Source organism: Pyrgilauda ruficollis, unplaced genomic scaffold (assembly GCF_017590135.1).
Source record: "Pyrgilauda ruficollis isolate IOZ18807 unplaced genomic scaffold, ASM1759013v1 scaffold68, whole genome shotgun sequence".
Taxonomy (NCBI): Eukaryota; Metazoa; Chordata; class Aves; order Passeriformes; family Passeridae; genus Pyrgilauda; species Pyrgilauda ruficollis.
In genome coordinates, this window is record NW_024528599.1 from 1,153,797 (window position 1) to 1,225,885 (window position 72,089).

Here is a 72,089-nt window from a genome sequence, read left to right on the forward strand (position 1 = left end):
GCTTCAAAAACAATTCTTAATTGCTGGGCTGACCTGATGCTTACTTCTCCTGTCACATGCTTGCACATTGGTGGCTCTCTTACCGCTACCTGTGGTGTGCCCTGTTATTGCTCTGTGATGGGGAAACCAGGAGCTCTCATATCCTCATTGCCAGCCGAGCTGTGCCTTTGGAGCAACCCCTCAGAAGGACAAAGGCTGTGCCAGTCAGCAGCATGATGACACCAATAGAGGTGAAGCCTTTTTACTCCATTTAAAAAGACCCAGTGACAATCCTTTAAATGAAAAGTTTTCAGAGGATACAAAAAGTTCTCGAATCAATGTTCTTCAAAATTTAGCTTTCATTTCAAAACATTGGGGTATTTTTTGTATTTTTGTCTGTAGGTGTCCAGTTTGTATAATTTCTCTCTTTTAAGCTGCTTTGCCTGTATTGATTGTTTTCATGTCCTTAGAAGGAATTAATAAAATGCTTGAAACGCTGGTTCCATCTTTGCACCACCTTTCCTCTCCCTGTATTGTCTGCTGTTTTGGAGGGCACCATAGCACTGGGAAAGCTCCCTGGGGAGTGTGGTCATGCACGTGTGAACATTTCACAAAGTGTGAAATTTGTATGTGAAATTGAATAAGTCAGTGTGCTGCCCCAATATCCCAGAATGGGTGGTGTCAAAGCTCTGAGATCAGCCTGGATGGTGATTTCTGGTCTTGTGTGAAACAAAGATCTCTTCAGATAGCACCACAGCATGTAAGGCTTATAGATGGGCAGAAAGAAAGGAATAGGTAATAACCATAAAACAGTATTATGAAAATATAAACCATAATTAGTGATAATGGCTTACTCAATTAAGTACATTAAAGTATGGATGCAGAGTTTTGATGCATGGATGCTTTTGTCCAAGAGCATATGTGTGTTTATATACTGATCTAACAGTGATATATAACTGACATTAAATATGCATCAAAGGGTGAGTACTCTGCCCTAATGTTAAATAGGTCTCTTTAGTGCTGTCTAGTTGTACAAATATATGGAAGAAGATAGTCCCTGTCCCCAGGTTTCCTATCTAAAAAGAAAAACACAGATAACTTAACTGTACATGTGTTTCAGGTAGCTCAATGTTTTAGGTGAAGTGGGCCAGGATAAGTCATACCCATGGATGCTCTGCTTTTGCTGCTGAAGGACCTGATTGCCAGTGGAATGTCTCTGTTCCTTATTAATCTAGGAAGCCTAGTCTTGCAATTAAAATTCAGGTTCCCTGTTCTGATTTCAGTGTCAGCAGCTTGGGGGGCTGTGTGGGAGTAATGTTCCTCTTCCTCTTTCTGCTGTCTTCTACAGAATTTCTGCTGCTCTCCTTTCTAGTGATGAAAGTAACCTCATTTTCTGACCTCCGAGCTTTGAGTGTGTTACTAAATAATCTGAGTCCTTTTAGCCTTTAGATGATTAAAAGAGGATTAGATTATGGTTAGTGCCAGGGAGGGGGAAATATTGAAACACCTTTAAGTGATGTGTTTGCCCTAGTAAATGCCAATGCCATCACGATCCCTACGGATACTGGGGACTTATTATGGCAAATGTGCACCTGCAGCATATTAGTGTGTAGGCCCAGCCTTGGTGGCCTTGTACTGATGACCTTCCTATCACACACTGAGTAAGGGGTCTTGTCAATATGAAAAAAACAACTTGGGTTTATTTGCTTTCTCTCCTGTGCTGTGTTATCCCTATTGCTTTGGAGAAAATTAATGCCTGACAATAAGAATTTGCCTTTTTCAATTTAAAGATTTGTTGAGTTCAGGAGCAAAACAAGCTTTGCCTAACCCTTGGATCCACCAGAACTTTTGGGGTTTTTTAATTTTTTTTTTTTTTTTTTTTATTCTGAGATAAATTTTACCCCAAGGGCAGAATTACTGATCCATTTATTCACCAAATTTCGGCCTTCCAAATTCAGATTGGGGAAGTCATGTTCCAGGCTGTTGCTCTTTCTTAAAAATGGACCATCCACAATGGTTTCTTTTCATTATATTCTTCCCTCTGTGTACTCCCCCCACAGCCAGCATCTCCTGCCTTAAACATTCCAGTTGATATTTTCTCTGCCTGGTCTCAGGGCTACAGTGATATTAAAAAAGAAAAGTCCAGGTAAAATGAATTGTTCCTTATTAAGGTAGACTATATGGGGAGAGAAAAAAAAGAATTACACCTTTTCCTTGGAATTTTAGCATAAGCACACAGTAAGTCAAAATGGCAGGGTCCATAAATGTCAGTGAGAATTTTATTGGCAGAAAGAGTTAAACATGAAGATATTCAGGTGCTATTGTCCTGCAGTGTATGAGCCCCGGATCATTTCAAACACATGGGTAGTCAGCCATATCTGTAGGATCACGAACTGGTTTCTCCATGACTTAATTCATACTTTGAATAGATGGAGTATGCTCCATGTACAGAGAGCTTCTAGATGCCTTCCTTCTTGAATACTTGTTATTTAAATTTGATGCTTTTGAAATCAAAAGAAAGATTTCCATCAAGATAAATGGGTTCAAAAGTGGATCTTAACATGAGATTACTTTTTTCATTAAAGACATTACGTTGCATCATTCAACTCAATGTTGTTTTTTTTAACATCAACTTCATTAGATGCAAAATTGGCCCCTTAAAGCATATGTCTTGATAAGGCATTTCATCTTATGTGAATGCAGTAAAAAAGGGGAAAAACACCCAGAATCATAACATCCTTATTCTTGCTGTTTCTCATTTCTGTGACACGTTCCCTCTGATATTTCTGCATTTTGAATCATAAGGGCTTTATTCTCACTGGGCTCTTGTCCCATGTTAATCTGATATTCATATAATTTTGCTAGAAAAGAGCCTGTGAATGATCTCTCCCTTCTAATTTATTCAAGACTGAAATTCTGCTACTGGCAAACTTGCCTCCATGGTTCCCCTGTCTGTACAGTATAACCAGATGTTTTGTAGTTTGGGTCCCTCTGCACATCATTGAACAGACACTACAAGTACCTCTTTCCTGTAGATTTCTCCAAGAAGCCTCACAATGGAATACATGTGGAATGTGTGAAAACAGGTCATAAACTGAGCTAAAATGAAACTTTAAAATACAGAAAGTACTTCTTAAAAAGCAGAAGAAAAATTACAGATTTTTGTAGAGCAGATTGGACTGTCATTTGGGCACTATGTGCACAATGGTGTGGTTGAAAAGCCTTGGAAATAGGGGTATATTCATTTAAACCAACTTCTAAATGAAGACATAAAATTATGGGAATAATGTGGAATTGGCTTTGAATCAGTAGTACTTCTATAGCACCTATTAGCAACACACTTGTGCCCCTTGTGCCCCTCAGAGTTGAAGGCGTATTCCCAGCACCACTGTCAGGGAGGGAAATGACTTCTATAAAAGAAAACTGGGATATAAAATCTATGAGGATTTAAAATACAAAACTTTATATTTGACTTCTCTGCTTTGGTAGTCCATGTTTAAATATTTTAAATATTTTGAAGTTTTGGTTTTCTTGTTTTGTTTTGTGTCACAGATGCATATGTACTAGAGGCATAGTCCATTTTGGTGCTGCCCTGGCTGGGCTAGCCTTTCCTTCATGAAGTTTTTCAAAGCGTATTTCCATTCAAATTGAAGTCAAAGGTAGGAGGAGACCATGATTCTTTCACCTAATAAATACACAAAACAAAACAAAAAAACCCAAACAAAACAAAACAAAGCTAAGCCTTTGATACTTGTGAGTACAGCCTGAATTTTCCACAAAGTTTGAGAGAGTTTCAGTGGGAGGCTCTGAATTGGATCCACCTCTGCTTAAAACGAAGAACAGGAACTGACTGTCAATTTCTATACATCCTCTGAGCATAGAATTAATGATTCTATTAAAATGAGACATCCCCAAGAAATTCTATAGTAATTGAACTACTTCATAAATTAAGACAAGCAAGCACAGTTGTATAAACACTGGAATCACTGACCCAATTATTTGGAATAAAGTTTTGTCCATTATAGTTTTCAATCCCAAATGGGTGAAATCAGAAATTTCTGAATATCCCAGAAAATACTTTTAGAAGCAGTGGATGAATATTTTCAGATGATGGTGTGACATAGAGGGATACTCTGTTCTCTAGTGCTCTAACCTGGTTTGAATGGTCTGCATCAATCCTTACATTTAATGACAGAAAACTCAGCTTAACCTTGCTGTAAAGTAAGTATTTATACACATCAATGAGAGAAATAAAACACCTTATTGATTTTACATCTGCTTTCACTGTGGTAATTAAAATGTACTTTTGCAGCTTGCAGAATAGTAGTCTGTTTATATTAGATCAAAGAAAAACTCTGCCACAGACCTTATTTTGTATTCCTATTGTCCCTTGAAAATTCTTTAAAAAATGCAGGAGGATGAGCCCAGTCTTCATATCCTACCACAATTTTACAAAAAGACACCTTTCGGACAAAGAAGCTAATTGTTTGCAATGCTGTATTCTAGTAACTTCTAGGTCAAATTCAGTCTTGAATACCTCCCAAACTCAGTGTTCAGTATAGTTAATGGCTTTGTCTGGATATATGCTTTGTCAGGAGTTTTCTGAGGAAAACTTCTTGCTGTAACTGTTTACAGGAGAGTCATCACCACAGAAAATTTCTTCAGAAAAGCCAAGTCCTTGAGAAGGGTACTGTAGACCTTCCCGTCCTACTGGATTTGGTGTTGGATCATCCCTTTTAGCTGTATGGAACTACTTGATTGCTTTGGGCAGAATCTAATGGCTTTCTGGATGTGTGAGACACATCTCATCTGGAGCCTGGTGCATTTGGAATTGTTTCTGTTGGTGGATCTGGACTGTGGCCATGGACCTGGTGTTAATGTGGGGACATCAGTAAGTACAGCCACTCAAACACCCGAGTGTGGTGAGCTTTACGCTGTCAGTCCATCCTTGACAATTAATACTGAAGAATCCTCTGGAGCTGTCTGACAAGATTTCTAACCCCCAAATTCTCCACCTTTGGTCCTGATGAACAAGATGGTTCCCTAGGAGTACTTTGACTGAGTAATTTCAGTAATATTGGAATAGTCTTCACCAGCATTATGGTTTTGCATGCTTGTGTATAAAGTCAAACTTGTAGCACCACAAAAAATTTTTGCAAAACACATCTGTTTCCTATGGTTTCATTTTTTTCCCATACATTTTTTTTAAACTTTTCTCAGGTTGCCTAGACATGAATGGCCACATGTTGTGCATAATTTTCATACATGGAATTGTTATCTCATCTGTATTTCCAATGGTATGTCATGCCCAGACAAGTCTCCTCAGGTAGTTCATGTCCAGATCAGGCCTGTGGTTTATCCTTATGTTAATTATGTGCTTCAGCAACCTCACAGTTTTAACACAGATTTAACTGAGCCCAAAGAAATACCCGACATTAAATCAATCCTAACAGAATATTTTCAGTTTTATTCTCAAGACCCAAAAGTTTGGGAAAACTTGAGGTTTGCAAGGTTTCTATAGGCACCTTTTCACTTCTCACTCCCAGTACAGGTTGATAGAGAGCTGTTAACCAGTTTAACCAGTGATTAATTTAGCTCCCCCTGGACATTTTTTCCTTCTTCTGTCTGATTAGTTCAAGGTTTGAGATTTGAAATAAAGCCAAGATTTTATATATGGAGCCCTCCTAATTACTTCCTCTCACTTTTTTTTTTTTTTTTTTTAATCATGTGGTAGAAACCTGATTATATATATGTCTACTTAGTAACTCACTGTAGAGATATTTAAGCTAGGTCCAAAAGAGCTAGTTTGGTAGTGGATGCAGTCTAGCCATAGCAACATAAGACAATTTATATAAACATACTCTTACTACACAAAAGTGTGAGCAATTCATAGCATGCCATATATACATATGTATATATTATATGTGTGTGTGTGTGTGTGTGTGTGTGTGTAAATATATATATATATATATATATATATGGTAAGGACTGCATGATATGTGTATATATACACACACATCTAAAAACCTTGCTAGTACAATTTAGCAAGTAACACATTTCAAAAGGAGAGAGAGGAGAAACAGAAACACAATTGTGATTAATCATGCTCATTATCAACTCAGACTTATGACCTGTGTAAATTTTAGGGCATTTTTTTGAAGTCTGTGTGTGGTGGTGGATGGGAGGAGGGGTGCATATGTGTGGAATGAGAGATGAAAAATACACTCCTTTCTCTGCCAATAAAATGACCCTTCCACCCTCTCACTTTTCAGCCTTCCCTCCAAAAGTTAGGTGGATGTCTAAGGCTGGCTAAAGCCTTATTATTAAGTTAACTCTAGGTGGTTTCCATTAGCCTTACAGTACATGCCACTGAGCAGACATACAGTAACTGAATTGTTTCAACTTATCCAAATAACATTGAAATAGACTTAATTGTTGAACTGCAGGAAAGACCATGTGTCTCCAGAGACTATTAGTGTCATTTAAAAGGCTAAATGTATCATAAAACCTGTCTTTAACAGAATAAAATTGTACAGACCAACACAATTTTAGCTAATGTTTTCCACATTTCATGTAAAAAAAGTCATTGCCTGTAAAGGAAAGTTCATAACATTTCTAGGAGTAGTTTCAGTGCAGCACTTCTCAACTAGTTTTAGCCTAGTATCCTTTTTACTATTGTGCAGCAGTTTACTTTGAAAATAGTCACAGCAAAACCTACAGGATTTACTTACAGAGCATATTTCTATTTATCGCGAGTAAAAAGAGGCTTTGGCACGCAGAAGATTCAAGAAGCCTCTGATTTCAATAGATAAGCATCTTTCTCTCTGTCTTCCTCAATAACTGAGATTTGATTAGAGAAGAATATGGTAATATTTCAGAGGAAAAGTAAAAGTGAAGGAATTCTTGCTGATACAGGTTGTCAGTGAGATTTCCTCAGCCATCAGTGTTTTGGTATTTTTTGATTTTTATTCTGGGATTTATCTCCTTGTTTTTATTGCAGTGTTACATATTTTCTTTTGTTGAGTCTGTTAAGAAAATCGTTTGGATAGGGAAAATTATAAAGGTAGCTGAAAACAAACAAAATAGGAAAGCAGAAGAGCAGGGGGGAAATAGATAGGTGAAGGAAAAATGAATAAAAAATATAAAATTGCTCTTATGCTACAAAAGAGCCAAAGGAGTATTTCTTTGTTCCAAAGAAATTCAAAATATTAAGGGGAAAAGATCTAGAAGGAGGAAAAGTAGCAGATCAGCTCTCAACAGAAGGAGCAAATCTTTCTGTTTATCTATCTCAGATTTTCACTGGAGTTTTATATCAACTCACAAGGAAGCTGTTTCAAATACCTTCTGCTAACATTATTGTTCTTTTACAAGTTTTGTTTCTATGGAAATGAATGATGTAATTGACTCTTTCCATCACAATCACTTGCTTTTTAACCTGAAGAGATTTTTTTCTTTCCCAGTTAGTACTCTCCAATCTAGGGAACAAAAGTCATTGTCTCTTTTTTTTTTTTTTTTTTTTTTTTTATTTCTGGTAAACCTCAGAATCATGGTGTAATTACCTACGTAGGAACACTAGTGCCTTTCCTGAAAAAGTTAAGAATTTCTTGAAACAGCAGTTACTGTCAAGCTTTTCCCATTAGAGCTATGTGTGAATGGAAACAACTGTAATTTCTTCATTGCTTGCTATTAAAATGAACTTGAATCATGTAACTCTTTTGAAAAGGAGACATTATGATGACAAAAAATATTGGTTAAGTCTAGCCAGGGTTTGATTTATTTGGTTTTAGTCCTGCGATAAGGAGAGGGTATGTGCTAATGAAGCAGTTCCCGTTTACAGGGAAATTCATCCAGTAACAAGTCATAGAGCCACTAATTCTTTTTCATTCCCATTTTGGGAATTTACGTAGTGTCTGGTCTCCTGGCACTGCCCCTCACCGTGGCCCTGAATTCACCTGTAATGAAGGAAATCCCCAGTTGCACAAACCTACAGCATCTTTACCTTGAACTAAAATGTCTCTTACTATTTCCAGGCTATCGAAGGGACACTATTGCTCAAGTCAGCCAACAGATGTTGCATTCAGAACTGTGCAAATAAATGCAAGGGGAGAACTCCCCACACCTCTGATGCAGAATGACATTGCTAATTTGAAATTGTAGAGAAGGGTAATTTCACCACTATGGTGCTAGACACAAATTAAGATATCTGATATGTGTCCGTGCAGAATTTCTACTTCTGACCTGTAAACTTGTTCAATCTCTGCTCTGTCACTTTGCCTTTCAGGCCTGAATGAATTTTATTACAATACCCACAAACTTTTAATAAAATAGATATTGTAGGAATTTGATTTTTTATAATGTGAATTGATTTTAAGGTAGTCACATGTGAAACAGAGATGTGCATCTTGTGGGCAAAAATTATTAAAGTCCTGAAGTTGGGCGACTTTGAAATATACTGAAATGATGATATAACAGATGAAAAAATACTGCTTATAAATGAATTTTTTTGTTGTTTATAAATATGGATTTATTTGAGACTCTGAATGCATTTTAATTCTGTGAGTAAAGTAAAACTCACAGAAGACATTGAACATTTTTTTCATTTAGCAGCTGAAAAAGAAGAAGTTTATTTGATTTGCCCAAGCTCATATGGGAAGAAACAGTAAAGCAATCTACTTAGACTCTCATCCGTACATTCTTCATAGATGACCTGAATTAGGACTTAGTATAGTCATGACAAATGGAATGTGCAAAACTAATGAAATTTAAATTAAAAAAGGAGTGACTTAACTGTCCCCTGACCTTTCATGTCTCAATGAAGTCTCATTCTAATATAAAGTGATAATTGTCCAGTGTTGGTCTTGTCACTTTATTCCTGATGGGAATGAAAAGATGCAGCTAAACCTACTAATTTCTAAATTCTGCAAAATTAGGGAAGGTACAGTAAGTGCTGGTAAGAAGTAAGTAAGGTACTAGTAGAAGGAGCTAAAAAGATGCTGTTGGCAGGATATAAAACCGCCTTCCCACCATGCCCATTATGCAGTGTTCACTTGGGTGAGGGGTCCTGTTTAACCTGTTGAGACCACTCAGCCTAAGTCCTAAAATCTTGTGGGATCAGGCCCTACCAAGGTTACATACTTCTGCATTCTTCATTGGGCATACAGACTCTCTGATAATTACTGGAAGAAAATCACATAACAGATTTCTGCATTTTCAGCACATGTCGTGAGCTGATTAACAGAGGACCTAATTTGCTCTAATCAGCCCAAGGTGGATAGAATGTGAAACAGATGACCTTACTGTTTAAGAACAGGTAATTCTGTTTATTTGTGGTGAATAATGACATTTTCCTACTGATGGGTATTCACCTTGCACCTTAAATTGCATCAGGTCAATGATGAGTGTAACTGGTGCAGCAAGTTTGAATTCCCCTGTACTGCATATTAGGTAACTTTTCTGTCGCTGCCAATTTAAACCAGACCCATATATGAAAAACAAAACGTGGGTTCATGGTAAATATAACAACTTTTAATATCCCCAGCTGGAGAGAAAGTTTCCACTAGTACAGCAGAAGAAAGCGTGTAAGGGTCTATAAAATGTCTTCAAAAAGAGAATTTCAGAAAGGAGAAAATCTTTCCCTATACTTAGAATTGTTTAAAGTACACACCTGGAAAACAAAACCTGTAAGTAAAGAGCTTAGCTGAACTAATATGCAATAAAAATCAAATCACTTCAAGATTGAAAATATGTCTGAAAACAAATTATCAAGAACTGAGATCTGATTTGGTCAATATCTACATATGTAATTCCTTCTTTACTTCTGAAGTGCCTTAAACCAGACTTCAGTGTAGGGGTCATTAACTACAGTAAAACTTGAGTCGAGCATTTAAAATGTAGCCATCTGAGAATAGGGGCTAGTGCTCAAAATCAGATTCCTGAGCATCCCATAATGATATAAGGATATATAAAGTACCAGCATTCAAGTCCTGAGAAGGAGTGTCTCCTCTTTGCCCTTTCACTTCCGAAGGCTGGAAGCCAGGGTGATGGAAGCATGCTATTACACTAACACCCACTCCACCCGCAAACACACACATATTCACACTGGTTTCTGCCTTTTGTAACCCCTAAGTCTTAACTTCTGTTCCAGCACTTTTTTGGATTCAGGCTGTTTGCAGTCTGCTGGGCTTTTTTGTTGGGAAGGAGTTAGGGATGTTGGGATAATGACATCAAAGCCAGAATTAGAGAGGCAGCCCTGGTGAGACCTTCAAAGAAAGAGAACCGCTCAGCTGTAAAGGACAGACATGAATCCGTGAGCCTTGATTCCGGGACCAGCAAGAGCTTAAGGTCACTTGCTTGAAGGCACAGTCATAAAGACACAGCCTCAAACGGGTAGAAATCAGGAAAGACTCCACATTTTCTTCAGGAAAAAAGTCACGTGTTTACTTTTGCTTAGGCAAAGCTGAACAGTTCTAAGTGTAGGGAAGAGATTTACTTTCTCCCTGACATATTTGCAAGAGGAAAAATGAAGTGACTTTTCTCTTTCCAGTTAAATAGTGCAATGAGTTCCTATTATCAAAGGTGATCTGTTCTTATAACTCAGGGGGAAGATGCCACATTATTTTTTGTTTAACAGGAGTAACCACTTTCTGGTGCTTAGAGCCCAGCCCTGCTAGCTGCTGCTCTCCTCAGAGGGTTTCCAGTAATGTTTTTGCAAAACTCTTTTCTCAAGATTGAGCTGCAATTAGCATGGGCTTCAGTCAGTTCTGTGGAGATGTCACTCCACATAACGCTACAGGCTTCATGCTGCAACATGAAGATGTCACTTTAGATAGCACTGTGGGCTTGAAGTGGCAATCCAGAGATGTCACTTCTCTGTTATGAACTGCTGTAGGAGAATCTGTCCTTTTTGATGGAGCTGGCCTCATACGTCACGAATATCCTCCTGATGTCCCTCTCAGTGGGCTTGACATCACTCTAACAGTGTGACAAGTTAAAACATGTCCTTGAGAACTCATGTTAACGAATGCAATGATGACCGTGACTACACAGTGTGCCTAGGCAGGAGCAAAGTGTTTTCTCAATCACAGAAATACCTTACTCTAGTGAGAACTGACTCACAAGTTGTTGCAGGACACAACTTGTCTCTGTCTGCTATGACAGCAAGCCCTTGGTCACCACTGTGTCAGCTGGTGTGGCTTCTCAAGGTCATGTTCCACACTGCTGTAAATTCTGAAGGAAGATAAAGGACCACCAGGAATTTATTTTTCTTCTAGATGACACTTTGGCTCAGTTAACCTTTAGCAGTGGTCTCTTCTTAAGTGGCTAAAACGATAAAGAACAATGCCACAAAGCTGAAAGTATGAATCATAAGTTTTGGGCCAGTCTAAATAGTAGAGTCTGGTTTTCCCTTCAATATTCTAAACAAAATAAATATCTGTTGATAAAAATGCCTGTACAACTTGCTGTATAAATTCTGAATTTCAAGTATTACAGCATTTGCTGTGGTTAAAATAAGATTTTTAATGAAAAAAATTGCCCAACATGATATTTTCCCACTTAAATGCCATGTCTGATCCGACAAGTACAAATGACGTTTGGTAGCGTCCCCTTTTGTAATTGCTTTAAATTAAAAAGCAATTAGAAGCCCACTAATTTGAGACTAGACCCACTGGGTCAGGACTGAGATCACCAACAGAGCAGTCAGAAGGCACGCATTACACATGCCTCCCTCCACGTTTATATTGCAGGTAGGTCAGTAATTCCTACCACTGTCAGTGGCAGCCTTTTAAGGCGGCCCAAGGACACACACAGTGTTCACTCATCCTTTGACAGGTGCCGGTACCAGGGACAAATCTCCCTTTGGTGTTTTTGTCGGTAAGAAGACTCCGGGACCTCCGTGGGGTGGTGAGCACGGCCAGCCCCGCAGGAGCGAAGGTTTGGGACACGGAGGTGCTGCAGTCCCGGTGGCACCGCTGTACAGGCACCAGGCAGTGGGAGGGCTGCAGCTGCCCCTCCGAGCTCTGCACATCCCCTCACCCTTCCTTCCCGCTGCCGACACACGGCCGTGCGGCTGATTGCGGAGTTTGTTTCGCCCGAGGAGCGGGGGATGCTGATGAGATCTCAGCCGCGCTGATTGCCCGCGCTCGCTGAAGGGCGCGGGGATGAGCGGGCTGGCCCGGCCCATGGCCCGGGATAGCCTGGCTCCCCGGCACGGCTCCTGCCCGGGCACCACAGCAAACCAGGCACTGAACTTTCTCCGCAGAAAAGGCTCTTCTGGGCTTTTCCCAGAATACACTGTTTCTTGGCACGGCTTCCACTTTTTTTTTTTTTTTTTTTTTTTTTTTTTTTTTGAGAAGCTGTGAAAACTTTTCCTGAAATGATCCTCCTCTGCCTTCTGGCTGAAGAGTATGACTGATGCCTTTTCTTCCCCAGTGCAATAGTACATCTGTGGAGTAGAGAGACTAGGTAACCAGCTGTCATGTCAGGTTTCCTAAACATACTTGCATGTCATTTCTCACTTGTTCATCTGTATCAAAGCAGAGAGCCTCTGCTGCTAGCTCCACTGCACATTAGGGCTAAAAAATCATTTCATTAAGGCTGAAAAAAGTGGTTTATTTAAGTCAAAATCAGTCTATTCCTGTATCTGTTATTTCTGCTTCTCTCATCCACGGGCTGATCATAACACTTATCCTTCTCTTCTCTCTTGCCTTGTTTTCTACATCAAAGATACTAACTACTGTGTTCTTTAATTTAACAGCTTCTGCAGCACAAGAGAGAATAGATAAATTTTATGAATAGTGAATCCTTGTATGATGTCATCTTCACATAATCTCTGTTTTGCTGCTCTGAAATAGATTTCATTTCAGTAAATGTGCAGACCACCGCTACAGTGACACCATACTGACTAAAGAAAGTTACAAGTACAGTAATTCTATTTTAAAGCACACTACTGAAGTGTGCTTATTATTCTGTCCTTCTAGCAGTCTAATGGACAGCTCTTTGCTTACTTATTTTTGCCAGAGAGAATGATTTTACCTGAGATCTCTTCAAGTGCTGACTCTGGGCATTACAGTCAAAACAGAGGCTGTGACACCTATTAATTATTACCATACTTAAGAATCAGGATGCACATTATAATATAGGCATAGTTAGAATAGAATTCCTATTTGCTTGCCTTGAACCCAACTAGAAGCATACTAAAACAGTGTAGCAAAAAACACAAATACATATATAAATAAATAGATAGATATAGATATATAGATATAGATATATAGATATGTTCGACACATATGTTTGCACAGCAAAAAAATTGACCAAAAAAATTGACAAATTTGACAACATGCAGCAAGTATTGCATTTAAGTATATGAACAATATGTCCACCTAAGGGTAAACAGAAATTTGTGTAGTTGCAGGCAGATGGAAAGTGTGGAAAAACATGTGATCAGCAACTGAAAAAATAGAATTTGCAAGACAAAGAACAAAAGGACAAGATAAGCACAAGGGACAGCAAAGAGGCAGGATATCCTATTGAATGCACAAGTATCAAGAAAACTGGCAAAGCCAAAAGAAAGATAAGTAGCACTAAGAGCAGAGGGAATCCCTTTCTGGGAGAGAGGCAAGCTGCATAAAGTAGTAGGCCTTCAGAGGAACTTTATCATAAAAAGGCTCACAAACCTGATCACCTTGACCTCTTCAACTGTTGACCACAAGTACTGCATCCACTGGTGCATCATCTCCTTGGTATTGCATACTCATAGCTAATTCAGGATATAGTGGACTAGTAGATCTGTGTGTGCAAAGCTATTTGGTGATCACTTGTAACAGCTAACCATTGGCACATCTGTCATTAACGAATGCCAATCTACGAAATTTTATTTTAAAGTCGGTTTATCAGTCTTCTAAATACTCCCACCACAGCAATTTCTAATTCCCTGATTCAGTTGCAATAATTTTACCAAAAAAATTTAATCATGGTTATCACGTTGAACAGTGTGGCCATTTTGTATTTCACATCAGACGAGGGCATAAAATGGGTACCTCTCTCCTTCCTTGTGACAGAGCTAGAGGCTGGTCACTGCCAGCCTCTGTGTGAAGCAGAATGTGTAGATATGAGCTCCTCATTGCTGACCAATAAAATACACTGCCTTGTGGAGCTACCTTGTTCATATGGCTTTGAAACACTCAAGGGAAATATGCCGCTGCTGCAGAGATGAGTGATGAAGCATTTGGCTTCTGTTTATGTGAAGTTTTGATTTTTTTAATAACTTTTTTTTTGCTCTTTGGAGGTATCTAGGAATGTGTGCAAAATAACTACAGACTATAACATATCTAGAAGCCTCTGAAGTATTTGTTTAAATTTTAAATGCTGCATCTGCACTGCAGTTTCAGATATTAAACCCTGATGTATGTTGTGAATCCCTACAAATTACACAATTTCTTTTCCTTTCCTGCTGCTTCTCCTTTAATACTACTACTATCAGCAAGTTTTTTTTTTTATTGCTTACCAGGAGTAATACTGATTTCATCTGCAAGGATCAGGCTAGTCACAAGTTACCTCATCATTAAGAAAAGCATTCTCTACGCTCATTAACCGAAGAATAGTAGCAAGGGTTCATGTAACCTTGACCATCATTTTGCTTTCTCCTCTTCCTTGTTTTATACCATCCTTTTAAACTATTAGTCAAGATCCTCACCTGATATAAAGTGATGTCACCCCACTGAAATCTTGACTAACACAAGGCTCAGAAACCTTCTTCCTTCAGATCTTCATGGACAAGTCTAGATTTGTAGCTAGATGATTGTCAGTGCTTAACACTGACAACACAACTGAGAAGTAAATGAAAGCATTAAAATGCTCAGATAACATGAGTTTGTCCTGCATCCCTGATTTGAAGAGCGTTGGTATATATGTCAAAGTTTTAGTCATGCTGTACTAGCACCTGCCCTGTTGTGTGAAGTTATACAGAAGCACCATCGTGTCCATGTCAATAAATTTTTAATTATTGTTATTACTTTTTTTTTATATATAGTTTACCTTGATGCAGAATTCATGAGCTGGAAACTGCAAGTCTCTCTGATGTTGGCATTGATCCACAGGAACTACAATAATTCTGCAACCAGTACAAAACATGCTAAATGCTCTGAAATGTTCCAGTCTTTGAGCTGCTTTGGTCCTTCTGTGTAATCGAACCTTTGAGCTGCCCCAAATGCTTGCAATGGCCAGAAATAGCTGGAGCAAAAAAGAGTGAGAGAGGGACTACTATCACTGAACTTTTTCTTTCAAATTTCTAAAAAAAGGCTATTACACCATTCCTTATGGACACGGATTTGCCCATGATTGTGTGCAAAAGTTATGGGCTGGGCTTGTGTCATCACATCCCACATCACTGCTAGATTCAGGCTGGCATTAGAAATATTACTGAAACAAAATTACCTTCTGGTCTAGAATTAATCAGTTATGTCTAGTCTGCAAAACTTGACACGTTTAGGAATATTCTCTGGCATGAAGGCAGTGTCTCACAGCCTCTGTGACTGTTACTGAACTGTCTACCAGTGAACTTGCACATGAAGTATGGCACAAGGTCCTTGGTGAGCAAACAATGTTTGAAAATGGCTAAGGCAGGGATTCTGGCTACTTGGGAGAAGCCATGCTGGGTTCAAGAATTGCTCTAACAGTTCACCAGTGTAGGCATATGAGCCCCTTGCTCCCTGCAGCCATCACCAGCCACTCTTAATTCAGCAGGTACCAATGCAGCCTTAATAATAGAATACCGTCAGGGAGAGAAATTTTAAAATTATTTTGATATTGCAGCTTCCTGTGATGTCAAAACCAGTGATATTGCTATATGCAGGAACAAATTCCAAAGGTTTGAAAGAAACAATTTCCAATGACTCAATAATCATACCTGGCTATGGTATGTCCTGCTGTGTATAAGTTTTCACATTTGCCTTGGCAGTTTCTACATGCTCAATTGAATGACATCATGGATATTGTACATTTTTTTTCCTAGCATCTCAGACTCATGAGGGGAAGAAATATTATGATATTGATACTGGAGTTTTTTGAAAGAACTTTTAAAATGTGGTTACTTTTCTGAATGGTGCTGCATATTTACACTGAAGAAAGTGAAACAAGGCGACAAATGCTATGAAACACAAGAAGTAACATTTGTGATTACACTAAAATCCTTTAACAAGGTAAGGCAGACCGCTACATAAAATAATTCTAGAACATATATACAGAAAAGGTTTTTGTCTTTTGTGCTTGCTATATACAGTCAAGAAATGACTGAGATTAACAAGAAACCATATTTGTTCAATATCTCCAAATATTTTCCTGACCTCTAGATTGCAATTCAGCTATTAAGAAGATAATTTCTTTGTGTTTCTTTCCTTCCAAGCAATATCGACTACCAAGTAAAGAAGTGGAATTTTAGGGAAAAGAAATTATCTCAGATTTATTTTACATATCCCTTACCTTTTTTACTTCTGTGTTTCATTTATGCAAAATATTAAATTTATTAGTGATGGGCTGAACAAAATGCAAAATCCACTTTGAATTCAAATGAATATGAATTTGATATGGATTTTTATTTGTAGTTTGCATTTCCCTGGATTGGAAGAGAAAATAAAAATAAATTAACAAAATGATGTCACTATCATGGTGTCATCATAAGAGTCTGAATTATACTAAGGAAGGCACTTTATAAACACATAATTGAGTGACAGCCTTTCTCCTTAAGGGTTACAAGCTACACATTAGACAAGATGCCAACTGTTTTCTACAAGAAATAGACCAGACAAGTGTTCCCTATCTGTTGCAATTCTTATACAGCAAAACTTCCACTGAAATGAAACATTCAGAGGAAGCATTGTCTGATGAAGGTGTGGAAGATCAAGTGATTTTTTAAATTTTAATATTTCTAGGAAGTAAAAGCAGCTGTCTTTATCTTGCCAGGGAGTAAGATTTGGTTATCAGAAAATGTCTAGTTTTGAGTCTTGACCAGAAGTATTTTCACGTCTTTTGCTATGATGTGTCTTGAGCAGCTGGAGTCTTGGTTTACTCTCCAAAGAGATTTTTTTTTAATTATTGCCACAGCTCTTCTTCCAACAAAATTGAATTTAACTTAATTTTTTACTTAGTTTATCAATTAGACATATTTGTGATATAATGCCCTTTATAGTTAAAAAAGCGTGAGATTTTTCATAGATTCATAGAATTGTTCAGGTTGTAAAAGACCTTTAAGACTATTAAGTCCAACCATTAACCCAGCACTGCCATGTTCACCACTAAACCATGTCTCTGAGTGCCACATCTACACACCTTCTAAATACCTCCAGGGATGGTAAGTCCATCACTTCCCTTGGCAGCCTGTTTCAGTGCCTGAGAACATTCAGTAATTTCTTTACATTCAGTAAAGAAGTTTTCCCTAATATTCAACCTAAACCTCCCCTGGTGCAACTTGAGGCCATTTCCTCTTGTCCTGTCACTTATTAACTGGGGGAAGAGATCAACCCGGACTTGGATGCAATGTCCTTTCAGGCACTTGTAGAGAGCAATAAAGTGTCTCTTGAGCATCCTTTTTCCCAGACTAAAGAACAACCTAAGTATTGCTCCAGACCCTTCACCAACTCCTTGCCCTTCTCTGGATTCATTCTAGCACCTCTATGTCCTTCTTGTCCTGAGGGGCCCAACACAGAACACAGGATTTGAGGTGTGGCCTCACCAGTGCTGAGTACAGGGGGACAATCCCTGTCCTGGTCCCGCTGGTCACACTATTCCCCACACAGCCCAGGAAGCCATTGGCCTCCTTGGCTACCTGGGCACACACTGGCTCTTGTTCAGTCACTGTCAATCAGCACTCCCAGCTCCTTTTCCACCTGCAGCTTTCCAGCCACTCTGCCTCCAGCCTGCAGTGCTGCTTGGGGTTGTTGTGACCCAAGGGCAGGACCTGGCACCTCAACGTATTGAAACCTGATCCTGTGGTTTTCATCCCATTGATCCAGCCTGTCCAGATCCCTCTGCAGAGCCTTCCTGCCCTCCAGCACATCAACACTCCCACCACCCAACTTGGTGTCATCTGTGAACTTACTAAGAGTGCTACAAAACTCTCAAAAGGTGAACTTTCCATCACATATTTTTAAACTTTCAGAGAAAGGGACAATTTTGGTTATATTTAAAGTAAGTCATTGACGTATTTCACACTACAATAAACCTGACTTCTCTGCAAAATTTAAAATTATTTTGAAATGCAATAGTTTTAATCTCTTTGGTGAATATTATTTCATTTTGTGTACAAGTAGGTTGCACTGTGTTTGCTGTGAATTCTTAGATACTTGCAACTCTCCTGGTGGAATTCCTCTAATCTTAATCAGAATTTACAGTTTGTTCATCATGTCCAGCTTCTCCCTTTACTAAGCTTATTTATTAATTTGAAAAAAAAAATTAGAAAAAGACACAAAATTTTCTGAGTTACAATCTCCTGTAGACAGTAATACATTATTGTATATTTTTAGATTATGCTTTATTGCCCTAATCAAAGAGCTTTTAAAAGTGTAGGAATATAGGGTAGCCTTACCTTGCCAGTACAGAAATTAATAAATTACTATAAGCCAAGGTACTCTTTACATTCTTTATATTAAAGAAACTTCCAATTTCAGCATGATGTACAAATTATTAGAGAATTATTATAATGTGGCTTCAGATTTTTCCATACTTGGACATTATTGCCCATTTTATGATAAATTATATTTTCGTAAAGGCCTAATTGTTTTAATCAAATTACCTGAAAAGCTTGGTTTTAATTATAAATGTGATGCTTCTAAACCCCATAAAGGTTAAAAGCTTGATGAAATGACACAAAAGTTTGAATTCCACACAACAAGAAAAGTACACAATATTGTTTTAAAAATAATCTGATTTTAAGTCCGTGTCTTGATTTATAAACATATATACTTGTCAATACTGAATGCCCAATCTGTCCTGGAGCAGCTCTGATAGTGTTTAGTTTTTAAAATAAAATTTTCCAATTTGACAAATATTTTTCATCCATTCTGCTATGTGAAAGAAGCACACTCACAAAACATTTAATGACATGGGCAAAATAGTGAAGCTGCATGCAATGCTGATAAAAATCTTACAACAATGTCTATAAAACAATTTTTCTCTTTCTTAGTTTTAATTTTTTGCTGCATATATAATTGTGAGGCTTTGTTTAAATAAGAATAAAAGGTAAACATGTTTGACATGGAAGTATCATCCTTTTTTGTTAAGTTGGCTGTACCTGCCAAAGGTCTGTACAGGAACACAGCAAATTTTATGCAGTTGGTTGGAAAGTGACTCTAGAGACTGGAGATAGAAGAATCCATTGTGTTCAGTGGGCAGTGTTGTCCTTTGGTAACAGGGAATATTGCAGAGAAAAGTATTGGGAAAGCTTCTGCCTGCTGGATTGGAGTTGAGAGAGTATCACACTTGCAAAAATTTAGCTTTTGACATGAAATTGTGGACTTGTGATTAATTGACAGAGAGGGATGATTTATTTTAATTTTTTCATAATCCAGTATGAAGGATCAGAATCTACCCCTTGTATTAAGTAAGAGTTCACAATTTTTCCTATACCATTTTAGCTCACAAATGGGTGATAAGATTTAGCTGGTTGGATTTACCTGCTGACTTCATGGATTATCTGCCAGATGACTGTCACCTTCCCTTGCAAAGCTCTTGTCTGCCTGTTTGGGTTTTGAGGTTTGTCAATACTGATAGTAATTCCATGACAATAAGATTTGAGCAGCAACTTTCATGTTCAATTTTTGTCCTAATAGATGTAGCTTTGGAAACATTTGTAAACTGATGGACTGGCTCCTGGCAGAACACGCCTTTCTGCTTCCCTGCTGCATTTAGTCAATCTTACTAAAGACATTTAACTTCCTTCATTAAAGGAGAACCATCAGCCTCCCACATAAAACTTTTGCCACTACAGTTGCACACAGATAGCTCCCAGACTAGTAAGGGCTGGAGATAGAAACACTTTGTTAAGATTTCCTGTTTCACACATATTTTGTATCTTTTGGGCAGTGTAAAAATACCCTTCATAATGAACCACTTGTCTAACAGTCTTTCATTCTTGCCTTTTTGACTTACTCTTTCCTCACTGATTATTTCCTGATTATTTGAATTGAAGGGACAAACTGTGTTTAATTGTGCAATTTTGAGAGGACTTAGTGAGTAAGAAGACTCAGACCCTGATAAGAGGATTAAGAAGTCAGGGGAAGGGAGGTGGTGAGACAAGTACAATTTTTTGTAGTACAAATACATCTATTTTTGTAATGGGCCCTGTTTGTTTTTCTCACCAGGGCATCGCCATCTCCACCATACCCCTGATTCAGCTCTCAGAAAGTTTGATTTTCTGCTGAATAAGGTCCAGACACTTTGGATTGGATTGGTTAGATTTTTCATTTCCTTACTTGGACAAAGATATACAATGTTTAGGGATTAAGTTTTTCCGATTTCAATTGCAACCTATATACTTCATTGCCTAAGTGCTACTTTAGCATCAGTTGCAAGAATATAAATAAAAAGCACGACTTTCTATTTGTTCATCTAAGACCTTGAAAAGCAGTAAATCAAAATCCTTTCGTGGTCTACCTTCAGTTCTCATGACAGGACCAATACATTTGGACTGCTGCAACTTATTTAGATGATGTTTGTCAAGATGGTGGCTTTAAAACACATAGCAGCTTTTTTACAGCAAATCTGATTACTATTTTATGTGTCTAACCCCATGGCAAAGAGGACCTTAAACATTTCCCCTTTCCAAGCAAGTTTACTCCACAATTCAGGGACAGTCTCTGTGTTACCAGAAACAACTCAGATGTACAGAAAAAGAAAGATTTTGTCTCTGTTAGTCTTTCTTCAATGTAATGTACTCGAGTTTCTACCTGGTCTTGAGGAGTCAGTGAGAGAGAGAGAGAGAGAGCAGAACATACAAAATAACATTTCCCATCCCAGGAAATTAAGCAGCATGAACTATTTCCTTGCAGAGTAAAATAATCTAATCAACACTGTAGATGGACAGCTGTGATTAACTTATTTTGCCTAAAAGCTTAATTTTGCCACTCACTGTAGACTAAGTAGAATGGAAATAGCTGTCCCACTGGAGGACCCAAGGATTTTAAGAAACAGGAAATGAGGCTTTTGGTACACATACACATCTTTTTAGTGGAAACCATGGTAAAAAAAATAGAATTTGGATTTTTTCAAACACAAAGCAGAGTTTCCTTAATGTACCAGGGAGAAAGTTCAGGCTACATTACTGCATCTAAGAGTTACATGGTGATAACTCTTTGATCCTTGGAAGTATTTTATTCTCATTCTGGCTTTTTCAGCTAGTTCCCCTGCTTATTTTTTTAAGGCATGGCTTTGATTGCAAGTTAGATCTTTGAAAATATGTCCGTGAATTTAATCTCTTAGACATGTAATTAATCTTCATATAGCTTTGGTAGTAATGCAAACACACCTGTAGGATGTTTTCCATTGAAAACACAAGGAGAGAACCTGTAATAAATCTGAGAGTGATAGTTTTATCATGACTGACAGAGCTGCTAGAGGCCTCTTCTTTATGAGTATAATTTGGGAGTATATAAAGGAGAGATTGATTTCCACAGACCACTCTCTTTTCCTTAGTATTTACTCTTAGTCTGTATAACCCATTCTAATTTTTATTTTACAAAAAGACCTAACACATGTGACTTGATTAAAACAATGCATATTGCATTTCTGTGAGTCAGCACAGGCCAATGTGAACACAATTTAATTTTGTACTTTGCGAGCCCCATGACTGAGTGCTGTGCATGATTTATCAGGGACTTGCAGCTCTCTTCCTTGTCAAGACTTGTTCTTCTGGATCCTTTGGAAACAACAGTTTAACCTTTTGAACAGAGCCAGTACCTTCTAGCAGGCGAAGATGAAGTGCTTTGAGAAAGGGGCTATGGGAGTAATGAGATGTGACTCTGAGATGAGTCTTGCTTGACAAGGTACAACAAACCTCACATCTCATGCTAAGAAGTGGCTGTCACTTTGATCTGCATGAAGCTTAGTGCTCCATGGATTTGAGCCACTATATGTGTGTTGAGTCAGATCTTTTTTTCTAGGGAAAAAGTTCTCCCAATGTCCCTAGGGCCAACCAGGAAGTGTAAAGGCAAGAATGTGACTCCTTGACTAACCCTCACAGCATTCACTTGGTACATAACAATAACACTTTTACTGATAGGGAAATTGAAAACTAACATTTTAAATAACTTGATTAATGTGTTCTTGCCTTAACTTTCACCTCTTGTGCCATGCTGCCCCTAGGACACTTTTTCCTTTTTACAAATAACATCTCCTTAGAAATCTACACTTAACAGTATTCTTAAATACCCCTCTGTTGTGAACTGTGATGAATACCCCCCTCTGTTATGAACTGTGATGATTTTTTCTTACTTATTCATTTTGTAGGATGATTAGGCAGTAATTCTGTGTGGGACAGAGAGTGTTGATGGGAATTCACCAAATACAGAAAAGGAAAAATTTATGGAAATGAGAGGCTCTACAGAACAAAGAACACCTTTCTACTTCCTTGTGCTCCTTTATTCTTGCCCAAATCCACAACAGGACCTTTTCTCTGCTGCTTCTTTTATTTATAATCAAAACAAAATGAGGAGAACACAGCTTGACCACAGCTGAGATATGTCTTCGTTTGAGGTCATCACATTTCAGTGCTGTGTCAAAAAATGTGTTTGAGACAGAAAGAGATTCAGTCTAGCTAAAGTAAAGACACTACACTGCCAATAATTGTCTTCTGTAACAGTTAGTCACATTGAAAGTATTAATTAAAGGAGTTGGGTGTTTTTTTAAAGTGTGATGTAACTTGTTGCCAGCTGGCTGACCAAGAGCCTGGGGCAGGTTATATTTGTCTCTCTCAGAATAGGAAGAACAGGTCTTTTATTTTTCTTTGTTAAAACCCTCTGTGCTTGGCTGTACTAGACCAGGCAGATTGCTTGAAGTGACTGGCTGCCAATGTAATTTGTGTTGGTAAATAAATATAAAATGTTGGGATCTTTCAAAGATGGGATCAGGAGGCAATGACTGATGCCAAGCAGAGTGCACTCATTTACTGAGAAACAAAACTGCTCCATCAGCTCACCTTAAGCTTGATTTGCACAAACTCCATTTGTTCTGTCTCTTCATAAGAAAAGCTGTTAAACTGAAAAATCTCCTACGTCTAGTGTGTAATGTCAGGCTCACCTGGCTCCTTCATGCAGCCTGAATAAAGGGCTATCCTTTGCCCTGTCCCATAAGGCTTGCTTTTTGTCTTCCTGTCAACCAGCTTATCGATGCTGTATGTGTATGTGCTAGCTTTGGCTGGGATAGAGTTAATTTTCTTCACAGTAGCTGCTATGGGGGCTTATTTTGGATTTCTGCTGGAAACAGTATTGATAATCACAGGGATGCTTTCATTACTGCTGACCAGAGCCAACAGGGTGTTAAGACCTTTTCTGCTCCTCACACCACCTCGCTTGTGAGTGGGCTGGGGGTGCACAAGGTGTTGGGTGGGGACACAGCCAGGCCATCTGAACAAAACTGACTCAAGGGATGCATCATACCATATGACATCACGTTCAGTATATGAAGCTGGGGGAAGAAGGAGGAAGTGGGGACATTTGAATAGATGGCATTTGCCTTCCCAAGTCATTGTGGCGTGATGGAGAGCAGCTTTTCTGTGGGTGGTTGAACATCTGCCTGCCCATGGGAAGTGTTAAATTAATTTTTTGGTTTGCTTTGCTTGTGCCTGGGGCTTTTGCTTTACCTATTAAGCTGTCTTTATCAAAACCCGTGAGCTTTCTCAGTTTTACCTTCCTGGGTCTGTCCCTCATCACGCTGCTGGGAGTGACTGAGTCATTGTGTGGTGCTGAGCTGACGGCTGGGGTTAAACCACAACAGCCTAGTGGCAGGAGGTGGATCAAGGACATAGCTAATATAGGGATGCTAAAGTAAAGTAGTGAGACACAGATAATAGATGTGGACTAGGAAAAAACCAGCTGAGATTCTGGTGCAAAAATTTCAAATTTATACGATTCTTCCAGAGGAAGGATAACTATGGCACAGCAGAAGGTAACATCTCCCAGGCCTGAGGAAGCCAACACTATTTCAGAAGTGGTATCACCAGACAAAAAGAGGTGTAGATAAACCTCCTCATCCCTGCAAAAGGCTAGGAAAAGGTGTAGTAATGTCCTGCCCATTGTTGATAGTAATAAGTTAGTTCCCTATTGCACTCTACTTCACTAGGAAACTCAAAATGGTATTTCCTACATCACAAAGATGACTGAAGGTAAATTGAGAGTCGCTGTTAAGACAGACATGCAGAAACAGAAAAAAAAACCCCACTTATTTTGTGGAACAATTCAGAAAGGGGAAAATCCTTTGTAGAAAGGAATAAACTCAACTAAAAGCAAACCACTATGCAGTTCAATAAAAGGTTGCCCTCTCCAGTCAAACAGATACAATTTGCCACAGTGTATAAAGAGGATCTTTTTCAATTTAGCTATTTCCATTAATGTATGAACCACTGATCAATATTAGACATCGCTTAGCTTTTCAGGTCATGAGAAACAACCCACTGGCAAGCACTGTATTTCTAGGAGACAAAGTCAGTAGGGTAATGTCTTGGTTTGAAAGACAGGTGTCTGCTAGGGAAGGCAGGATCTTCCCTTGGAATGGAAAATGCAAGCCCCCTCCCTCTGAATTGTTATAATTTTGAAATTAAGGGGCTCTCAGGCAAAGATATGGGAATTGCAATAACAGTTCTTTACTAGTGTGTGTAATAAAGTAGACAAACAACCACAACTATGGCATGAAATCCAAAGAGAACCTGGAACCCAGTCCCAGCTTTCTCGGCGGCGGTGCTTTTCCCTCTGCTGCAGTTCCGGGCGCGGCCAGCAGGGGCGCTGCTGGCTCCCGGTGGGCGGGGCAGGTGCCGTGATTCCCCCGCGGCTGCAGGGGGCGCTGTGGCGCGGGGGCTCGGGGAGCGCGTGGCAATGGCGGCTCGGCCCAGACAGGAAGGGGTGGAAGAGAGGCTTTGCTTCAAAAACACCCCTGAGGTAGACGATCCCGGTGCCCCAGCAGGACTCTGAGGTGCACCAAGCTGGAACAGCAAGAATGAACAAAAATCCCAGCTGGTGGATGAGATGTATGAGAAGCTCCGTGGCAGTAGCTGGAGCTGTGGGATGTCCCGGCAAGGTGGGGGTGCAGGGCACCACAGCGTAGGGAAGCCCAGAGCAGCCACAAAGAAGCGTCAGGGGCCGGTCAGCGGCGGCCTGGCTCCAAGCAGGGCAGGGGGAGGCAGGCTCAGGATCCAGGGCACCAGAGCAAACAGGTCCCTCTTTTAGTGAGGTAGGTGTTAATGAGGCCCCAGTTCAGCGGCCATTCTCAGAGGCAGAGGCTCAACCCACAGCAGAAGAAGCAGCTCTGGGCTGGGCTCTGGTGGCAGCATGAATTCCTTCCCCCAGGCAGCAGCGAATTCCTTCCCCCAAGCAGCAGCTCCAACCATCCTCCTCCGAAACTGAGAGAGTGAGCGCCAGCAGCTGCCCCAGCCCAGTCCCTTACTCCTTAAAGGTCCTTACCTTTGCCTGCGGTATCTCCCCTCTCAGAGGGAAACTCCCAGAGAAGAGAAGTGTGACCGGATACCCTTCTCTTCTGATCTTGATCACTTCTTTTGTTTCTTAAGTATCCAGTTGTTAGTTCTTCCTAGCAACTTATGGGAAGAACTTCTATAAGTAAAAAGGAGCAAAAGGAAAGAAACCTAACCCCAAGAAGTAAAAGTATGACCATGCAAACAAATGGAATACTTTCCATGGAAGTTGAAGACTAAAGTAGTAATTCCCCTTCATTGTGTCAAGGGTATAAAGATTCAGGACTATTCCAAAGGCTGTGAATTTCTGGGCAGCTATTTCAGCATGGTTCTTGAATACATCCCGAGACCACTGGAGAAGGAAACAGATCTTGGGTCGAGTTCCACCTGCCCTTGTAGTCTTGCAGGGTCTAGAAAATTTCAAATGTAAGATCTGGGTGAGCAGACTATAGAAACACAGTCAGGAAACTACATGACAAACTCGTAATTTGTAATTTCTGATTGCTTTTTGTTAGAGCAGCTTTCTAAGGCCTCAACTATCAACACATCTCCATCATATCCAGCACTGAACATACTTGTAATTGGACACGGTTCTTGTTCTGCAGTCTATAGCAATAAAGGAAAGTAATATATTAGCTGTTATACAGATGGAGGACCGGGAGATTAAATATCTTGTCCAGGGTCAAAAAGGAAATGTGTGACAGGTCTGGGACTTGTGAACCTGGAAATGTCGAGTTGAAGGCCTCAGCTGTGGGCTGTATATTTACCCCTGAGTGTTAGCTGACTGCACATTTAACAAAACACTCCAAAGGACACCAATATGTTATTGCTCATATTGGAAAATGACTGGACAACCGTGCTTCTTCTGACAAGTGGCCAAATCTTGCCTGGGCAAACTATTCAGTTTTGATAAATTGCACAAAGTAATTTTAAAAATAGATTGTTTAGTCTTCTGAGTATGCTTACATAGATTCTTCACAGAACAAACTATGTCTCCTTCTTGTAAATATTAATAAATAATGGTTTTTACATTTCACTTAGGAGCACTCAAATAGGCAAGAAATAACAATGACTGCAAAGCCTGAGCTACTAACTCAGTTCCATGCCATCAGAAGAGTTTTTGTCAACACTGAGTTCAGGCAGTTAAAAAAGATGGACTAAGTATAGCAGGGATTTTGCCTTATTTGAACTACAGAGCTCCTCTTTTATCATAGTAAAAGAAGAAATGCTTTAGGAATCAATGACCCAGGTTGTGGCTCCATTAGTAGTTTGGCCCAATTTTAATTAGCTGATGATGTGTGCACTATCGTTTGCTAATAAAGGGTGTAATGATTTTAGATGGATGCTGCTATAAAGCCCCCAAATTTTATATCTGCACTGTCCAACATTAAGCCTTCTGGTCTCTTCTGGGTCATCTCCGCTCCTAGTGGGAATCCTGAAAGGCAGTTCAGGTTTGAATGCAGCAGAGATGCTGGGCGAGGAGCTTTTCTGACTGGTGCTGTGCTGCAGTGGCTTTTGACAGCAGGATACCCAAACTCTCCCTGTAATTAACTGTGTACTGAGGGTCCATTAGAAAGGTGTGTGATGACCCTAGGCCACGGATTTCTGGCTTTACCATGGCCCTGGAAATATCAGGTTAGCCATGAAATAATTTCAGTTTATACCATGTGACTAAAATCAAGGCAAACCTTTTAATACCCTGAGTAGCAGGGTAGGAGGTCAGAGAAGATAGCATAGATGATGCTTTTTCAGAGTGTGATTAATTCTTTTCCATGAAAAAAAAAAAAAAAAAAAAAGGAGTAAATATTAATCAGAACACTTGAAATTATGAAATTCTTTTTAGTCATTTCATGGTCTCTTTCTTCTGTAGCGTGATTGTCTCTTTTTTTGCACAACAAATGAGGGAGTCTATAGTTTCAGATTGAGTGGGATTTGCATGTTATTTAAGTTATTTTGCTGTTTAACAGAGGTACAATACAGAAGTTGCTGTAGGAAAAAGGAAACCCAAAACCCTCCAGAAAGACAAATTGAGGCAAATCTAACATGTATGAGTTAAAAACTATGGGTCCTCCACTAAATCTGTTTTTTGAAAATAAAGAGAGTGCATATGTGTGTGTGTGTGAATTAAGAAGGTCCTATTTCTTTTCTTAGCAACATCACAGAAATATGGAGCAGCTCAGGTTGGAGGGAAACTCATAAGATTGTCTGCATGGAAGAGAGAATCGAGGAGATCATCTAGCAACCTGTCCAATTGCATCTTGAAAACTTCCAGTCATAGGAACTCTACCACATTCCTGGGTAAAAATGCTTTATCAAAAATGCAATCAAATGCATTTTAAAATGCCTGTTTACCCTGTTTACACACATCTGAACAAAAAGGGAATAAAAGTCAAAATTTCACAAAAAAGTGAATGCCTAGTGAGATATTCTAGATCTGATTGAGCATAATGATCCCCACACTAAGGAGCAGAGAAGATTTAGTATAATATATTATCAGTGCCAGAGGACCTTACCTTCCTCAAGGTATCTTCTTGTTTCCACTTTCCACTCTTGTCTCAATTTGTGCTTACTTTAGAGGATTTTCTGTCTCTCAGAAAGGCAAAGTGGCCTACTTGTTCCCCTGTAATCATGTTGCACACAGAACTTAACTAGGTGGTTTACCAAATCCTGTGGGATTGCTCCTCATAGATGAAAACCAAATTCAGAGTTAATGCTCTTGGGACTAGCAGCTCTAAACAGCTCATTGTCAGACTGATCTGCTCCTAAAATCCCTGAATGGGTGTGGGAAGCCCCTTGGAGTGTTTAATGATAATGTGGTTTTCCCTTTTCATTAACTTTTGTGTACAAACAGCTATCATTCTCACTGGATACTAAGCACTTTACTGCCCATCTACATCCACATCAATGCTACTTAAGGCTAATCACATACTAACTACATCTCCCAGTGACAAAGCTGCATCCCCACTCTGTCTGTATTGATCTCCCATCAGTCATTTGTAAGTGACCCTGCTAGACATGGGCCTTGGGCATTTTTCCAATACAAAAGCCACTTAACATTAAAATTGCAGAATCTCTTTTGGCCGTTTTACAAGTCTTTATCAAAAGCATATAAAAACCTACCTTTAATCATAACTACTCTATGAAATTTTTTCACCTTTGACCATTGACCCCTTTAAGATAACGAGAGCATTTGTGCACCAGACTGCCCTTCTTGAAGTTTTATTCATTGCCTGAGAGGGCCACTAGAAGCAGTGGCAAAAAATGCTGGAAAAAAAAATTTGCAGCCGTGTTTGTTTCATTTTAACAATAGCAACACTAAAAAGGGTCATTATTTCAGTCATTTATGTGCTCTTTGGATCATGTGCCCATCACTTTACCTCATTCAGGTGGGCAGGCAGTAGGTCTGCCTTTCTGTTCCCAGTCCTTTGCCATGTACCCTTGTACTTCTTGGCATGGAGACCATGTTTGTTTTGAATGTCTATGTGAAAAGCCAAACTAGTACAAATTCTTTTACTCTATCACTGCCACATATGAACACTGAATATATAATTTCAGACACTTTGTGGTTGTTGGATCTTGTTCAGGAGGTTAGATGAGAATTTTAATTGCATAATTCTGCCATCCTTTCTTTTCTGCACTGTTTCAAGTTCTTTCTAATTTAAGGATACATCTATGGCTTCAGAACAAGCTTAACAACTGTCTTTTTTAGAAGTTCAGTATTTGTCCAACTAAATCAGCTTGTAACATAGTTTGGTTGTGCTCAAGTAGCAACTATTTTAACAATTGCTCTGGTTGTGTGCAAGGCTGTTCACACTGGCCCATGGAAATTATTAAAAAATATTTGTGGTGGAAGTCTACATTGTTTGCATACAAGCCTGTAAGGTCTCCTCCTTGCTAGAGTTACAACTTGCTTTATTTGTTGGACTCTGAAACTTTAAACATTTCACAGACAAGTCTGACTTTATTCCCATAAGAGGATTCTTCAGTGCATTTGAAGGGCCATATGTTGAGTTGACACTATCAACTATAGGCAATATGCCAACGAAGTACTCAGGCAGGCAGCTTTTCCTGAGCTCACATACTATATTTTTTTTTTGACTATCTATTTTGATTTTTGTCTCATAAAATGCATCAATTACATATATAAGGAGAATTTCTCCACAGGATGTTAATGGAGTAGTGTACAGTAAAAGGTCAAAAGCACTGTGACTGATCCTCGCAGAATAACATCCAGAAAAAGCTTTCCTAAAAAAGACAAAGTATTTACAGTAACAATAGCAAAATACAAATGTCACTTTGGAGTCTATTTGTCTAAATAAATGGCTCTCAGCATTTTTCACTCAGTGTGTTACTTCTTAGGACTAAGACCCACCTGTCTGCTCCAAATTTCACAGATTTTATACATGTGGCATGCCTGGCCGGAAAACAGGTCTGATGGGATGCTGGGATAGTATAAAGGAAGCAAGATTAAAATGAACTCACCTAATGTGATGTGTTAGCTTCTTGTTGAATCATTTTGTGTCTGGCAGTATCACTGCTATACAGTGGCGATGTTGTGTTAGTAAATTCAATCATGCCAGTGACGAAAGACAGAAAAAGTCAGGTGTTCTCAGCAGCCCTGCCAAACACCAAATTTGGTGGAAATCTGTGTGTGAAACTTGAATCAGTGTTTCTGTTCCCTTAGCACTCTCAGAGAAACCTGTGCCGAAAAATGATTATGGTTGTAATTACATTGTAGATGGTTCACCCCGTGATGAAAGTAACTCTGTGATGGGGCATTAACAGCCTTGGATCACACTCCCTGAGGTGTTGGACTGTAGCATGCCAGTTGGCCGGAATCTTGTACCTAACTTGGCTATTTTGGACAGTAACTTTGAAATTTCACGATGGACAGCTAGAAAGTATTTCTTTAAGCCATTGCAGTTGCAATACATATATAGTACTAATCCAATTTACAAACAACTATATTTCTTCCAGACTTTAATTAAGCACATAATCCATTTCCCAGCAAATATATATATACAGTTATTAACAGTATTTCTTAAGCAGAGAAGTTATCTACGTAACTCTCACCTGTGTTATAAGTTAATTAATGAGTTTTATAACAAGCCCAGCATCATCTTTGTGATCAGGGAAACTGTGGAGAGCTTTTTAGAGTCTGTGGGAACTCTAAAAAATTTCGGCTAAAGGACAGGATAAAAGACAAGACCCCACCTTACGGAGACTGGCTCTAAACAGAATTTGTCAGGTTGGATGGATTTTGAGGTTCCTCTAAGGACTTACATTTGTTCCAGAGAGAGGAAAGACAGGCTTCTGGGGTATTGGAATCAGAAGTCAAAAACTTTTAAAAAGAAGAACAGAAAGCCTGTAGCTTGCTTATGAGAAACAGTGCAGAAAAAACAACTTATACTAAAGCTGTTATGGGGAATTTCCAGGAGATACAAAAGAGAAAAGAAGACTTTCCTCATTAAATTGAGATACACATTTTTTAACTTTCTTCATTTGCTGCACGTTCAGAGGGGCAGATGCTCTCAGCTGATGCCAAGCCAGAGTAAATTCTTCTGCTCCTCTTCCTTTAAGATGCTGAGAGACATCTGTCAGCATCTGCTGCAGCAGAGAAAGCTTTTCTCAACAAAGAAAATGGCTGTCACAGAGATTGATTATGAGGATGGTGTCTGTCTGGGTATGGCTAAGAGTCTGGACTGATGAGTCTTGATCCGCCTGGGAAACTCTAACCATACCAGTTGAGTTACCCCAACCTTCCCTGAAATGAACAGATATACATCTGAGTGTGTACCCTGCCTCAATGTTTGACTCCTTTGGAGAGCAAAAAAAAGTGCCATGCATTGCAAGTCAACTTCAAAATTTATTGCTCAATCAATGTATTCCATTGGAATCTTACTGGTCAACTTGCAACATTTATGAAATAATTATATGTTGTTTTAATTTTCCTATTTTAGATCCATCCTTTCAAACATAAATAAGTTTTTGCCTTCTTTCTTCCATGAGCTTATTTTAAACAGATAAACTTTGGATTGCAGTTGTTGCATCCATAGAATCTTAATGCCTAACCTCAAAAATCTAAATGCTAAATAAAGTCTTTCCCTCCAGAGCTCTAACTATATCCATTTCTCTGTTTTATTTTTGTTAGGCTTTTTTCATTCTTCAACAAAAGAATAAGTAAATCCTCATTATCCAGAATCAGTTGAGGCTTGTCTATATAAAGAATATATTGTGTTTTTTTGTGAGCCTGTATGTGTGTGCAGAACTGCACTGCATTAGCATTCCTGAATACAGGCTTTTTAATGTACTAATCTTAGGAAGGTAAAATCAACATTCAAATGGTAATTATTTAGGGAGTAAATTGATCAATTTGTCTTAAGCTCCATGAAGATGAACTGAGGTCAATCCACTTTGCCTATTAAGATTTTGAAGATATCTGGTTGGATTACTTTCACAGTAAGCTCCTGTTTTCTGCCAAGGTTTAAGGAAACAAAAAAAAAAAAAAAAAAAAACCCAATAAAAAAAGAAAAAAAATATAGACAAACAGAGCTTTAATGTTATACCTTAGGAAAAACAAACTTTTCATGTAAGCACAGTTTCCTGGTCCCAGCAAGATATCCATCTAAATAACCTCTGTGCTATTAGCTTTTAATACTATAGTTCTCCCTGTGGTGAAAGTGAAGTGGTTGGCAACTAAACAGAATTGGGCTGTCTTGGTTCTTTGGCCCTATATATATATATATATATATATATATATATATATATATATATGTATATTCTGAGATATTTTTAAGGCTTAGAAATGTGTAGATGAGCAACTACAATCTATACGGAAGAGAAACTGAAAGAACTTTGAGTCCAGCTATTCAAACAGCTTTTGTTTTCAAAACTGAGCATGGTGAATTTTTTTAACTCAAATAAAACTTTACCAAATTGTTATTGCTAAAATAATAGCTTATGAGTCTTAGAATTATCACATGAAGTGTTATGGTAGAAGCACATATTTCACAATGGAAAGTCACTAGACCACATGAATTCAAATTCCATAAAATCAAAACTTTTCTTTAATTTCAAGAAAAGTACATTGATTAGTAAAACAGACAGGTAGGCATATTGTGTCTCACTAGTGACTCTTTCTGGCTCTTCAGCTTGAAATATCCGAAGTTCAGAAATGGTCCTGTGCAGGTCAAGAAGTTGGACTCAATGATCCTTGGGTCCCCCCAACTCAGCATATTCTGTGATTCTGTGATTTTTTTTCCACTGTCTCACCACTTTTCTAGAGGTCCTTTCCAGATGGTAAAGATTCCTCACATTTTAAACATTTATTCTGAGAGTATAATAAAAAGATGGTAACTTCATATGGATTTTCCTAATGATTCTCTGATACAAAGCACTTCATAAACAAGAAAATGAGTAAGAGCAGTAACTCATTTCATATGGTGTTTTTCAGCTCTTCACTGTCTTCATGGTTTGAACTGGTGGCTTGAAGTGGGAATTGGACTGGCTGGGATGGACAGTGACCTGGCCTTGACTGAATACACAGGAGGCATCAATCTGAGACCATGGGAAACAGGATGCTAATGAGGATAACATCTAGCTAAGTTATGGAGAGCTGCATGGAATCATGGGAAAGGTTATGTTAATATGTTCATGCCACATAAGGTGATGTTCTGAGTTCTTGTTAGTGATTAGTTATTAATTACCATATAAGGTAATGTTTGTAGTTCTTGTTGTTTGTAGTTGTTGTTGTTCATTGGTTCCCTGCCCTCAGCCAGCACTGTATATATTGTTTTTTCCCCATTTCAAGGTCTTCAAAGTACATTATTAAAGTTTTGCTTTCTGGGTTTACTTCGTTGTTCCCGCTTCTTCATCACCAACATTAGCTGACGTTCCCGCAGGTGGGCTATGTCACGAGTCCTTGTCGCCCTGCTGTCAAGGATCTATTGCTGCTCCCAGGGATGGACTGGGCAGTGACAGCTTGAAGATTAATTTCTTGGGTTACCTGCCTTGGACTTGATTTCAATATCAAAGTTGTGGAAGCCAAAGAAGACTGGTGGACTGTCATTATAGGACATGAAACAAAATAACATGGACACTGGAACCTCCAAGGCAAAAAGAAGGGAAGATTATTTTCTGACAACCAACATTTATAGATTTTCAAAAGTGACAGTGGATTGGAGGATGAAAGTGCCACTCCTCCAATGACACTGGACAAGACAACAGTCCATCAAATTTTTCTTCCTCTAGAGAGGAATGTAAAACAATAATTATTTACATAAAACTGCATGAGAAAGTTTGTTACGAGAATGTAAACATCAGAAGGTTTAGAAGAACTTAGAAGAACATGGCAACAGTGGACACTGCAGAATCTTTCAAGATAGGGTAAGTTTCACTATTTAGGAAACCATTTAGTTATTTATATGCTCACTAAAACACAGAATCACAGAATAAGGTAAGTTGCAAGGGACCAACAAGGCTCATCAAACCCAACTCCAGGCTCTGCACAGGACAGGCCCAAGAGTCACACCATGTGCCTGAGAGCAGTGTCCAAATGATCCTTGAACTCTGGCAGGCTGGTGCTCTGACCACTTCCCTGGGGAGCCTCTTCCAATGCCCAAACACCCTCTGGGTGAATAATCTTTTTCTAATATCAAACCCAAACCTCCCCTGACACAACGTCAGGCCATTCCCTTGGGTTCTGTCACTGGTCCTGTCACAGGGAAGACTCTTCCCCTCATGAGGAAGTTGTGACTGCAATGATGTCTCCCTTCAGTCTCCTCTTCTCCAGGCTGACCAAGTGACCTCAGCTGCTCCTCATATCACTTCCCTTAAGACTCTTCACCATCTTCATTGCTCTCCTTGGATGCTCTCTAATAGTTAAATGTTTTATATTGTGGCACCCAAAACTGCCGCTAGCACTGGAGGTGAGGCTGCCCCAGCTCAGAGCAGAGCAGGACAATCCCCTCCCTTGCCCAGCTGGAGATGCTGTGCCTGATGCCCCCCAGGACAGGGCTGACCCTCCTGGCTGCCAGGCCTCTCCTGAGTCAGGTTCCACTTGCCAGTGACCAGGACCCCCAGGTCCCTTTCCATGGCACTGCTTTCCAGCATCTCATTCCCCAGTCTGTCCCTATATCCAGGGTTGCTGTGTTCTAGGTGCAGAATCTTTCACTTGCTCTTTTTGAACTTCATATTTTTGGTGATTGCCTAGTCCTCTAATTTGTGGAGATGTCTTGCAGGGCCTCCTTGTCTTCGAGGGAGTGAACAGCCCCTCACATTTTTGTATTGTCTGTAAACTTGCTTAGCATTCCTTCTAGTCCTGAACCTGCATTGTAGTGCAGAAGCAGGTGGACTCAGAACCCTGCAGGGTAATTAGTCAAAGCACTATTAGTCAAGGATCTGTTAAGATGAGGGCTGGAGGCAGTCACTGCACATAGCAGGAAGAAGGTTCCTCCTCCTCAGAATTTGGCAATTGGGACTGATACCTTCTACAACAGATCTGAGGCTCTGGAACTAGAAGGCCAGACAACAGATGAGGTGGGAGAAGATCCTTCTGAGACAGTGGGGCCTCCTAAAACAACACCTCCTGTACCCTGCATCAAGACCTCCTCTGTTAACAGGAAAAGAAGGGTAGTTGTTGCAGGAGACTCCCTTCTAAGGGGAGCAGAGTTCCTGATATGCAGACTGGACCCAACTCACATGGAAGTCTCCCAGGGGCTCAGAGAAGGGACATTACTGGAAAACTTTCCAGTCTAGTAAGACCCTCTGAATACTATCCACTGCTATCCATTGGTTGTTTCAACTGTCAGGGAAGAAATAACAAAGAGAAGACTGAGGGCTATGAAAGAAGGCTTTGGGGACCTGGGACAATTGGGAAAGGGATCACGAGCCCAGGTAGTGATTTTCTTGATTCTTCCAGTTACAAGGAATAACACTGATAGCAATAGGCAGATCCATCAGGTTGGTGTGTGGCTCCAAAGTTTGTCTCAGTGGAAACATTGGCTTCCTGCTGATTTCTGGTCTCATTTATGGCAAGAATGAAAACCAGTGATGTTAAAGGCTCTCATTTAATGGCAGTGGCATTTTCTTGTCCTGTCAAATGTGTTGTCTTGTGCAGCTAGCTGCAGCTAGAAAAGTTGTATAAGCTGAAAGGTGAGAAGCTATACACAAACATGTAGCTTCAGTCACTGTCTGGGTCTTCAAAAACCAACATTTTTAATTATTTCCATGTTAAGACTTCCTGTCTGTATGCAATCTGCAGGACAATACATTCCACACAGGACCAGAGTCCTGGTATCAGGTAGGCAGTTTCCAGCTACTTTGGGAAAGAAACACAGATATGTGAGTATGGTAAGAGCTGGGGTGCAAGTGTAATCTCTAGGCACCGAGAGGGCTTGGACTCTGAAATACTTCTGATCTTCAGTGAGTATATAGTCCTTGCATTTCATGGAAATTGAGAAATCTTTTGAGATGTGTAGTTCATAATCATAAGGGCGGATGCATTTATAACTTCCTTTCGGAATCAATAAGGAGAGATAATTATTTTATTTTGGAAATGCACAATTTTCATTGAGTGATTTTTTTTTTCCCCCATGAGGTATTAAGAGTGTACTTGTTTCCCAGGTATAGATAAAGAATACCAGGAAAACATATGGTGATTCTTCCACAGTAAAAGAAAGAGATTCTCAGTTTTAGTGTGAATTTTACTGCTTTTTTTGAGTCTGTCTTTGCAATATAATCCTAGTATTTGTCTGTCTTTCTTTCCTTTCCATGAGCTCAAGATGTATCAGCTAGTTTTAAAACAATGGTTCATCTGAAGAAAGACAACAGAAAGGAAAATTTTGTGCTATTATAGGGATCCATCATAATGCTAACATTTCCATGGAAATTTATAGCAGTAACTTCTGGCCTTCTTCAGATGTTTTATAAGACATTGGGATATGTGGTGTATAGAGGCAGTAGGAACAGATATTCTTGTGACTCCTCTGGACTACACATGTACTGGGTGCTCATGACTGTGGGGGGCTAATTTGAAACATTGATACAATCTTCCCTAAATCTAAGTCCCAAACTTACTTTTCAGTATTTTTATGAATCAAAACACTCCATATTCCTTGTACAGTTTCACTGCCCTCCAGGTTGAATTTTGCTTAATAGTAGTGAGCTCCAGCCTGGTGGCGACGGATAAATTCCAAATAACCTTTGACTGTACAATAAGAGACTTTGGTGAGTAGAGCAGTACATCAAATATTTCTGTGTGAATGCACAGTTGATTAATCACTGGAGTAGTGTTTGGAGGTTGTCTTTAGACAGTTCAGTTGTAGATTTGAATGTCAGCATTACCATATGTGAATCCTTGTCCTGCGTAGTGATGGCCTCAAGAAAAGCAACAGGACTAATGGTAAAATCAGTTTTGTACCTTTTACTTGTAAAACAAGTATTTTTGTACAAAGGCCATTCAAAGATTCTCAAGGAAATAAAATTTTTTTGGTGCTTCGTGGATGAGGAACTATGGTATAGAGGAGGGAAACTGGAGTAAAAGCAGGAACCCAGGAAGAGAATGTGCGTGCATGTGTGCAGGAAGCTATGAACTCAGACAAGATGTGATTTGAAAAAGGTTACTGAATCTCTGAATCCATCTTTGTGCCAGGGGAGTGTATTCCCTAGCAGAATTTCATGTGGAGGGAGAGACAGGAGAGAGAATAGAAGGACATAAAAATCTACTTACTTAACACTAAAATTTAAGAAATAAGGTTTAAGGGAATACTTGAAGTTCGAATAAGCTGGGTTCCCTTTCCTGTGTCCTGCCTAACTGGCTGATGAATGGCAAGGGTGTATCTGGACATGAGAGGACTTCCAATGAGACAATTCCAACTGTTATAAACAGCAAGGATCCTCCAGATTGTGAAGACTGACCTGAACCACCTCATGCTTATTTGTCTTAGAATCATAGAATCACAGAATGGTTTGCATTGGAAGGGACCTTAAAGTTCCTCTAGTTCCAAACCCCTGCACTGGGCAGGGACACCTGCAGTAGCCCAGGTTGTTCATAGCCCAGTCCAGCCTGGCCTTGTACACCTTCAGAGATGGAGCATCTACAGCCTCTCCGTGAAAATGTGCCAGTGCCTTACCATCCTTATAGTAAACAGTTTTCCTAATATCTAATCTAAACCTACTCTCTTTCAGTTTAAAGCCATTACCCCTTGTCCTATCACTACATGCCCTTGTGAAATCTTCCTTTCCAGCTTGTCCTATGGGTATGAGAGAAGATTACTTTAATGGGAAATGTGATTATCAGCTACAAAGAGGATTAGGCACAGCTCCCGTTACAACAGGAAGAAAATTTCACAAAGTAATTTGCAAATTGTAAAAACAGTATTTGGAACAATTATTTGGTTGGAGGACTATCTGTTATGAGAAGATGACGTGTAAAATGGTATTGACCAGAACACTGCTTGGGAATAGACAGTATCATCTTTTCAGTTCATAAGCTCTTATCTTTTGTAAAAGACTGTTTATAGAAGTTACAGGAGTTCCTCTGGGTTCTGCCTTTCTCTGTTTGTTGTCTAACTTGTACTACTAAATTTGGAAAAAGATATTTTGTATTATTTGGGAGTGAGAAAGGCAACCAAATGATACATGAGCAAATATGGAAAACAGTGGATGTAGGAAAGGGAGGATGGAGTTCAGTCTCTTTTGGAAACATTCTACCTGGGATACTTTATGAAATAATTTAAGTTCTTTCTTACATTTGTAGTCTTTTTAGGGTATGAATACATGTGGTAAAAATTTTACTTCTGTAATCATATTCAGTTTTCCTGAATTTTCAAAGATATTTATAAAGGACAATTTCTTTTGTATGTGCAGGCAAACTATCAATAACAGGCTGCAAGGTTTTGTCTTGTTGCTGAACCTCTGGCAACTTATTGTACACCTTGGAAAGCTCCCTATTCAGTTTTTGGGAACACTGAAAGATACTACAATGTATGGTTTCCAAATTTTTCCAGACGAGCACAGGAGAAATAAAAGGCCCATTTGTCCACATCATTAAACCCCCTTGCAGTCTGGTACAATTGGCAGGCTCTTCTCCAGAGAGAGTCAGAGCAAAATCTGCATGGGTTTTTCTAGGTCAGGTTGGAACTAGGCTGGCAGAACCAGCCTTCAGACAACTTCTTCTATGTCTCCCTGAATGCAGGGGTTCAATCCTGAGATGTTCTCAGCAGTCTGAGTCCCACAAATAACAAACCTATGCCTATCTTATTTTCAGGAATATTATATTCCCTTGCAAATCTGTATGTTTAAAAGCTGTGAAATGTGCACTATGAGTTTTTCACTTTTATTACTGTCTTTTACTGTCTTCTATTCTTATTGACATTGTATGACTTTGTTAATAACATAGTCTTGGTCTTGCCTCTTTGATTTTTTTTTTGGAAGTGAGGGAAAGATATTTTATATTGCCAGACTACTAGAACTCAGCAGAATTATGTGAAGGATTTTTTTAAATGGAAAGCATATAATACAAGGCAAGTCCTTCCTTTAATAATATTGATATTGCTCTTGTGCAGCCCCAAGCCCATTTGTATAATGCCAGTTTTGTATTACCTTCCTTGCTGTTTTTATTATCCACAGAATACAAATTAACCTCTTGTGTTGTGGAAAGACTTGGCAAACATAGCCAAGACTGGGACAATGGGGTGTAAAAAGTCTCTATTTCAAAGAACTTTGAATAAATATACATATTTTAAATTATTCTTTGAGCATCACCTTCCCTGTTTTACCCCTTGTTTGTTTAGGCTGAAGTACATCAAAGTAGGTCTACATTTCATGGTTCCTGATGCTAAGGATCCTATTTGATTGCTTAAATCACAAACACCAGTTATATTGAAAGAATAGATTTAGCTTCAGCATTATTTGTAAAATAAAGCCCTGCAAGAATGGAAAGGACTTTCAAAACAGAATTTAAAACTGAAGAGCATGATTTATTCCATGAACCTTTATGTAAGTTTCAGTAAGTTTTGTTTCAGTAAGTTTTATTCTTATGTGGGAACTTTTGAAGGGCAACCATGAAAACGTCCATGTATGGAGCCCCTGTTCAAAGCAGAAGCCATGCTGGTGGGTTTGTGCCATGTTGGCTGCCACTGGCAAGAGGGTGCCAAGAAAAGTCTGTGCTGTGTAGCAGACCCAGGGCACAGGGGCTTGCCCGGGTCTTGTGGGGCACACCTGGCAGCACATGAGAGCATTACAATGTTAGAGCTACCTGAGGCTTCCTCTCAGGTACTAGCCCAGCCTCCATCCCTTCCCAGGGCAGAAGGACAGCTCTTCTCCCCTTGTGCAGACAGACATGTCTTGATTCGCTTTCCTGATGAGGGCTTTGGCTTCAATGTGACACAAGGGTATTGAAAAACAACCTCAGCGGGGAGCACCAGGTGTATGGCCACCTTGCTATGTCTTCAAAAGATTCCTTATACTGTATTTTCTATGCTAAATGGTTTTGACCTTGCTAGATAACTGGTTCTGCCCAAGTTTAGAAAGGAGGGTGAACAGCTCTCACTTCAGCTCCTTGCCTTAGTGGCTGCAAAGCATGTAAGGAAAGCTGAAAAAAACTGCTGAACCCCCAGACACAACATAATGAGGTCCATATGCAACAAGACACCAGGTATGCATACGGTGAATCAGTTCCTTACATGTGTTCCTTGAGTGAGGGTACTGTGGGCTTGCTGTATTCTTTTTCAAGCATGAAGACTACCTGCAAGCTAATTCTGAGTACCTGAATTCATTAATGCTGTTGCACAGAAGAGAAATATAAGGGACAAATCAAATACACCTGCTCCTTTCCAAACCCTATACAGCTATTTGAAATGCTTATATACATATTCTTGTGTGCTCATTTGTTTGTTTATGTGCGTGCTCATGTGTCTTCAGCAATCCTGTAGAATGATAGACTTTCTCTTTAAAAAACTCGCTTGTAGGCTTGTACTTAATTTATCGTGTTCCTGTATTACCATGACTTTTTTTTTTACAAAACCTCATAGCTTATAAATTACCATAAGATTAAACCAGATATTGCTAATGTATTTTAAACAGTTGTTAAATTACCAAAGTTGGTTGATCCCTTCCTTGAAATTTGCTGATCCTAACTTTAAATGACTCCTAGGTTATTATTTATATCTTTTAAATCTTTTATAGTGGTACACGGGTGCTTTTATGAAACCTGGTGTAACATATTCTAAGAACAAAAGCATATTTATGTAAGTAGCACTGGGAGCTGAGTTGGCAGGTGTTTGCCACAAAGTCTTAACCCCCTAAGCATTAGTAGCAGGCATCAAGTGCATCCTCAAAAGGTTGTGAGAGTCTCTGTTTCTACAGAGAAATTGTTCAGGTCCAAAATGTATTTAACTGGTAAGAATGACTGGACTTGTGCTATCATCAGGTTTGTGGGCTACAGAAAGAAATGAGGATTTAGGAATAACATTTGCAACAAATACCATAAACAGAAAACCAAGACAGTTGTGGTGGCCATGGCTTCTCAGAGAAACTGCATCCTTATATAGCTCGTGAGAGAGACAGAATTGTTCTTGGGAAGAAAGCAGTCTCAGATGTATAAAGGAGCAGGCAAGGCTATAGTCTCTCCTCTTGCACAAACCAGACAGGAAAACTGTCCAGTTGGAAGAGATCCAGGGCTGTCCTGCATGAAGAGGGGTAGCAGAGGGAGAAAACCCTGTAAAAAGAAAAGGACTTCGTCTAGAGCAAGGGTCAGTCATCTTCAGTTAAGGTAGTGACATCTCACAGAGAACTCCAAACTTTTCCTTGGCTTCTGCTAAAGCCAATGCTTTGTATGAATCAGCTGGAGAAAGTCAGCAAGGAATGAGAGTAACTGAGAGTAGGGTAAGATGTGGCTGGAGACCTCCTTTCAGCTCGTAGGCACAAAACATGTTGGGTCCTTCAGCTCCTTCTATATGGAAGCACAATCCATGGTTCCAAATGCTTATCAAAGATTACCAGCAAGTCCTTTCAATAAAAATACTTTAATTGAAACATGTAATTTCACTGAAAACACACTTTGGAGACAGAAAGTATAGCCAATTCAAGAAGATTTTGTCAGGAAAAGTTTCTGACTCCAGAACTTCACTTTAGAGAAGCCAATGCCCACATGAGCCCCATGATCTGGTGCTCATAGGCTACACCAGTGAAGTGAGAAACATTAATTAAGCCCCTGCTATCACCGAATGAAATCAGGGTATAATCACCTTCTCTGACTCAGAGGACAGGCTCACGCTTCAGTGCTCAGCTCTGGAGGGAAATGTTTGCTGAGAAGTTGCTGTGAGGCTTCCTTGGAGAAGGTAGGCAGCATTGCATTTACCCTGCAGTATGGCAAGGGAGACTATGGGCTGGAGTCATCACAGCTGCTTCTTGGCTGAATGCTGCAAATGGGGAGTGGTAATGTGGAGGTGGTAAGAGGTCTTTTTCTATTTTGTTGTTGTGTTGTGGTTGTGATTTTTTGGTGGTTTGTGTGGGTCTTGGTTTTTGCTTCATATATTTTTTTTTTTCAAATTTTTAAAGAAAAACTACAGAGTTTTTGTAAGAGGAGGAAATGTTCCTATTCTTTTCTTACAGTTAGTTACTAGCAAGTGGTAATGTGGTATGTTAAGGGGCTGAACAGAGAGTTCACACATGTATGAGATGCATTAGTGTTTTTCTCTCTAAATGGGACTTCCAGTGTGTTGATAGAGGCTTCTCAAAAGGGCTTTATTAGGCTTTAATTGCATGGAACTTGCATGGTTCTCCACAAGCCATTCATCTCATACTTTTACTGCAAGTCTCTTCACTGATGGCATACAAAATTCCCAAGAATCCTGCTCTGTTCTATGACTAACATTCTCTCAGTGAAAGGTTCTATTTTAGGCTTATTTGAATTTTCTTTCTGTGAGGAAGTTTAACTGTTAGTTAATATTCACTGCAATTATACCAAGAAAAATACTTATTAAAAACATTCCTTGTAGTTCCAGGTTTCAGTCACCTACTTTTTCTTTCATGTCTGCCATCATTCACATATTAAATATCAGCCATACTAAGAAAAGATGTGAAAGACCTGCTTTTTATGGCTATGATTTTTACTGCAGTAAAAATTCCTGCATGTGTAATTTTACTAGCTTTCATAGGAGTATTCAGGCAGATAACTTCATACAGAGTCTTGCACGCAATTCTGGTGTTTAAAAAAAGTGAATATAGATTTCAGAGGATGGCTACTAGGGTGGTTGGGAGCATGAAAAGCATGTGAAATGAGAGGAATCCAGAAGAACTTGGTTTGTTTGGCCTTCACATACAAGAAACTAAATTGTTTCCTGAGTGAAGGAGGACAAACTCCAATAAGGAAGATAAGCTGTTTGAGTTAAGTATGATATCAGTGTGCAAACAGATGAAAAGGAATGGGAAGAAATTGAGCCTGGAAACTGACAAAGTCCTGGACTTGTGAAAGACAGTTCTACTCTGAATGCTGCGAACAGTACTGTAAGTTTAGAGCAAGCCTCTTAGAGGGAGGGGCTTGTCCTTGCCCCAAGAGGCTCCTTTGGGAGTACTCAGGTGAGCCCAGTGACAGACCTAGACATGTGTTGTGGGTTAACCCTGGTGGGCAACTCAGTCCCACACAGCTGCTTGTTCACGTTGCATCCTGTTGGGATGGAGGTTGGGAACAGAAGAATACAAGTGTGGAAATTTGTGAGTTTAGTTCACAGTTTAAGTTAAAAAAACCAAAAAACCAAAAAAAAAAAAAAAAAAAAAAAAAAAAAAAAAAGGCAACAGAAGAAGCAAAGAAAAAACCAAGAAAAACAAGGGATGCAAATCCACCCACAATTGTTCTCTGCCAGCTGACTGATGCCCAGGCAGTTCCTGAGCAATTGTAGCCTTGAGCAAAACAGCCTAAACAAAGACTAGAGTAGGCTTTGGGTTAAATTTGTTCCAATCTTTCTTCCAGTGGTACTGCTACAACATAAGAAAGATCTTATGATTGGATAGCAAAGTACTCCTTGTTAAAAATTCACACATTGTTTGCTTCACAGCTCCACTTCGGAAACTGGTGTATCTCTTGTATGAACTCACAAGCCTGTGGTATTGCTTTCAGTCTGAGCTTTGCTTTCCCTCCTTTACCCAAAACCCGCCAGATTTTATATGTCTGTCACTTCATCCTCTTCTTGAGCATCCTTCCTACAGGCAATTATTTCTATTGTTGACTGAGGTGCATTGTTTTTCTCGCCCCTAAGGTCTTGACTTGATGTGTAACAACCTCAGAGAGACTCAAGTGGAAAGAGTTTCTCCCAAATCTTACAGCAGTTTTATTATGCGAGAGGAGAAAGGAAAGCACAAAGTGTGCTTTTGCCAGGTTGGGACTGGCTGCTGGTGAAGCCAGTGTAGTGATGCCAACAAGGCCTTTCACTTCCAGGAGTGCTCCACTTTCCATTTATACCCGTAAACGTTCTGCTCTTCAAATCCCAGATTTATCCCACCTTACACCCCCCAGAAATTTAGCAAAGCGCATTTATTGTCTCAGGAATATTTTAGATATTTAGCAGATAATTTGATTCTCTGAGAAAGACATTGAACTGCTGCAGTACAGAGGCCAGACTCTCATTGCAGGCAGACAGGCTCCACTTATTTTCCTGGCTCTTCAGATTTACTACTAACACTCTGGCAGACAGTAGTAGTGGATATGATGATGTAGTGTTGGAAATAATCCTGGGTTTTAGTAATACCTACACATTGCCAGACAATTATGTCCAAAGAGCCCAGATTTTCTAGAAGTGCTGTTCCACCCCCCCTTCTGTTGGAAACCCTAATTTCATCCTTGCCCCTCTTCCCTTGCTGTCAGCCCTATCACATCTCTTGGGACCAGATCAAGGATGTTTAAATATAGATTCAAAAATTTCTGAGGGAGGAGCAAATCTGGCAAGGCTTTGTGGCCTGACTGATCTCACTAAACTACTGCTGACTATTCAGGATCTCTTCCAATACTAGCTGGTCCTTCTTTAAATTTGCCAATGATTTAGAAATGCAGAAATAAAGCAGTAAACAGATGCAATGAAGCTTCTGAGTTTTTTCTGTGCTGGAAAAAACCTCTTGCCCCATTTCTTATTCTACCATTTTCAACTCAATACAGTCTGGACTCACTTAGTGAACAAAAAAAGCGCTTTTCTAGATTAGCAGGCTTGGTTCTAAACCAGTCACAGCACATGGCAGGGATATTGTCAGGGATATGTGGGAGATCTGGTTTCAAGTAAAGGCAAAAAGCAGAGCACTCTTTAAATCTGTATTAGAAGTGGATTAGATGAATCTATCCTGTCTTTCCTTTTTCTAAAATTGCCTTGAGGCTTTTGTTTTTCCTTTGGAATACTCATAGCACTAAAGATGTGAGGAGGTATTTCTAATGACTTGAGCTTCTACCATGACCTAGAGTGGTTTTATCCCTCTGTAAATACTTAGACGAAACAAAACAGTCCTGAGCTATAGCATGGCTGTGGCGGCCTGGTAGAATTATTAGTGTAGTTGCTGAAATTTGGGGGAAAATCAGAACCTGGTGTGATTTCCTGAAGTGCTCACACATGGTCAGCTCCTCTTCTATATGAATTACTAGCACTGATCCTATGTAACCACTTCAATCACTTTTATATCCTCAAAATGAGTGTAAGCACTTCTTAGGCCTTGTTCCTGGCCTCATATTCAAGAGTGGATTTCACTCCTTGGCAGTTTCAAGTAACTTAAGCAAGTTTTAGCAAATCAATAAATTATAACTTCTGTTTTCTTCAGAGAATGGACTGCAGCAGATCTTGCAGACGGACACCATTGTGTAAGAGCAGGCCTTGGCTATACCTACAATGGCTAAATCAAATTTATTTTGGTAGTATTTGATAAGAGACAAAAATCAACAGCCAGACTGACATAAATAACAGAAAAGTGTAAATAACAAAAAAAGAAGACCTAAGAGCTGAGGCAAAATGCATTAGACTTCTGAAATTGGAAAGTTCAATACCATGGTTGTTATTACCACATTTGCACCCATGAAAGAAGAAAATGTGTATATGTAATTGTGTAACATTCTAAGATGCATATAGCTCTGTAATATGGAGAAATATAGAAATAGTTTTAAGAGACTGATTGTCTTTGGAGTGCATGAAAATAATGATAAGAATTACTAAAACCCTTTATGGGGTCAGTTATCTTTGGGAATAACTAAAAGTCTATTAGTTACTACATGCTATACATAGTATTAAATCAGCTCTCTTCTTCTCCAAAATTTGCCTTATTGGGTTTTTTTTCCTAGGGTGAAATTCATCCCTAGGCAAAGTATACGTATGCAATCTTGAGTCTACCGTTTAACATAACATTCATAACTCAGTACAAAAAGCTGTGCATATGGCCTTGATAACTATCTACAGTGCACTGAATTTTCCTTTTGCATACTGATCCAAGGTGAATGACTGTGTCTCATCAACATTTTATTCCTCAGTGCTTTATTAATAACAAATGAGGGACTCATGAATCCATTCAATTAATTAATTTCTTCTTGGTCTCCTTTTCTTGCTTAACAGGTTGATCTGTCTCCAAAATGTACATTTTCTGCATTCCCATTGGACTAATGACATTTAGATAATTTTTTTTTACTTTGGAATATAGCCATCTAACTTAAAAGTAAAAAGAGACATTGCATGTTTGAAGGCAGTGCTAATGCCATTCCCTGCCAGTAAGTCCTGCTGCTATGAAAATGAGCAAGGTTGGGATCTGCCTTCCTTTGAGGTTATTAGACCAGGCATATCCCTGACACGCATGGAGACACTTCCCTTCAGCTATTTTGACTGGTATGGAACTTTATTTAGGCTTTGGTTCAAATAACCATTTTTTCCCCAACCAATTTAGGGGTTATAATATCCGCTATTGACCTTCTATTACAACCTGTGAACCATTCTGTTTAATGTGAAATTACATCATGTAAGAAATTCCTTTTTGTCCATTATCTTGGTCACTGACTTGACAGGGCTCTCAGAGAGTCATGGGAGTATAAATCAAAGATGGGACTAAGAAGTGGGGAACTCGGGAGTAATAGGCACGAGACTAACACGGTGATTCCTTCTGTTCCTAAGGCCACAGCAAGAGTGCAATGAAGAATGGACATTAGGTGTTTCTTCCTGGCACTGTGTCAAGTGCAGAATATTTTATGCAAATGAAATATCCTGTTCCGAGAAATAATAGATCTGTAGTGATTTCATTCCCATGTTAGAGCAAGGTTTACATTGAAAAGATGGGTTGGACATAACTATGACTACCTGTGGAGCACAAAAGGATTATCAAGAAGAAATTAATTGTGTGGCATTAGCTAATAGGATGCAACACACACACAAAAGGGAGGTCACGGATAAAAAATTTCATTGATCATAATTGATTATTGTGATTTGCTTAACTGGACTTGGAAATTATGGGAGAGAGTGAATGCCAGAATGGGAAAGATGGAAGTCAAGGATGAAGGATATACCATATCTTGCATATGTTATGCCTTATCCTGGGTAATGTCTTAGGCCAGCAACAGGGTTCGTCCCTTATAACAGAAGCACAGCAAATCATTGCAAAGGTGGATGAAGGTAAAATCAGTGCCAAGAAATAGGATTCTGAATGAAAGATGAGGAGTAGAGCATCAGAGTGAATCCCTTGGAGACTTAAGGGTCTTTATGAAGTGAGATGTACTTCAGTGAGTCCTTTGATATCTCCATGAGAAACTGGATACACTTATTCTCTTTCAGGTGTTTTGAAGTATATTGTTTCAGATATTTTTTTTGGGGTGGAGTCCTATGCTTTTGTCCCCTGTTTATTTGGAGTTCAGTTGCCAGTTATTTACCATATTGCATGTGCAGGTGGGATGCAAGTACTGCTTTGACTTGGTATCATGAATGACCTTTTCAATACTGCCCGTAGGCCAAAGTATGAATTTAGGAAGTTCAAAAGAATAATGAAGGGAAGATTTTGCAAAAATCCATCTGAGTATCCTCATCTATTCCTTAGGTTTGCTACAGGCCAGATCACATGAAACTTTCTCCTAAAATTGGAGAAAACCATCAAGCCACAGTTTCTTGGAAAGAAGCATCTTTCTATAGGCTTTCCTCTTTGACTTTTCTGAAGCTTTGCTTAGCACACTTCTTGATGCATCCATGTCCCATGTGGGGCACTATGCTTGAGGCATGATCTGTGCTGTGTTTTCATTGACACAACTAAGCAACTCAGGAGAGTCAAGGGGTCACCACTTTATCAGGTGGTATAAGCAGCGACAACAAAATTTCTACTGCTGACCCTCATGGCAGCACAGTGTGGTTTTAGTAGAATAAATAACACTGCAGAGAGACAGTGAAACTGGACTACAGACATTCTGCCAGTCAGTGATTCCTCTCGGATCGTACATAAATTAGCATATAACTAAGAACAGACTACTCTATTCTTGCCAAACCCTGCTTTCAATATAGTGGAAGACCTCCACTTCTTGTGGGAACAGCTTTGTTCTTTTATTTGAAAGGAAATTTGGTTTGGGAAGGTTGTTTACTTGTATTTTTCCTTACCCTCTGAACCCTGCTGTGAACTGTTCTTACATTTTTTTTCTTAGCAAGGGAAAAAGTTAATTGAATTTGTCAAAGATGGCTTCTGTTTCCCTTCTCTTCCCCATTGCTGCTGTGGTTGATTCCAGTTTCTCTCCCAGCACTGCCCTGCCTGCTCACAGGTACATCCACTTCATGGCAGAGAGTGATTCAGCTGCCTGACTAAACTGAATTCCTTCACTTTCCTTCTTAGTTTAGTGTACAGTCTTAGAAATCCATTGCATAAATCACATTTTGGATACAAATCAAAACATGTGATTAATACCTAGACATTTATGGCCATATAATGTTGCACCACAGTTAACAAGTAACATTTGGCTATGGGGTCTGTGCACCTGCTAAGCAGTAATGTGCTGCTAATGTTTTAATGAAGGATCCCAGGGAAAAAAATACCTCTCTAAGCCAGAGCTAAAGCTTGTGCTCCTGGAATGCACATATGTGGATAGGAGAGTTGACTGAGTGGGAATACAGCCATTTGTTTTCCCAAATTACAAATAATAATTAATAAATAAAATGTTTTCTCATGGCTGTAAGCAGGGAGTTGGGAGAATCACTTGGCAAACAAACTGATATTTAAGCTGTGATTTGTGGAGAATATTTGCACAGTACTCTAGAACAGCAGTCCCCGGAGGAGCAACTTGCATTTTGTGGACAGGTTTGCTCTCTCTGTTGGCCCTGGTTTTAAGTTTTTAATTTACTGTATCAAGAGGCAATATCAGAAAGTCTTGTGGGCAACATGTTGCACATATGAAACAAAGATTGGGAACTGTGACTTTCTAGTGATGTACCAATTTTATTGATACTATGACAGCTTTTGAAGACTGAAAATGGGAAAAAAAACCCCAGAGGATATTTCACTGGGAAACAAAAAAGCCAATCTGCCATCTTGGTTTGGTGCAGTCTGGACTAAAATATGTTCTTTAGCATTATGATGATAAATTCCAGGAATGCTACCTAGCATGGATGATTTATCACTGTGTTGGAAGTAGTGGTTCTCAACAAGAAGTAAAGATGGAACAACATCTTCCTTCATTTTTGCAGAAAAACTTCAAAAGTCGTCTCTGCAAGAACTACCTCAAGAATTCCTCCAGGGAAAACTTCTCTCAAATGTTTTTGATGGTGTCTCTGCTTCTTGGAGGCATTCATCTAACCTGTTATATGGTTGGTAACAGTGGTGAGTGGTGGGTGGTTTAGCAGAAGATCCTTAGAACCTTGTGTGGTGATTACATCATATGGTACATTTTTTGTGAATGCAGGTGTTCTCTACCTGTCAATGAATTAGATTTGATATCAGGATGGTGTTTTACTCCTCACAATGACACAGAGAAGATTAGTGAAAGAGAAGTAAAAATTTGCTTTAGAGAAGCTTACATATTTATGTTGTTATCCTTGCTGCTTTTTTCTCAGGGTCATACAGTCCTGATCTGGCAGTGACAAATAAGAGTTTTGGAAATTTTTCCCAACCTGATCCCAGCTAAAATAAAAATAAATAAATATAAAAAAAAATTATAACATTTTTTGTGATAATTGCTGAGATTTGTCAAAATTAATATTTTTCCCCTTCACAAACACTTTCTTGCTTTGATTAATCATCTTTTTACAAAGAGAAATATTTTTTAGTAACTGATTCTTCAATTAATTTTTTCACTTATGATCTTCCTTGAAAGCATCCTCTCCCTTTACTTTTCTGTTCCCATGGTTGAGAATACTTCATTGTGTATTCTCTGAAAGCTGTCCAAATTTGTTCCAAGTTAATCAGATGGTGTGTTGTGAGACTGCCTTTAGGCACTCAACTGTTGCTAGTCTGGAACAGGATTAGATTTCTGAACTCAGCTTCTTGAAAACCAAATTTTTCCCTTAGTTTTTTATTCAAGCAGTAGAAAAGAAATCCAAAGAACTTTTTTTTATGAAAAGCCTTTTCAGATTAAAAAAACCAAAACACTTTGATTGAGAAAATATCTATTGGCTGCCTTTGCAAGTGAATGTGAGTGAAAGAATTTGGGAGTGCATCTGCACTGCAGAGTTAATTGCAAGGTCTGACTCAAGTGTTGTTCCCGATTGTCTCCCAATCACTTACAAAATACCTGCCTTGGAAGTCTGCAGAGCTTCTACCTGGGCAAGCTGCCTCAGTGTTGGCTATAAGCTGGGGCTCAGATGTTGTCTTTATGTGGTGTTTTAGTCCACTCATGTTTCAGGAAAGAATGAAGTTAAACCATGAAATTATTGAAATCCCCCAAAATCTTCTCACAGTTCTCCCATGAATCAAGGAGGATGCAAAGATCCTCCTGCAATTTATTGGGGAAAGTCTTTGAAGCTTCAGTTCTGCAGCACGGAGAGCAGTGGAGATGCCAGATGTCTCTGAGAACTGAGGGCATGAGGGGAACTGCCTGATTGGTCTGGCCTCCTAAAATACCCTTAAATTTCATCCAGTCTCTGATGCTGGGAAAAACAAAGCAGGAACGAGATGTCCCAGTGCTCTGTTGAGCCATAGTTGTGACTTCTGCTCGGTGGGACATTTGGACCCCTGTAATTGACACCCATGATAACTGCATCGCTCAAAAGTGTGCTTCAGGGCTATCCCAGCAGTTTCCCTCTTTAGCTGCGCTCTGAATTCCCTGACTGTAGGCAAGAACTGGAGACTTTTCATGCAGATCTAAACAACTAAATGGAATAGGAGACACTGGAGAATTGGTCTCTTGTTTTAGCAGAGGGCTACAGAAGAGACATTTCATGCAGCTGTGAGGAGAGGTGGAATAAAAATCATCCCAATTTTTTTTTGTGAGGATCATACTCGTTCAATGACTCAACCATGGGCTTTCTAAAAGGCACCAAACAGCAGTCCAAAGGCAGAAATAATACACATGAGAGGAAAAGAGAAACAAGGCACTGCTGTACAAAGATTCATGGATAATAACTTGGTGATCTGGAGAGCACTAATTTAATTTTACTATGGCTAATGAGTTTTGTAGAATTTCTGCTTTAGGCCTGCACTCCACATCCTCGTCTCTTAAAAGAAAAAAGAAAAAGGAAAAGAAAAATCTCAACCCTCCCACTTTATCCAGACAAAACAGTTCCCTAAACTGGGTAGTTCTATGCCTGTTCCATCCATGAAGTCTAATTCTACTAAATTAGTAAGCAAATTAAGTACACAGGCACTGGAAATACAATGCACTTTCTGCACTAATATTTCAACTCGTGTTGTGTTCAGGTAGTATATGTGATTTCTGATGACTCATACTGTCAATTCAGGATTTCCATTTCTTAATGCTGATGCCCTACACAGCCCACAATGAAGAAATATTTCCAATATTTCCAATATTTCATCAATCCCATTACAGTATTTCAGCAAACTGAAGCTCTTGATATTAGTATTGTCTTCATATTAGATATTTAGTAGGTCCCGCTCTTAGTTTTTGGAGGAGTTTGTTTAGTTTTTTACTTAATTGGGTAAATAAAGTCTCATTCTACACAATAAATAATTTTCTTCTGTTTTATGTCGGTGTAGCAGACAGTAAATGTAGTTTTATCTACTGTCCTCCTGAAAAATACAAGATCATCCATCTCATAGTGAAAGTGGAGCTGGCAAATCTGGGGCAGGAGAGGAAGCACACTACACAAAAAAGATGAGGCTCCTTCTCTTCTGGTTTGACAGAACTGAGATTGTGGATGAGGATGGCTGAGAAGAAACACTGGCTGAGAAAATATGAGATTTTTGAGAAAATGTGTGAATGCACTTTCTCTCTCATACTTCCATTAGAGCACAATTTCCTGAAGAAGACAGAAACATTGGTAACGTTGGTGACATCACTGACATCTCAGTAACTCCAGGTTCTCTTTGAGTTAGGTGAATCTTCCTTTATTTTCAATGAAATATAACTACTGTTTAAATACAAATACTGTGAACTATTTGGCTCATAACATCTGATTATTTATCTGATTATTTATTTTTCTTCATTGGCAGAAAAAGGTTAAACACCTTTGCTCTTACATGATAACAAGCACTAAGGTCTAACTGAGTATTCAAAAATAATAGCTAAACTCCAACAGTAAAATGATAATTATATTATGGAATATCTTTGCATTAACCTGGATATAGCAAGTATTTCTTGTTTGCAAAATACTAATTTTTCACTTTCAAACATCTCTGTTGTGGGTCTAGCTCAGTAGAACTGCCTTATCCAGTGGGGAGTCCACAGCTAGCATGGGTAATATTGGCAAGTAGAACCATCCCAAGCCATGACCCAGCTGAGCAGTAATTTCAGAGCTGCACTTGTGTGTTGCTCCTCAGTGCAGCAGCATGCACAGGGCATCTTGGAAGGGAACTGAACAGGCCCATGGCGGATGCCTGTGAGATGGGTGGGCACGGTGCAGAAAGAATGACAGCAGAAATCTTTTTTTCTTCAGTCTTCACACACACTCTTCCCAACTGCTATTTTTCAAAAGAATTTGTTTTTTTTTTAACTAGGGCTAATGCTTAACTTGGGGCTATAATCTCAAGGCAGATGGGTGTAATGTGGATTGTATTTGTAATGTATTAATAAGAGTTAGTAAAAGTGGTTTATAAACATTTCTGAGAGAGAAAATTTTACAGCTAGACTTTATTACTAATTCACTGGTATGTAGTTACTTTTAAAGAATGGCTAGATTTCATTTGTGAACAAGTAAAAAGCCTGAAAAGGAGAAAAATTTATTTGTGTCAAGATTGTCATCTCCAAAGTAGTTGTAAGCAGATGTAGAAAGTTTCGCAGGCTACTAGACAGGGAAATCAGTGATTTTCAAACAAATAGGAATTTTTTAATTTTACAGTGCTTTAAGAAAGGCAAAATAAGGTATCACTGAGCTTTTCATGAAACCCTGAGCTGTGTCTTCAGCCTACAGTAATTTAATTCTTGTATTCAAAATGAATTCTGATTTTACTGTCAGTGGAACCTAATCTACTTTTTAAGCTGTATGGCTGCCATTGGTAAGTACAGCTTTTAGCTGCAAAACCCTCAAAGACTGCCTGTGTAGTAGGTGCCAGCCATCTAACACTGTATCCATGAAGCTGGAAGTGAGCACGCCAAATAGCTTTTAGTCCATCTGTGTAAGGAGTAACAGGGAAGTAGTAATGTGAGAACTAAAACCAATACAAGGAGGGGGCAGAGTATTTTTCCATGGAATGGTGTTTATGTGGGAGAGGGCTATGGCAGAGAGGATGCAGAGGAAAATGATGTGAGCAAAAATGGAACAATATGGTCAATTAAAAGCTGCATGTAAGGTGATGTTAAAAGATTTTTTTAAAAGGCAAATTATGATAAAGAAACAAAGGGTAGGATTTGACTGTGACAGAGCTTGTGTTTCAGGAGGTTGCAGAGCACAAGAGTGATGTTTTCTATGACTTTGAGGCTGGGAGAGAATCAAAGAAGATGCTCTCAGCGTTCTGTCACATATCTGCTGTACAAGTTGTCATAAGGATACTTCAGGTACCTCTAAAAACAGTCCAGCTTGATATGCAAAGAAAACAATCTGTGGCAGAAGGAATCTGCACACCATTGCTTCTTCATGATGTATTGCTATTCAATGACAAATGTTACATTTTGTAATTGCTACAAAATGTATATTGTTATTGCTGCTATATTACTGACAAAAATCTGATGAAAAACAGAAGAAGCTAACAGCACAGGAGCAGATAATTTTTAATCAGAAATAGTAATGAATGAAGGTGTCCTCTGAAAGCAATCATAATCACCATGAAAGAGGCCACTTACAAGTTAGGCTTTTGATTAAACATCAGAGGGATTGGTGTGTTCAACTCTTGGTTTTGCAATATCTAGCCAATACAAACTTTCTTTCATTTTTTAAATTATTGTCTCCTATTCTACAACTTGTAGGAATTATATTCACTAATTTATATTAATTCTTACTCCAGAAAATACACACTCCTTTAAATTCATTGAATTAGCTCCTCGTTGAGCATAGCTGAAGAAGGCAGAGTAGCTTCTACAAAATGAGGAGAACGTAGCAAAAGGGATTAAAAGAAGGTGAAAGCAGTAAAGAAAATTCAGGAAGAGGATATTTTTAGGGAGACCCTTTAGAGTAAAGATAAGTTCCTTCTGCTCAAGGAACAGAAATGAAACACCTGAAGTGAGCAGGGGCAGTGAGAATGGAAGACATTAAGCACTGTGGGAAGAGAATTCACATCATTAGAATGAGGCATTTACTCTCCTTATCCGAACAACAGAAGCAAGACAATCTGCTGTTTGTGTTGTAAAAGTGTTTGCAGTGGGAAGTATGGTGTATGCACACAGAAAGAACATCTGTTCGAGGAAGGCTCTTGCAAATATAAAGCTGCAATAATGGGGTAGAAACATCTGCACAGCTTATAGCAGGGCCACCAATAGTGCTCTTAGGTGGGGGAGGGTGTGATGCATGCCACATGAAGGAGAAGGTCACAGGAAACCTCACCAAGAATGAGGCAGCTTTTTGTATGTATCTGTGCAAAGGTAAGTTGCCTGTAGACAAACTGCAGTGTTCAGTGTAGCATAAACTGCTGTGGAAATGCTATAAACCCTGAAAACCACATCATGGTCCTTTCACTTAAGCATTAAAAGGACAATTTACCCCTGTTCTTATGTAGTTATAGGATGACTCAAGGATTTTAAATAAAGCCCAAACATAAAGGTTTTCCTCTGCTCACCTACAAAACCTGCAGGATTTTATGGCATAGGTCTGTTAGCAGAACACCAAGAAATTCAGAGAGTAAGTGGAGAAAAATGAAGTGCTGACTGGCACCTTGCTGGCAATGGTTTTGGTGTAGTCCAATTGCAGGGAAATATGCCCAGGCATAGTTCCCTGCTATGGCTATGCAGCAGCTGGTACCTGAAAGACTCATTCCTGATTATTTGGGGTATCGCTTCGCTACAGACATTGCAGGGCAAATATGATTTGGTGCCGTTTGCCTCAGTTCCTTTTTATTGCAAATACAGTTCACATGCCTGAATAGAGTAACTTTGCTTGTGTATGGAATTTATAATGAGAAAAAGGGAGGAAATCTACAGCTCATGCACAGTGCACAGCCTTCAAAGGATGGTGTTTGGCAGCATCATGGCTGTGTCTTACCAAGGCACTCTTACATGCTTCACACAAAGCAGACTATCCGTCTGCTCCTTTACAGCTCTCCTTCTTCAGACTTTGTGACTTCAAAGCTGGTCCAGAAAATTTTACAAGAATTTTACAATTTTGATTGCCTCAGTACTGGACTCAAACTATTTGGAGCTCAGATATATATAAATGCATAGCTGTATCTCCAGACAATGACCCCTTTACCAGTGTCTGGGTCTTAAAGTGCAAGTTTTGAAAATTTTAACTTGAATATGGATAAATGAGCAGATCTAAAACCAGGAAATTTCTGTGAACATGGTATCTTGAATGGCTACTTCTGCTCTTCTTGGCATTTCACTACCTCAAGTGGAGTTCTTTTCCATGCGCAGTGTAAGGGGTGAGAGAGTTCATCTGATGATTAGGCTGTGTTGAGCAGCCTCTTTTATAGCAAAAGCCTGTTGCTGGCAATGGGAATGTATTTCTCAAGTTCAGCAGGTGATAGTTGAAGACTTTGGCTTGTGTTAAGCTTAAAATATGATTTTTAGAACATGCAAACTACTGTACATAATGCTGGATATCCCAATATGTGCAGACAGACAAAATTTTCATTAATTTTTTTCTGTTCTTTAATGTTTTGCAAAAACAGTTAACAAGTACTATTCTCATAAATGTGAGTAGAGTTACCTAATTAGGTACAAAATATGAGTGTATTTTGTTTTACTGGAATTACCAGGAGTAACAGATAAATGCTATTTGTAAGACAAGACAAAGATAGATTATTATGTGTAAAATAACCTAGATGAGGAATCCGAGTGCCAAGACTAGGCTTCACTTTCCCATGACTCCCAGGGTAAGTCATGGAAAGAATGATGCCTCCAGTACAGAAGATGAATTTGGGAGCTCTGTGAGAGCCCATGTCTCTTCTGTGGCCATACATGGCACCAAGCCTGCCAGCGTCACTATTTGACTGGTATGAATCCTCTCCCTTTCCTGAACTGGTAAAATCCTACTTCAGAAAAGGGCTTTGGCACTTTTATCTTTTGGCATATTCCTCTTTAAGCATCTGAGTAACTCCAGGCAGGTTGAAAGACATTGTGTGTATCTAAAGGCAGTGGCATACTTCAGTGTTTGGAAAAAATATATGGGGGAAGTTCTTCTGCCTTCTAAGCTTAAACATGATGACTGGTTTTTTGCTTCACTGTGATTTGGGGTTTTTTGTAGTAGACATCAAGCAGTTAAAATAAAGGTGTTGTTTCCATTTCAGCATATTCCTCATTACTGCTTTAAAAAAAAAAAAACTTGTACTTTTCCTTGTGAAACATATGTTTAGCTCCACTGGTTCTGGAGAGCGTGTAAATGATACTCACCTTGGGAGAAAAAAACTTGACCTTGAAATCAGATACCCTTTCCAGAACAACCATGTGCTTTCTGGCTCTGGAACAATGCATTGCATCATGCTTCACAGAAGAATTGTTATAAAGGTGATGGTTAGCAAATCTAAAACACTTTGTGAAAAATGCCTTTTGGTGGGGAGGGGAGTTGTCTAATTTTTAACATCAGTATGACCACACATGTGGTCAAAATCCAGATTGAAAAGAGAGTGAAAGACTTTTTCATGTGGAAAATATATCTTTAACAGGGGCTGTGTATGAGAGGAAGAGGTTTGGTCCCTGTTGTCCATGTTACTGTATTTAGAAGGATGCCAAGCTTCCATATAATTTTGAAGCAAAAATCACCCTACTTCTCCTCCTTAGGAGTGAGAAATGTTTTGGATTTTCTGCACTGCAGAAAGGAGAAAAATCTGAAAATCTCACAACGTGTCACTAGACAGGAAAACAATTTCCTTCCTAATTCTAATGACTTACCATTTTTCACAGAAAATAATGCCAGTAACAAGTTAGGGTTTTCAAATAAGATGGAAAAGAGTAGTTTCATCACTGATGTTATGGTGTAGGTAGAAGAGGACTTTAAAGCTGAAAAATATCAGCCCTCAGGTCAGAAGGGGATTTTTCCCTGATCTTCCTTTTCATTCATTTTTACATGGCATTTATCTCCAGCCATAGAAAAGGTTATTACTGGGCTTCTAGATACTGGCCATATAAAAATGGCAATATTAAGCAGTGTCAGGTGAGATAGGGAGGAGCAATGACTGTGGTATTTTTCTAGATGATTTTGGCTGCAATGCTGTCATGCTGTTCTGTGCAGGCAGAAGTGGAGGAATGGCATACTGAAAGGAGCAGTACAGACACACTGGACATAGCCAGGCCAATTAACACCACTCATCACAGAGGCCATCAGCTTCTGGCAAAGAAACGTTAACCCCACAGATCTATTATTGCCTCCAGTGTCCTGCAGAGGGGGGTGAGGGTGAACATGTAGCTACTGGGGACCTCATGGCAAATAGAAAGAGCTGCCAGGGGCCAAATAATGTGCTCCTAGAAAAAGGCATGGTCCATTATCCCTGCTGAAAACAGAGTGACAAATTACTGTAAAAGTACTGTACTGCAGCTGAAAGAAGCCAATAATTTCATGAATTTTACAGGTACAGCCAACCATAACAGTATGTTCTAGTACTACCCTCTGCATGCTACAGTGCTTTACACTATAGTTCTTTTTACAGGGCTCACAATATAACCCTGTCCTTTCTTAGAAACATCCCTCAAGTCAGGATACAGAGAAAGTACATCTGCTTTACCCTGGTAGACAAATAACACTAGGTTTAAGAGACTGCTATAACTTGCATACTTATTACCAAGATCCAGTTCTTATTTCATCTCTGTTGATCTTATTTTGGTGTGTATCTGGCGAATAAGAAAGATGTTACTACTGATTTGTACTAGAATTGAGCCTCAAATATCTTTTGTGATGATTAATTTCTTCAAAGTGTTTCCTGCATCTCATCTGTGGTCTGACCAACTCATGCTGCTTCTTGAGTATGATGTTCAGTACACTGGGTATGAACATATGCCTTACCCAAAATATGATAATAACCTTGAAAATGCAATAATATCTGGAGAGGAATGCCAAATGCATTTGGTAGTGCGCAGATGCACTGGAAAAGGGAAATGAAAAGAAGGGAGATACCTGGAAAACTTTACGAAACAACATAGGCATGAGGTGCAGCACTTGATATGCTTCGGTTTTGGATGTGGAAAACATTGGATGCACAATGATGGTCAAATGAGACAAAAAACAGCAGGCAAAAGCCAGTTCAATCAAAAACCTTGAGGCTGCTTTTATTTAAATAGAGTGTTTGCTGCTTCATCACAGATCACTACGAGAAAGTCCTTTGTTAGCGAGAAGATATTTAGCAATAAGAGCCAGTTTGCAATCAGTAACTCCTTTTTGGAAAAAACATACTTGCTGAAGAATGAAGATCTTTTCTATAGGGAACCTAATTAGGAAGGGAAAATTTTTGCTCTTAACTTACCTGAGGTGATTCTTTCAAAACAAACTAGCTTTGTTAGGGCTTTTTCTGTGATTTGTAGATAGAAAACCTTAAGAACTGTGCAGTTGGTTTGTAAATATTTTGAAAAGTGAAAGATTAAATGATTGATTGGTGTCAGCAATATCCACATAGCAGTGTAAATACAGTCTGTGATTCTTCTGTGTAGCATCTTCTGAACTTGGGATCTTTGTATTTCACAAATACAGATTCTGATTTCTGTCTGCCCCCAAAGGCTTTATTCATGGTACGAAAGGAAAAACATACATTAAAAAAAAGTATATACATGCAAATCAGACTTGTCCCATGACCTATGTTAAGTAGGTAAGAGTTATCACTCCCTTTTTCGCAAAGCAAACTCTTGAACAAAGGCAATGCAGAAGACATTGGTAGCACAACAGAGAGCACAAACTGTTTTCTTCCAGTTTGACCAATTTTTTACCCAACCACAATTAATTGCCTGTTGCCAGTGGTGGTTCTGAGGCCACAGAAATGGGTCCATGTTAGACCTGGGTTTGATCATTCTGATACAGTGGTTATTAAATGATGTCTCTCTGCTCCAGTCTGTCCTATGGCTGGGATAATTCTTAACTCTGTTTTGTTTACTGGTTGCATTTTTGACTACAACAGTTTTTATAATTCTTTGATTTATCATCATCAGTGCAGAAAGCAGGTTATGACATTGACTGCTGGTATCAACACAGACTATAGGACAGGACTAGGACTGGACTATAATTGTTGGAATTGTCATTCAGGTGTGTGTGACTTGATCCAATAAACGTAGGTTTCTGCCACCTTTGTGAGTGATGCTTTTTCAACAGACTGGTGCTTGAGCTTGTCTTGCAAGGATACAAGGCACCAGGAAGGGCTACTGCTTTCAGGTTCTCCCCCTTCTCTCTCTTCCCTAAGGGGAAAGTCTGCACAGCTCTCTCATAGGATCAGGTGGATTTAATACTACAAAATAGAAAAAGAAGGGACTACCCCTTTTCTTCTGCCACTTCTTTAACTGCTACTAATATATCAGACAGAGAGGACATAAAAAAACTCAAGAAACTTAAGTAAAAAAGCCCAAAGTAGGCATCCATGTTGCTCCTTTACCTTTATTGCATGGGCAAATTTTCCAGTATCAGACAAAGGGTACACAAATAGCAGAAAAATGCAGACAGGCTGAAATGCAAACTTTCAGAAGCTGGCTAAAGAACAATACTCTTTCTGTCCTGAGAGATGGAGTAATCCAGTAAAATCTTACCACTGGTTCAAAGCATGAAACAGAGTCAAGGATGTAAAAAGACTCTCAGTGGATTAAACCAAATCCACAATGGCAGCCAAGCATACCAGCTATAAATGTTCCCACTGAGCCTGCGGACACGGATGCTCTCCGAGTCTCAAGTGATAAAGCACTTATACATTTGGCTTTGGGCCAAAAGATTTGGAGATCTGAGGCAAAACTGATCACTTTAGGAGAGAGTCTGCTATGGGTAATTAAAGGCAGATTATTGGATTAAGATTTGATGTAAATTTGAAGTCCTTCCTTTTCTTTCTAGATTTATTTTATTTTTCTTGTCTTCTTTGTCTCTGGGTAACTATAATTGAATGCATCTTTAAACTGTAAATTGTAATTTTGCTGTCAGCAGTGGAGCTTTAATTTCAGATGTTTATTAGAAAATTTCTCTGTGAGCCTCTGAGTTTTGTTAGCTGGAGGGACTTGAATCAATTGCATAGCCTCCCCCACAAAGTTGTGGACAGTTTATCATGTTTTGGTGCTTTGAATGCTTTATTTTCTAGTGTGAGAAGAAGAGATAATATCTGTCCCAACCCATATTCCCCTCTTCTTCACTGTAGTCATGTTCTTCTGCACATATTTGTTTTTAGACAAAAGGATAGAGTCCCATCAAGGTTCCCTGTCTGGGAATGTGGCCCTGGACCACATTTACAGCCATGGAGAATCCAATGTGATATTCTCTTCTGCGGCTAGAAGGGAAGGTTTCCTCTTATGTAGGTGAACAAACACATCTCTAGTCAGCAGTGCTGCTCTCATGAGTTGCTACTGAAAAATGCCAAGAGTAAATGAATGCAGGAAAATGGAGGAGAAACAGTCACAGGGAGTGACAGTCAGTTTAATTTATAAGCCCCCATTGCTTCTTCAAAGGAAATATATACCCTCTTGCAAAAAAAAAAAAAAAAAAAAAAAAAAAAAGGAATGGAGGATAAAAGCAGCAGCTGAGGATTCTTGGAGTGCAGGAGAATCCTCAGCTGCCATGGAAATAATGAGGATGGCACCAGCTGTTTCCAGTCAGTCCCACACACTTTGGGGGCACTGTTGAAGGCCAGATGGTGCACACTGCTCAGGTGATGCTGTTGGTGAGGTATAAACGGTGTGTGCTCAAACCACTAAGGAAAGGTTTAAAATGTGTTTAAAGATCATCATGGCAATGTGGAGCAGCTTCTTTTCTGCTTCAATCAGTTATGTTTTATAAAACATGCTCTGGCATCATGAATGTGTGTCTGTGGTGAGTAACTGAACGATCTCACAGTTGCATCTGTGCCTTTCCTCCTGTTCTCTACCCACTGCTCTGTGATTTCATTGCTCCATGTCCAGGGTGCTAGTAGGCTCTTTGGTAACTGGGTTTTGTGTCTGTAATGTCAGGTGACTCATATATTTTTACATCAATAAGCTGAAAATAAACAGCTATTGAGAGACAGTAAATGAATGGAGAGGCTGGATGGGACTATGTCACCATTAAACCATTTTTGGGGGATTAGACCTTTCTTTCTTAACCTGTTTGAGAAAACATGGCATGATGTGTTTTATCCTTATTAAAGATGGATCGTTTAGGAAGTTTTTATTTTTCTAATCCTCTCTTACAGTGCACCACAGGTTTTTATTGTGTAATGTCGCTTTACCTTGTGGAGTCATGTTGCTTAAATAGCTGTAGTTACTCAAGCAACAACAAAGCTGTGTGTCTACAGAGTGTACCTCTGCCCCTTTACCTATTGTGCTACCTGCAAGAGACAGCAGAACCAAGCAAACCTTTCATATCTGCCTGAAGAATGGGGCCTACTTAAGTGCTGTGCTGCTACGTCTTAGTTATATGATGGCATTATGTCGCTGTCAGTCATTCCACACAGAGCTCTTACATTGCTCAGTCTCACTCTCTCAGTCCTTCTTGCTTCACTCTAATTGAACCCCTTATAATTAAGATAAATTCTGAGCAATCAAACGTGGAATGTGGATGAACAGTCCCTTGTGCAATCCCAAAAGTTCAGCTTTAGGAGGTTACTTCACTACGCTGTAAATCATTATCCCAGTTTAACTACAGCATGTGGGACTGAGAGTTCTTGGAAAAGCTTGCTACAGCAACTTCATTTATGAAGATAACTCAGTAGGAAAGGTCCTCTATTTACAACTGCGTGATTTTATAGGGCAAACTGGATTCTTTAATGTTAGCACCTTAGAAATCAGTGAGAGACAGTCCAGTGCATAGACCCTACAGCTCATTACCAGAAAATGAGGTGTGACTCCCGAAGATGGATTTCCAGTATCTGTTAGTCACACCAGCATTTCAAGATAGAAGGGGACACACAGCTTATTTTACTTAGCTTGAGGTACAGCCCTCTACTGATGAGTAACAAGGCTATGATGCAGAGGTCCTACGAGTCAGAAAAATACTCAGTGTATGATGGGGAGAAAAATGAAACAAAGGAGCTTTCAGAAAGACTAATAAAAAAAAAAAAAAAGAGAATATGATAATTCTCATAATAAAGACCAGAAACACTCATGTGGTTTGAATGGTCATGAAACCAGAGGTGTTTGGACCAGAACAATGATCGCAGCTTCAGACAGTTCCCAAAACCTGCCCAGAGCAGAGGCCAGATGAAAGAATGGTGTAGTTTCATACAGGATTCAACAGGGTTCTGTATTCATTGGTTCTTTTCAATCAAGATTCATTTATGAAGCTTTTCTATGGTTGTGCTTGTACATAGTGTTTTGTGACCTTAGATCCTAGACCCCTCTCACTGTTAGGATCATTTTTTCAGACTGACTTCCAGTTTATATTTTTGGGAGTATTTTGTGCTTAGCTTGATCCTGATTTGGTGTTGCAAAATGACTGATAATTTCTCAGATATTCTCCCGTTTAGGCATAACTTCACTGGGATGTGTTTTGAGTGAGTCTAGACCATTTCTAGGTTTATATGAAAACCCTGTCAGATCATTTGGTGGATATTCAGGAAGTTGTAATGAATATCACCTTCCCTAATTGTGACAGCTGCCTGAGGGGAGCTTACGAGGGGCTCAGAGACTGGGGTATCTCAATGTTTATGGCTGCATCTAAGACTGCTCTTGAGAAACAATTTATGAAGTCACATACTGACTCTGACTATGCAAGTAGAACTGCAATGTGAAAGAATGGGTGGGGTTTTTTTCCTTTTCAAATCATCTGGGGTTTGAATTTGTTTATTAGGATGCCTTGCAATTATGGTCTCTTGAAGCAGTGCGGCATCACAGATACCATGTGAAATGTTCATAGATGTCTTGCATACCGTGGCAGTTTGAGGGGAAGGACCAAATATGTTTCTACCTTCATGTTTGCTATCTTGACCTTTCACTCATGGATCCAGCCTTAAATTTCATGATAAAGCAGCTGAGTCATAAACAGATGTGCCTGACACAGTGGTTTAAAGACCAGATAGAAAAGCAAATTTCAAACCTGAAGGAAGCATGAAGATGGCTTGTTCCAACAGTCAAAACTGATTAGGGAAAGAGATAAGCTTTGCCCAGGTTAGACTTACCTGGAACATCCTGCTTTACTGTAAAGGAATTTGCATAGAATTTTTATGCTGTCTGTGGAGCTCTCCAAAAGAACTTTGACATTGGATCAAGGAATTTGACATCCTTAGGACCATTTCCTTCTTTCCCTTCATAGACCACTCTTTTGGATGTGATCTTTGTCTTAGGCTATTTTTGATCTTCATAAAATGAAAAAAACACAAAAACAACAAAACAGCTAATGATTTTGCTGCATTAAAGTTTTACCATGAAATAATTAGGTAGAATCTGAAATCATGGCCAAGAAATAACCTTTAGTGCACAAAATCTATTATTACATGCTCTGAAGCTATTTAAGTTGCCTGAGCTGTGACCCTTCACACATATGAAGTATTTTGTGAAGGTTGTGATTTACCCCTGTGCAGAAGGGTGCTACAAGCTAAAGACAGTCAAATATCTCTCAAACTCTCAAAATGGCTCTTACATTGGATTCTACTCTGGGGGAGGAAACAAATGGATTGTTTTAAATATATGGCCCTGTCTGGGATCTCTTTCTTCTGTGTGCCAATGCTTAAATAAAACCTGATTTATCTCATTAGGGAGGAATTTATATCTTGCCACATGTATTTCTGAAAACGATTTTTCCTCCTGGTTTGGGACCCGATTCTCTGAAGTGCTGAGCCTCTGCAAAGGGGTGCTGAGCACCTTGCATCCTGCTGAAGTTCAAGGTGGGGTGAACTCACTCAGTACTTCCATGATTAGGCACTTTGTGACTGTGTTAAAGCTTTTCTATCAGAAAGAATTGCTCTTTTCATGGCATTTATTACATGTCTCCTTGAGTGTCCTTTGCAGACTCTTTCTGCCATCTTTCTGTAATACAAGGAAATTTGATCCTGGAGTTATGGTGACAAACCCTTTCAAGACACGCCACTGCAGCTTTTCTTATCACCAAAAACCATCAGTGGAATTACAGCTCTCTATTATTTTGGGTTTTTTTTTTTATATATTCTATGATACATGGACTTGAAAGCTCAAGTGCATATTACTGCATAGAAACATAGAAGACGGCTTTCACATTAAAATCTCTTTGAAGAAAGGAGTAAAAGGGGGAGGGAGCACCTAATTAAGTAATTACCTGGTTGTCTCAGTTTATTGAAATTTGAGTAATAACTCATTAACAACAATGCAGATCTGGGTGGCTGGTAAATAACTGCCTAGAAAGCTCTTTGCAATGGTAGTAGCAAAACTATTGAGACTTTCCTGCCGCCTGCTCTGCTCTGCAGTCCTGTTCTCTTCTTCCCTCTTCTTCCAACCAGGCACTTCTTCCTTTTCCACTTATGTTTCTACCCTGGGCTTGTGTTTCTGGAAATCTGTTATGTTGTTGGCTGGTGGATTTGCATGGGGCCAACTCCACATTTTTAAGGTGAACTGCCACAGTTCAGGTTGACAACAGCTGAGGATTTGAGTGTTTATGTATCCCTTAATCCCCTATGCCAGGCCAATTTGGGCAAGAGTATAAGCTGAATTATAAACACGTGCCCTTCCTTTTTTAAGTAACACTTGTTTGTGAGCATTTTTATTATTAGTCTCCCTGTAGCTCAAGAGTGTAACTCCTGTGTGTGTTCAGAACACACAGCTGTGAGACTTTTAACTACTGTGCATTAGCATCTCCATTTGGAAAAGTAACAGTGGCCTCTCTGAGTGGAAAGTGCTTCTAGACATGTTTGAAATAGAAATGGCTGATAAGCTAAACTAGGGCTGGTTAAGAGGGGTTTTTTGAAGAGTTTTTTGCCTTAGCAAAGCCAGCAGTTTTGTAACACCAGTTATAAAGTTTTATTCAAAAATCATATAAAGAATATTGGCTGATGCACACTTGATGGAAAACCCTCTGTAGATTCTTTCTTCATAAATATCATCACCAAGACTTTATTTCTAAAGTCTAGGATGATATTTGGGCAGAGCCCTTAGGCTGCAGAGTGGTGCCTGATGTCACTGCTTGTCCTTTATTGTTACTGAGGATAGGTGTGAAGGAAAAAGTCTTCCCTTTGAATTCTGGGTTCACCAGACCAGCCGAGTCTGTTGTGTTGACTATTACAGGACTGGATGGGCCAGTACTTTGCACAGATTTCCTGGGCATTTGTAGAGGAAGAAGGAAAACTCATGTCCCTAATCCAGCTATCCATACAAACTGTATGGGTTTTCTCACACAGTTTTAGGTTGGAGGTGTACCAGCCAGGTCCTGACCCGTGTGGCAGAGCTGTCTACTGGCTGCTTCTTGCTGCCAGCAGCCCCTAGGGACAGATCTGGGCACTATGAAGAGTCAATTTAACTTTGAAAAGGTGTCTCTTTCTAGCATGCCTTGCTGCCTCTGTGTGAGCTTTGGGTTTCTCGGTCCATGAACTGCCTCATCTTGCTCCAGGCCATCCACTGTATCCCCTTGATGCTGATGGGCATGCTTGTTTTGGGAGGTGAGGAGGAGGGACTGAATGGCATCAGGAGAGAAAATCAGACCAGGGCTTCAGATTAATGATAATCAATTTGATTTTAAACTTTAAATTTGTGTTTCCTACCAGTGGTGTAAGCTGCTCTTCTATCAGTGCTTCTTTCGGCATTGAATCTTCTGTCCTTCACTCCTCTGCTGCAAAGTTTCCTGTCTGCAACATTGCTATAGTCCCTTCATGCAGCAATTAAAGTATATGCTTCTATTTGCAAGCAAACCTGACCTTATCTCTTTTCATAGAGGTTGGGTACACACTGTGTTTGAGGGAAGAAAGGTGGTTTGGATGAAAAAGGTGGGACATATAAAAAAAAATATATTTTTAAAAATATGTTAGTGGTATTTTTTATCTTGTGTAATCAGATAAATCAGTATGCAGAGTAGAAATCCCAGAGTCTTTAGGTCAGTTTGGACCAAGCTTTGTTGTCCTTGGGCTCTGTATTTGATGTACTGTTGTGTAGTGTTGCATAACCATCCCTTTGTAAACATTAACAATAATCTAAGGTTCAGGCTGAGTGACAGGTATGCATTGTGAATAGGTCTGTTTAGGTGGCAGGGTGATGTAAATAGGGATGACTAAGCCATGCCACATAAACAGCATTCACCATATGATATTGTTCCCTTTACATTTTTCTAAATCTTTTGAAGCTAGGGAGGGGGAAATGACAGGATGCACAAAAGAAGCACAGCTCACAGCTCAGCAGTCAGTTGGAGTTTGAGATTTGAATTGCAATATCTCTGCCAGATGGACACAGATACCTGTGAGGATGCCAGGACAAGACTGTTTCTTAGAGAGGTCAAGTGACTCAGTGTACTTCACCACATCTGTAAATTGAAAATTAAAAACCTGGAGGCATAATTATCATAATTTCCAAAATTTAAAGAGACAAAATTAATTTTTTCCTCTTGTGTTTTTTTTTTCCCCCCCCCCTCTTTCATTGTCTGGAATATAGATTAGAACCACATTCAGAAGGCTCATTTTTCCTTGTCAATCAGTAAGGGCAGCCAGTCAGACCTCATCAGTGTAATAATGGATGTTCAGAGTGAATTAGTTAGCTTGATCATATCAGAGGTGACACAAAAGAAGGGAGGGGAATACTTTATGGTTTGTGGTGTATTCATTTCTCTGGTAACTTGTCCACATCTGGAAAAGCAAGGAAACAATCCCCCTTAGTTATGACCAAGCAACTTCAGCAGGAATTGAGGTAGAAGATCACCCTGTGAATGATGCTGTTTTGGCCAAAACATCATACTAAAAACTCCCCAGTGCCAAGAGCTTAAGCATCCAAAGTACTCTTTGTTTACCATTTCCCTCCTCAGCTGATACATCTTTAAACTCTGACATGTCAGAAGTCTGAGATTCTGATGTCCAAAAATTTGACTACAATATAATTTTTAATTACTTGATTTGTTCATTATTTGTTGTTAATACAGCAGAGTCTGCCGGTAATCCAGGCTCTGGAGAAAGTAGACATGTGAAGAAAATGCATTGAGAGTGCCAGAGAGCATTTTGGCTTGGTCTGGATGAATTTGAATGATGGAGAAGTAAGCCTGGCTTTGCAATCAACAGACTTCTATGAAGGAAAGAGGGTAATTGATATAAAATGGTGAATTTTACTGCTGGATGGATCAGAATAGGGAGTGGAGATAGGATTGGCTGGTCTCTGAGCAAGCACGTTGCCCCAACTGCAGGCAAACTGCAAGGATATTTGCCAGGGCACAGAAAGGGAATGCCCTTGAGAGCATTAGGACAGACCAAGGAGCTAAGATAGGGAGATGAAGCGAGAACTTTGAAGAATCCATCAGGGGATTAATGTGAGGCAGAAATGATGGCTGGGTATGATGGAGCAGGGAAGGGAGGTTTCACTTCTCTTACCTGGCTAAGGAAGGTTCACAAATGAGATGGGCAACCAGACCTGGCATCACCTTCGTACAAAGGGAGTTTCTGGGGAACAGCAAAGGGGTTATTTGCTCTGAAGAAGAGCAAATCACCAGGTTGGTCCTTTAGTGATACCCTTTTGTTCATTTAGATATTTCTGCAATGCCCAGATGTAACAGGGTGCTGTTGCATTTTATTGCTCAGTCTCCCTGCAACTTTCTGTACGTAAATATTGGTCAGAAAGCACAGAACAAAAGACAAAGTAGATGACTTGTAAGCTTTTTGTGGTTGCACTTTTGTAACCTTTGAGGTCTTATGAAAACAGACACATTCCCCTACACTCCCCCTAAAAATGCGTTTGCTATGAGGATCAAAAGAGATGACTTGTAAGTTATTGTAACTTGTAACTTTTGTAACCTTTGAGGTCTTATGAAAACAGACACATTCCCCCGCACTCCCCCTAAAAATGTGTTTGCTATGAGGATCAAAATACATATGTAAAAGCTGCTGAGACAAGAACAAATTAATATAAATCTAGGCATAAATAAATGTAGGCCAGATATTTTCAGATTGCTGGTCATCAGAGAAATGAGATTCTGACCAGACACTAATCAGAAATTCAGCTGGTCTTAAGATGAAGATCAATGTATTTGCAAAGAACTCTTAAGACATTGGTCAAGAATAGCAAGTACCTGGATGGCATCACTGAGGAGGTTTTCTGATCCTTTATATGTGTTGTATCTATATTTAATGTTGCTTCTGTACTGACAGGGCCTTGTTGGAAAGACTTGCCACTTTGAGAAATTTCAGTGTGACCACTTAAGCACTTTTTTTTGTAAACAAATTTGATTGTCCACAAAATTAATTTTTTTCTGTATTCCCAACACACAAATAAGCACATATGTACACACTCATGCATACATGTGCATACACATATATCTATATACTTATATAAACAAATGGAAAACACAGGCTGCTGTGAATGAATCAACAAGAGATTGAATGGTAATATTTACAGAACAGAATAATAGGTCCTTACACTTTGACACCTAACTTGGAGCTTTTAAAATGGATATGATTCTTAAAGTACAACAATTTTTAAAAATCTCGTCTATGGAAAGGGCTTACCTGGGGCATCCGAAAATTGAGCGTCCAATCAGCACTTAAAAAGTTATACTATTGTACAGTTTAAGTGGGAAGAAACCTTAATTCACTCTGGGTCATATAGTTTTATTACTTAGAAATCTCTTTTCACAACATAAACTCAGTAAGAACTCCTATTTTTAACTACTGTGATGACAACATGTATGTGTCTAAAGAGAAAAAAATATATTTCAAAAGGTCCTTGCAAAACTTCTTACGAGTCATGATCTGTGGCTGGTTTTTTCTTGCAAAAATTCCAACTGGTGATTTTTCTTTGCTTACAGACATATTTAGGAAACCATTTCTAATTCATATTGTTCCATTGAAGACTTCCATAAAACTACTAATATAATACCAATGACTTTGGGGGGATTAAATAATCTGTGCAAATATTGACTCACAAATATCCAACACATTCAGTAAACTGAATTAATAAGTAATTAATTGGCTAAAATGAATACAGACGTTCAGAGCATTTCTCTGAAAAGAAAGTTTTCCAAGACCACAGCCCCTTCATTAAAAATTTACCTAAAGGGAAAAAAAATATCACAAAAATCACCTGACTACTAATGCAATGTAACCTATCTTTTTTTCCCTCTCCACCCCTCCACTGTCATCCCTCTATTAGCATTTTTATTTTGAGCACTGTATTAATCAGAGTATTTATTTGATCAGCATAACTTTTAGTAGCTTCTAAAATTTTGTTGTTACTCATTAATGTTTTCTTCACTTTCGGAGTACCATGCATCAAGGGTGGAATGTTATTGGTGCACAGAAGTAGAGAGATGTTTCAAATTTAGTCTTTTTTCTTCTCCAGTACAGAGAATACGAAATACTGTTTTGCAGAAACTCTGAATAACTGTAGGAATGTCTGCCTCAGAGGAGCCATGTATTATGCACCCATCTTCTGGTTTCAGGTTTTTCTTTTTTTCTTAGGGGTAAAAAAATCTTGTTGCAGTGAAATCTGCCTTCTAGAGTGAGGGTATATCAATAAAATAACATACAGATCAGAACTGAGAATATTTACAAAATCCGTTAAAGGTTTTCTGTTCCCCAGCTGTTTCTCAGAAGGCTCACCACCAAGATGATTCACACAAAAAAACCTTAAGTAATTTTTATTAATACATTCCCCAAACATTTTCAAATACATTGAAACAGATCATTTAAAGTTGTGTCAGCTGTCACGGATAGCCTAGGCAACCTGTCATCAGATGGACAGGTCTTCACTGATTTCTTTCTTTTGACAAGAGTCTCTGGTTTTACATGCAAATTTGTCATCTTAAATTTATCCAGTACATAACTGTTCTCATCCCACAGCCATGCTGCTAATCATGTACAGTATCAGTGTACTGCTTAATTCCCACTCGGACGCTATCAGTGAGCCTTGAAGGAGAAGCAGCAACTTTTCACTTTGAAAAGTTGCACTTGTGGTGTCTCTGCAGCCTGATACTAACTCTTTTGAAATATTCTTAGAGACAGCCTCCCCACTGAATCAGCCTAAGCTAGTTCAGAATGCTGCCATGTGTGATAGGATAGCTTCTTGGGAATGGTATTGCAGAAGCACAAGTGATCAACTGCAGTACTCTGACAACTTTAGAGAAGGTGGCTCACCTTAAGATAACCAACTGCAGATTTCCAGAGTAACATGCCAAGGGAATGCCAATAGGGTATCCACTGCAGCTGGAATCATCATGGAAAGATGCAATTCCTGGCAGCACAATTAGAATGTACAGCCATGCTTGCCAGAGCATTTTCTAGCTGAGTGGCAGCATTCAGTGAAACAATTGGCAGAACAAAACCATCTTGAAGCAAGCCTTTCTATTGTCACGAGTTTTTTGCCAGAATAAGTTTTCTTTACTGTAAGCTTATGACTGACCCTACAAAACAGTAAATAACTGAGCAACCTTGTCTAGTGGCAGGAGGGTTGGAATGAGATTATTTTAAAGTTTCCTTCAAACCCAAACCATTCTATGATTCTATGTATGTATGCATGATTCAAGCTTCTCAGATGGGTACTAATCAGAACATGGATTATTGCCACTTTTGCTGTCTTCATACAATATGAAGGATGCATTCTGCTTGGATGAGTTTAGAAAAGACCATAGAGGACTTTTCTGAAGAAAAGCATATTAAATTTTTAAAACCTGTTACAGCAATACGCATCTAGCAGTGTTCAGAACGCTTCAGAAGGTTTGGTTTGCCTCTAAATAATGTGCTACTAGTGTTTGACTTGGAAAACAGGCTCTGAGAAGCCCACCTTTCCTTTTGACACCACTGAGCCAAACAATCTGGGGTAAAACCTCAGCTGCTGTCAAAGATATTACTGCTGAAGTCAGTGGAAGCACACTGATTTACATTAGCAGAAGTTCTGGCTCTGTGCCTTCTTTTGTCTTCCATCCCAGTTTCAGGGCTGTAACAGACCACTCCTGAGTCAACTGGAAGGATTAGGCTGATGATTTGGTATTTCAGAGATTAAAATGCAGCCTATGATGGAGCATATGGTCTTCTTCTGCCCTTTAGTATTCCTATATCATGCATTTAATGCAATCTGCTGCCACAGAAATAGGAAGCCTTATAGCCTACTAGAAATAGAATAAATAAGAGATATGTAAATAATAGCACCCTGTATAAATTATGTAAAGAGCACACAATAAGTTTATTACCCCACAAAAATGAATTGATTAAAGCGGGTGAGCATTTCTGAGCTTTAAAAAAACAAATGATCAAAGCTACAAATTATATTGGTCTTTAACAGTACAAATAAAGAAAATTAATAACCAGCCCAGCCAGTATTAAAGATTGTGTGGCTAGAGAATTCATCACTCTATTGACCTGAACTTTGGACTGGTTACATAGCCCAGCTGTAATTAAAACATACACACAGTTTACCTGCCTCAAAAATGATCAGGTTACACTGGGTTAAACTAAATGCCACAAGCTTGGATGAGTCCAGAAGGGCTTTTGCCTCCTGCACTAAAATATGAGATCACTGCCCTTTATGTTTCAA